The sequence below is a fragment of the Ceratotherium simum genome, chromosome 1 (assembly GCF_057802395.1).
Source record: "Ceratotherium simum simum isolate JZ-2026a chromosome 1, ASM5780239v1, whole genome shotgun sequence".
Classification (NCBI taxonomy): domain Eukaryota; kingdom Metazoa; phylum Chordata; class Mammalia; order Perissodactyla; family Rhinocerotidae; genus Ceratotherium; species Ceratotherium simum.
In genome coordinates this window covers 99597440-99669528 of record NC_141900.1, presented here as the reverse complement: position 1 = coordinate 99669528, position 72089 = coordinate 99597440, and the positions used below count along the sequence as shown (strand labels likewise).

At 39.1% G+C, this 72089-nt stretch overlaps 1 pseudogene; it reads left to right on the top strand.

Moving 5' to 3' along the window:
• The first annotated feature begins 17445 nt into the window (after window positions 1-17445).
• On the top strand, window positions 17446-64671 carry LOC101392542 (peroxiredoxin-5, mitochondrial pseudogene; annotated as a pseudogene).
• The last annotated feature ends 7418 nt before the right edge of the window (window positions 64672-72089 follow it).

The following is a 72089-nucleotide window of genomic DNA, read 5'->3' as shown; positions in this document are numbered from 1 at the left end:
AAATACCAATGATGATGAGGAGAAAAACCAACCAATCAAAAAACCACCCTGGAGGACATGATAAAATTAGTAGATAAGCTAATAAGACAGTTATAGCCATAATCTGTATGTTCAAGAAGCTAGAGGAAATATTAAACATTTTAAGTAGAGACATAGAAGATATAAAAAAGAACAAAATCAAGCATTTAGAGATTAAAAATGCAATGTCTGAGATGAAATACAGTAGATGAAATAGACAACAGATGAGTCATTGCAGAACAATCTATCAGAGAACTTGATCACATGGCAACAGAACTCCTCAAAATGAAACAGAGAGGAAAAAACCCAGGATCAGTGATCACTGGTGAAAAATCAAGAGGCTTAATACACATATAATTGGAATCCTCAAAAAAGAGGAGAGAACAGAAGAACTATTTGAGGGAATAATGCCCAAAATTTTTTGAAATGTGATGAATACTATAAACATACAGACTCAAGAATTACAATGAACCTTAAAAAAAAAGAAGAAAAATACATCAAGACACATCATAATCAATTGCTTAAAATCATTGATAAAGAGAAAACCCTACAAACATTCAAATAAACAGGACACTTTGTGTGGAGAGGAACAAAAGTAAGAAAGAAAGAAGATGCCTTATCATAAGCCGTGCACAGCAAGAAGACAGTGAATACCAAGAGGGAAAAAAAAAAACCTTTCAATCTATAATTCTATAGCCAGAAAAAGAGCTCTAAGATAAAGGCAAAATAAAAATTTATTCAGACATAAAAATGCCAAAAGAATTAATCAGCAGTAGATCTGCACTATGAGAAATACTAAAAGAATTCCTTCAGGTAATGGGAAAATAATACCTGAGGCAAATACGGATATACACAAAGGAATGAAGGGCATTGGAAAAGGTAACAGCATGTGTACCCATTTTTTTAAAACTATTTTTCTTATTACTTAAAGATCTTTAAAAGATATGTGACTGCTTTAAATAAAAATAATAACAATTAACTTTTAAGATGATAACATGTAGAAATGTATGACAACAACAGGACAAAAGACAAGAGGGGTCAATTGAACTTCACTATGATAAAGATCATATACTGTATGTGATGTGGTATAATTATCACTTGAAAGTAGACTGTGACAATTTAAAAATGTGTACTATAAATTTTAAAGCAGATACTAACATAACACAACAAATGGTGATAGCTAATAAAACACCAAAGAAAAAATGGAATAATAAAATAATAATTAAAAAATGGAATAATAAAAATGTTTATTAATGCCAAAGCAGGCAGGAAAAGAGAGAAAAGTGAATAAAGAACAGATGGGACAAATCGGAAATAAATAGCAAGATGTTAGATTTAAAACCAACCATATCAATATTCACATTAAATGTAAATAGTCTAAATACATTTTTAAAAAGTAGATATTGTCAGATTGGATAAATAAGCAAGAATAAAATTTTTAAAATGTTAAAGTTTTTAAAAAGTAAGAATAAACTACATGCTGCCCAAAAGAATTACATATTAAGTATAAAGACATAAGTAGGTAAAAGAAATAGGATGGAAAAGGATATATCATGCTAACAATAATAAAAGAAAGCTTGTTGGTTATATTAATATTGGACAAGTTTATTTAAGAAAAAAAGGACATTGGGGCCAGGCCAGTGGTGCAAGCAGTTAAGTGCACACACTCCGCTTTGGCAGCCTGGGGTTCGAGGGTTCAGATCCTGGCCGTGCACTGACGCACCACTTGTCAAGCCACGCTGTGGCGGTGTCCCATATAAAGTGGAGGAAGATGGGCACAGATGTTAGCTCAGGGCCAATCTTCCTCAGCAAAAGAAAAGGGGAGGATAGGCATTGGATGTTAGCTCAGGGCTGATCTTCCTCACCAATTAAAAAAAAAAGATTAAAAAGAAAAAAAGAACATTAACAGGGATAAAGAGCATCATTTCATAATTATAAATGAATCAATACATCAAGAGAACATAATAATTGCAAATATTTATGTACCTAATAATAATAGAACTTCAAAATATATTAATCAAAACTTGATAAAACCTCAAGGAGAAATAGAGAAATCTACAATTATAGTTGGAGATTTCAACAACATCTTCTCAAAAATTGATAAAACAAGTAGACAAAAACTCAGTAAGGACATAGAAGACATAAACAATACTATTGACCAACTTGATCTAATTGATGTTTATAGAACATTCCACTCAATAGCAGCAGAACATACAATCTTTTCAATTGCACATGGAACACTTAACAAGATAGACCATTTTCTAGGCCATAAACATAAAGACTCATTTATTTTTTTTAAAAAAAAAAAAACCTTAAATTGTACAAGGTGTATTCTCTGACCCCAGTGGAATTTAATTAGAAATTAATGAGAGAGATATCTGAACAAATCCAAATATTTGGAAACTGTTCTTCTAAATTTACAAGTTTAAGAAGAAATCTAAAAAGAAATTAGAATACTTTGAACTGAATGAAAATTAAAAGACAACATATCCAAATTTGTGGGATACAGCTAAGGCAGTATTTAAAAAGAAATTTAAAGCATCAAATGCCTATATTGGAAAAAAGAGAAAAGGTCTCAAATCAATGTTGTCAATTTTCACCTTAAGAAACAAGAAGAAGAGCAATTTATCCCAAAGAAAATATAGGAAATAAAATAAAGATCAGAGTAGAAAACAGAAAAACGATAAAAGTCAGTGAAACTAAAAGCTGTTACTTTGAGAAGGTCACTAAAGTAGATAAACTTATAGCCAAGATGATCAGGAAAAAAAGAGAGAAGAAATAAATTATTGATACCAAAACTGAGAAAGGTGACATTGCCACAGATTCTATATATAGGAAAGAAATTAAAATGACAATTTTGAACAATTGTGTGCCAATAATTGACAACTTAGATGAAATGAAAAATTCCTTGAGAGATATACAGAACGAAAGCTCAATCAAGAAGAAATATGTAACCTGAATAATGACATAGCTATTTTTATTTTTTTGTGTGTGAGGAAGATCAACCCTGAGCTAACATCTGATGCCAATCCTCCTCTTTTTTTTTTTTTTTTGCTGGGGAAGATTGACCCTGAGCTAACATCCATGCCCATCTTCCTCCACTTTATATGGGACACCACCACAACATGGCTCGACAAGCAATGCGTTGGTGCATGCCCGGGATCCTAACTGGCGAACCCCGGGCTGCCGCAGCGGAGCACGCACACTTAACCGCTTGCACCATCCAGCCAGCCCCATGACATAGCTATTTTTAAAACTATTTTGTAGAAAAAAATTCAATCCATGTAACTAAACCAATAGTCTATATATAGGCCTGCACAGGGGGCCGGACCCGTGGCTTAGCCGTTAGGTGCACGTGCTCCGCTACTGGCAGCCCAGGTTCGGATCCCAGGCGTGCACTGACACACCGCTTGTCTGGCCATGCTGAGGCCACATCCCACATACAGCAACTAGAAGGATGTGCAACTACGACATACAACTATCTACCGGGGCTTTGGGGAGAAAAAGGGGAAAAAAAAAAAGGAGGAGGATTGGCAACAGATGTCAGCTCAGGGCCGGTCTTCCTCAGCAAAAAGAGGAGGATTGGCATGGATGTTAGCTCAGGGCTGATCTTCTCACAAGAAAAATAATAATAAAAAAAATAAAAGTATAGGCCTACACATATATGATGAATTGTTTTTTGACAAAAGTGCACTGGCAAATTCTGTCAAGAAAAGGTGAACTTTTTTTATTGTTCTTTTTTTTGCTGAGGAAGATTCGCCCTGAGCCAACATCCATGCCAGTCTTCCTCTATTTTTTAGTATGTGGGCTGTCAGCACAGCATGGCCACTAACAGAGCAGTGTAGGTCTGCACCTGGGAATCAAACCTGGGCCATCAAAGCAGAGCGTGCTGAACTTTACCACTAGGCCACCTGGAATGGCCCCTGAGAAAAGGTGATATATTGTAGGTTAATTATAAATCAAAAAAACTTTTAAAAAAACAGATAACTTGATTTTCTCAGAGAGGAAATGTAAGAAATGATGAATATAATAGAATACCTAAAAAAAAATTCTGAATGGAAGATCTAAGTGAATTAAGAAATAAAGGAATAATTATGATACTAATAATAGCTAATGTGCATTACTCAGTTAATGTGCAACAGGCATTGTAATAATTACCCTAGTACATGTAGTGTAGGCTGTCATAGCAACAGTGTTGGCTGTTGACAGCTCACAGTTGAGTCTCTCTCTGGTATTGCCCTCTGTCAAAGAAAGCTGCCCACTCAAGGCCTCGGTTCTGAGGGGTTACTTGCATCCAGTGACTGGTCCAGGCAGTAGTGCAAAGATGTGCCCCCTTCTTTTGATGGAGACATCTACAGACATTCCAGCTACAGAGCTTCCTGTGGAATCAAATGACTCTGCTGTGGCAACTGCAGAGCAATTCACTTCTCCCTCTGCCCAATCCTTCAATCTCCTACAAGTATCGATTCCCAGGAACTTCTCCCATTAACCTCCTGTATGCAAATATCAGAGCCTCAGAATCTATTTCCCAAGGAAATGAATCTGAGATAGCTGATTATCTTATTTAATCCACCGAACAATTCTCTAAGGTATATATTCTGTTAGTATCTAGGTTTTACAAGTGAGGAAAGAGTTGAGGTTAGAAATTTTAAGTAACTTGTCCCAAATCACAAGGACAGTAGTTGGAGGAACTGGTAAAGCACTCAGCTGTATGATGCCAAACTATACAGCTTCCTGGAACTGGTTGTATCATGACTAAATCATTAAAATCAAACCTAATGTCTTTTTTTGATAGCATTTTCAGGTTGGCAGATTAACTAAATGCTTAAGGCATAGTTTATCTTGATGCATCAAAGTGTCTAGAATAATAACTTTATAGGTATAAAGTGAAATGAGATATAAATGATGGTATAGATAGACAAATTAACAGCTAATTGAATCACTGTACCCAATGAGTGCTGATTAATAGGGCTGTGTCAAACTAGCCTGTGTAGTTTTTGAGGACAACATATTGTTAATGCTTACACAGGCCTGCCACATATTTAGCACTGATAAATGCTTGTGGAATTTCATTGAAACCCTCAGGAGTCCCTGATGCATGGTCATTAAGCCCTATCCTTGCCCTTGTCTTATATGATATTTATATCAGTGAATTGAATGAAGCCTGCAATCATACTTATAAAATCTGCCATAAATGTTCCAGTAAAATAGTGCTAATAAATTACGCATTAAAACTCAAAGATATCTAATTCAGCAATATTTATTCAAAAAACATTTATTGAGCAGTCAATATGTATCAGATCCTCTTCTATACACTGAAGCCACAAAAATGATTAAAATATTTTTGATTGTCTCGTACAAGACATCATTTAATAGATTTTATGAGAAGTGCTAGATTTACTTTCAAAAAAAAGAAATTACATTATTTAGTGTAACTGGTTGAGGCATTGGGTTGGCATTGGGCTGATTATACAATTATGGGAAATCTAACAGCATAATATTGTTAGCAAGATTTTCTGAGTCAAATTTATGCTGAGTTAATAGAAACACAATAGCCAGATAAATAAAAGGCAGAATACCCAGCTCTATTCTGACCTGTTCAGACCACATCTACAATACCATATTCAATCTGAGCACCACATTAAAAACATCACAGCCAACCAAACATTAGAAAATGACACACACACTAGCAATTACCCAGATTAAAGCAGCTAGAATACTCTTGTACCTGTACTCTACGAAAAATAAACGAAGGGGCTAGAATTATCTAATCTTAAGAAATGAAGGCTGACAAAAGACATAACACATTAACTGAGGGCTATTATGTCAAAGAGAGAAGGCTTGCTCTCTGATGCCTCGGAGAGGAAGGTGAGAGAAAATCAGAAGGAAGCACATTTTGGTGTTATCGACGAAAGAACTTTGTAACAACTACACCGATTTCCAAAGAGGAGCGTCGTCTCTCAGCATTCGGTGAGTTTTCTCTTCCATGAGGCGTGTACTTTTACAAGCAGCTGCATGATGTTCGTTGAGCCCCACACCTTCTGAAGTGTCTTCCACTTCTCAGGAACAGAGAGACCGTTCTGCTTTAGGATATACCGCTTAATGGAGAGAACGTCGTTGTGGTTTTTCACAGAATTCATATATCCAGAAAAATAATGCGTGGATTTTATTTCCTACAATAATATATTTTCTCCCCAGAATATATCCAGATAAACTTACTGAGGAAAACCAAATTCAAAATGCAACAATCTTCGTGGAATAAATTTCAACAAATGGATCTTATACCTTATTTTATTTATTTGAAAAATCTCAGATTATTAATGATGCCATCAAGATCCTTCCTGACAATATGTGTTAGTCATTTGTCTCCTGACCCCCCTGTGCCCTATAATTTATGGTGTCATTTCAAATCATCAGGCAATTCCTGTACATCCTGAATGCAGGGAATACGGATACACTATAGCTACTACTTTTGGTTTCAATTTAATAAACTGAAACAGAACAATAAATTTTTATGTATATATCATAAATACGATTTGCATTTTTTTCTTTTTTGGCCAAAAGATAAATAATGTAAGACAAAAAATACTAAATAAAATTTCAAATTTTTCCCGACGAGATAATTAACAAGTGTTATAAACACTGGGGTGTGTTAATTGAAACTAGGTAAATATTTTTGGGTTATCTGTTCCCTAAAGAGACTTACCATTCTTTCTTTTTTGCTAAGATCCAAAGAAGAAGCTCTTATGTCCCTCAAAATGGTGACAACCACTCATGTACCATTCGTTGGAAAAGGCAGAGTACTAACCAGGTATAGAACAATGAACCTTGGCCTCAAATCCTTTTATAAAAAAAATTAAATGACTTGGTAATTTTTATAAGGTTAACCTCTTTAAAAAAAAAAAAAGCTCTCATATGATGGCTAGTAATGTCAAACACCACACATTTTTCTTACAATAGATATTAGCTGTAAAATACATCTCTTCTCAATTTGTAAAGAAGCTAATGATTCATTATATCCAAGTACCTACTCTGAACACCTGATTTAACAGGAATCAAACAATGTGTTATGATTCCAGGACAAGGAACTAATTAAAGAACAGAAAGTTGTGATTTTCACTTTGGGATATTGTGTTAGAAAACACAGATACGAAGAAGTAAAGTAGTCAGTTTATAACACTTTTCTGTGGAATTTAGTAAGAGCTAAAACTTAGAAAAAAAATATTTCGAGGGTAACTTGCAGGAAGAATTTTGATGGAACTGTACAATAACTTTTAGCTTTGAGAAAATCTAAATCTTTACCAACATCCTGATACACATATAAAAGAAGCAGCTATTATTTGCAATTATTCTAAGAACAAGGATAAAAAGAGATTTAAGCAGTGTACCCTTTCCTTATTGAGCTTAAAGTTTAGCAATCGGGGATAGGAGATAGACTTTATCATGAGTGCTACAATTAATTTATAATGACTTCCTGGAGTGCTATATAGAAAAGGAATCTGATGTAATGCCAAAGCTTTACAGGAAAGGGAGCCATTTTTATTTACTGAAGCTTGCTGTTGGCATTGGAGAGAGTAGTGACATAATGTGAATAGATGTGTGCATCATGGTTTATAGGACAGGCTCAGGAGCCAGACAGCCTGGGTTCAGAAAAAATAAGTATACTAGCATATACTGTTAGTCACATATTCATGTTTCTATATATATGCAGAGAGAGAGAAAGAGAGTTAAAGAGAAACATATTGTACTGTGTGTGAGTGTATATATGGATGATAGATAGATCACACACAAATAACTTAGACTATTCTGTGCCCAGAAACCAAGGGAAGACTTTATAGAAAAAGTGGAAACTAAACTGTCTGTAGGAAAGGCTAGGAACTAAACATATGAAAGGGAATTTAACCACAGGATGGGCTGGGCCAAGCAAAAGCAATAATTAGGTTATTCCAGAACAAAATGGGAATATCCACAGTTTTTTTCTGGTTGACTTCTTTGGATGAAATAGAAGTTTCTTTAAAAAGCTACGGAAAACACAGAATGCCAGGACAAGGATTGTGGACATTATTTTATTCTTTAGGGAATAATTGATATTTTTTAAACAAGGAATTGTTGTATCTTAGAAATAGTGACTCATAAAACTGTGTTGGGGGGCCATCCCAGTGGCGTAGTGGTTAGGTTCACACACTCTGCTTCTGCAGCCTGGGGTTCACAGGTTTGGATCCCAGGCGTGGACCTACGTACTGCTTATCCAGCCATGCTGTGGCAGGCGTCCCACATATAAAATAGTAGAGGAAAATGGGCAAGGACGTTAGCCCAGGGCCAATCTTCCTCAGCAAAAAGAGGAGGATTAGCAACGGATGTTAGCTCAGGGTTAATCTTCCTCACCAAAAAACAAAAACAGAAACAAAAAAAAAGTATGCTGGAGGACTTCTGGAAGCTCAAAGAAAATAGTAGCCATGCAAATACGAATTCCTGCACAGATCCTCCAAAAACCTATATAGATCAACAAGACAGTATATTTTGACAAAGTAGAAAGAATGTGAGCTTAAAAATATGAGGAGGAAAGAGAGGAGCAGCCTGGACCTGGTGCCACAGAGATTTCCATTTCTCCAGACCTCATTCAAAAACTTAATGGGTTAATACTGGTAAATGGGTCACAAGAGGGCACTCATCTATACTACATGTTGCTTCCATGAGAAGTTATTAGCTGTTGGCTCTGAGTCGACGCTAATCTCCAGGGACTCAAAATGCCCATATGGTCCATCAATCAAAGTGAGGAATTATGGAAATCAGGTATATTTTGAGTCTTGTCAGTAGTCCAGCTTACAATGAGTCCAGTGGACCTGAGAGACCATTCTGAGTTTCTTCTACTTTGGAAAGTACACTATACAAACATCAAAATCTCCATAGTTTTGTGTATGTATGTGAGAGCTATCACAGTAGAAAAGATCAAAGATAACTGCTTCCCCCAGAATAAATAAAACAAAAGTAATATGCATTTCTGGAGGAATTTCAAAAATTAATGCCAAGAGTAAAGACCTGAAAGATGCAGGGGTGTTAATTCCTATTGTATTCCTGAATCACTCAACTCTTTGGCTAATACAGGGGCTTAATGGATCTTGAAGGGTGATAGTAGATTATCATAAATTTAATCAGAGAATGATATAAATCACAGCTCCCATTGAAAATATGGTACCGTTACTGGTGCAAATCATTGGATCCCCTTGCACCTGGTATGCATTTATGCACCTATTGAACTGGTTTTTTCTCAATCCTAATTAATAAAGACAATCAGAAGAAGATGACCTTTATCTGGCAGGTACAGCAGTACAACCTTTCTGTCTTACCTCAGGGTTGTTTATATTCTCCTCACCTCTGTCATAATATAGTCTGCAGAGACCTGCTTGTATCCCAGAAAACATCGTGCTAGTATTTAACATGATTGCATTATGCTAATTAGACCTGGAAAAGTAGTATTCTGTTAGGAAGACACATGTATATTGGCAGGTGATAGGCAAACCCCTTGAAAAGTCAGAGTTCTGCTGTATCAATGAAATTGCTAGAGTTCAGTGTTCTAAAACATGTCAAAATATCCCCTGTAAAGTGACTGTCTCTCCCTTGTCTAATCGCTGCAGCTCTTTTAGTGTGGCAAAGCAGATTGCGCATAAAAAATTTACTTAAAAATTCTCGTCTCACCAAACTTTTGAATCTGCCTTTATGACAGAGGACTGCAGACTTTTTCTTTAAAAGGCCAGATAGTAAATATTTTATACTGGTGCACTATATGCTCTTTTGCAGCTACTCAGCTCTGCCATTGTGGCGTGAAGCAGCCATAGACAACAAGTAGTGAAGAGATATGGTTATGTTACAGTGAAACTTTATTGATAGGTAAGGCACCATATTTGGCCTGGGGGCCATAGTTTGTTGACCTCTATTTTATAACATGCCAGGAAGTTCTAGCATCCCAAGCTTATTGACTGTAGGATCTAGGTTTAAATTAACCGGCCCCTCCCACTGGGAGAAATTGAAGCCAACTGAAGAGCAGGCTAGGTGAGGCAGTGCTTAGAGACCAGCCTCCATGGTCTCACCTAAAAGTCGTACTAATAGGATACACCATTAAAAAATGTGCAGACCACATTTTAATAGTTAATACTGTATGGAGTATTGTCTTAAGATTTTTTAATGTATACTGTTTATACAGAGTGGGGGCATGCGAAAGTGCACACATGCACAGTATTCCGTTAAACACTGGGGAATACCCTTTTGAGACATTTCCTCAAAATTTCAATCCTTCCTGCTTCATGGCTAGACGGAAATTTTTTTATGAACTTTGCGAGATGACACTATGAAATTTCTTGTTGCTTTGGAAAAGCAGTAAGATTCCTCTTCAATTTCACAAATCTAAAGATGCAGTTGCTGTGATCCTTCTTGAACTCACTACCCTCCAAATGAAATTTTTCCTCAGATACAGTGTTAACAATTAAACAGTCACCTTTCAATGTGTATTTAGTCGATTGTGTCTTCATGATCTTCATGATCTTGCATGTCAGGTTTGCCCATCTTAAATTATAGGAATTGATCATACCTGAAGCTCACATCTGTTTATGTTATGTTGAATACAAAGGCTCAGAACAATGCTCAGAAAGGTTACCAGCACAGGCCTAGGTGATTGTGATTTTCTATGACAGGGACCTCTCAACATGACAAAAGGAGAACATAAGGTCATCATTCTACCTCTTACAATCCTTCAATCCTTCAATCCTTCCCAGACAGGTAACAAATTCCTTCTCCCATTTCTGCTGGGATATTGTGACTTGCTTATTACTTCTCTTTATAGGCAATTGATTTTTCTTATGCACTCCATGTCATCATTACTGTCTGAGTAATGTTAATGCATCCTCATCAATATAAATTGTTCTATTTTTGCTTTAATGATTTTTTTCTAATATTGAGAGTCAAGAATCCTTAACTCTTGACCTGATCTTCCATTTACTGTTCATGTAGCTTTAGGCAAAGCACTTGCCCTTCCTGGGCCTTAACTTTCCATCTATACAAGGAATAGATTGTCGTAAAAGTTCAATTACAACAATTTCTAAATTCGTGAAACCCCTTCACTGATAGCAAACCACTTGTTCTTTCCTGCAAAGTTTAATATGCCTGTCTAGAAAACGAGAAGTATTTGGAGTTGTGATTAACTTAAAGTTAATGATTATCTTATGTTTTTCTTACTTGAAGATATTTCATTTAGACCCTGCATTGTATTCTCTTCTTAAAATAATATAGTGATGTATTTGACAATGTTGAACACTTCATCCTTTTGCACCTCTATGATTTCCACAATATTGTACTACATCTCTAACCACTCCTTCTGAAGTCTCTTTTTCTGGCTCCTCATCAAGCCTTCCCCTAAATGTCTGTATTCCTCCAAGCTCTAGATTTTAATTTCTAGCCACTCTTTACAAACTTCCTGGACAGTCTTATCCACACACATGGTTTCGAGTCCTTTCTATACATTGATGGCTGCTAATCCACATCTCCAGCTCATATATCTCCGGAGCTGTACCCCTTCTGTTCAGCTACCTGTTTGAAATCTCCAATCAGATGTGGTACAAGACCTCAAATGCATAGGATGTTGAACCCATCACATTTCCCCAATAGTCTGCTTCTTCTCTATGTTTCCTATTCTTATCAAATGTCACCATCATTGACCCAATTACTCAAGCTGGAAACCTGGAAATCATCTTTAAATCTTCCCATTCTCAATTCCTACATCCAATTAATGTCTGAAGAGTGTGACTGTGAGAAGTTAAAAGTTAGCTTCGCTTTTCATATAGCATAACAGGCCCCTGTGGACAAACCCCACCCCAAATAGAACATGAGGTTTGGTCCATATGAAAATAAGCTCATGAATTCATTTTGTACAAGTAGAATTAACATTTAAACAGTATATTCTTCCCTAAATTTGAAACTTATTTCCACGCTAAAATTAGTGAGATGATCTAAGTGAATTCTCGTCCTGCCAATTGGCTGCATTTTCTTTAGTTAGTTTAGTATGAACACACTCCAATCCAACCAGAAATACTCTTTTACTTTTACCCAAGTTAAACAATGCACATTTCTATCTAACTCTGTTTGCTTGAAAGAAACAATCTAAAAAGAGGCCCTGTGAGTTAAGGTTTGCACTAAATTCGAGAACTATGAAAAATTCTACTTTCTGTTAGCTTATAACACTCAATTTCCTTCGTACATATAAGATCAATGATTTGTTACACACGTTGATCTATTTCATGTCTAGTGACTGAAAAGATTCAAAAACACAAATACAAACAAAGCCCTGGACTCTTACATGGTCTCTCTTTCCCTTGTTTGAAGTTTTAGTTTCCTTCTACTGTAAGTAAAGGGACCTGCTCAGAAAAATATTCACTTAGGAACATGCACAAAAGCACTTTCAATCATGTAAACTGCAGCCACAATAAACGGGATTTTAAAGTTACTTGTTTATTTTTGTGTGTGTGTGTGAGGAAGATCAGCCCTGAGCTAACATCTGCCAATCCTCCTCTTTTTGCTGAGGAAGACCAGCCCTGGACTAACATCCATGCCCATCTTCCTCCACTTTATATGGGACGCTGCCACAGCATGGCTTGACAAGCGGTGCATCAGTGCGCGCCCAGGATCCGAACCAGGGAACCCCAGGCCGCCACAGCGGAGCGCGCGCACTTAACCGCTTGCACCACTGGGCGGCCCCTAAAGTTTTTTATTTTAAGTTTTTACAAAGTGTTTACTATGCACTAGGTACTCTTCTAAATACTTTATAAATGTTAACTTATTTAATCCTCAGAACAAGCCCATAAAATAGATATCTATAAAATCTGTAAAATCGAATAGTGCCCATTTTACAGATTAAGGAACTGATGCTCAGAGGGGTAAATTGCCTAAGATCACTGATGGAGGAGGTCATCAAGAGGACAGGACCTCTGGTTGACTCGAGAGCTGGACCTAGGCAATTGGAGGCTCCTCCCCCTCTCCCGTCCCTGGAATGTATGTTCTGCCCACTGTTCCCGCAGTGGGAGCTGTTTTCAAGGATGTAGCTTGAGAGAGTGAGGTGCTGTCAAGCCCATTTGGACTGAATAGTGGCTAAACCCCATTAAGGCCTCTATAGAAACTTTTGAGATTCTGGCAGGCAGGTGCAGAGATCTGCTCAATTTTTGGCTTCCCAAGATAAGCCTCGTATGTAAGTTCCTTTGCTTATTAAACCTGCCACCTACCCATCTGGATGAGTCTCCTCTTTCTTTGGTCTCCTTGCCCTTCGCGTACAGGGCCAGTTTCAGATTTCACCTGGGGAAGTCCCCAGTTTCTGAACCAGCAATCACATAGCCAATAAGCAGTCCCGAGGCGATTCACACCCACACTGTCTGGGTGTGCGATGCATGTGCTTAGTCCACGCGCCACAGTTCGGACATTTCTCAACCTAACTTCAATCAGATTTCAAACTCAAACGGTACATGCTATATTTCTTGGGAAATTTTCAAGATAGTCAGCTTATTTTATATGAATTTTTGGATGTATAGTGAAGCACTATAAAAATCTTCACAACCTGTATGCAAATCACTCCTGCACAGTCTCCTTCCTTCTATTAGGCACAGGAGAAATAGTTTCCCTGCCATCCAAGTATCTGTCAGAAATTAGTTCCTAGAAGATATACTTCTGTCTTAAATTTAACTTCAGCAAGATCAAGGTGATATTCAAAGAGGAGAAGATTATTTAGAAGTGGCTCAGGACATAACAGCACTAGAAATGAAATGTAGTTGAGCTTTCGGAAAAGACTCACAAAGAAGAGAAATTTTGTCCTAAAAAATACAAATACTTGGAAATGCAGAACACATGCATTAACAATTCATAGAGAAGTCTGTAGCTCTACATAAAATGTGCATAGCCAGAACCTGGCCAGGTGGCTTTAAATGAACTTGGGGAATATTCTTGTAAACAGGCTTGTTTGGTCTGTGGAGGACATCTACACAAGGGCATTTACACGAAGGCAATTATTCTAACGTATGTTTGTAATGCTGTTATCTACCCCAAATCAAATGAATCTTAGGGACAATGTCCAATTTTGGACATTATTTCTGATTCTTAAACAGTTATTTTAAATTTCTCTATGCCACTGTACAGGAGTTAGGATCATTTTGTAAAATTTAAGCAAGGCCACCATTTAAGTAATTGGATTAATAATATGCTGAGGGAAGCAAATTGGTGGAACATAATTACACACACGTACTTAAAATAGACAAAACTAATCATAATATATTAACTAAAAATACTGTGATATCACTATTCTTTAGCTTATAAGGTTTATACAAACTGAAAAGGTAGAATTATATGGCCTTTATTTACTTTACATTCCTTGCAGCCAACATTTTTGCTAAATAAATAAAGTTAGCTAAACCAGACACTTCACATGTATTTCTTCTCTATCAAATAAATTTTAAAGAGTCAGATTGAGCTCCTTCAGTCCCTTACTTAGTATGTCCTGCAAAATGGCCTTGTGACTGGTGGGTAAGGCCAAACCCTCCTGGTACCCCTGCAGCCTACCCAGTGGCCCATTATCACCTCTTAAATGTCACTCCTGTAATTCCTGGAACTGCCACCATGTGGTTGGTGGCTCCTTGGGTTATAAAGAAAAGGCTAGACGATTTATTTGTCCCTACGTATAAGGGCTTCAGAATAGAGGATCAAGCTCACGATTGAGTCAGCATCTCCTGTTTTATAAAATACAATAATATAAAGTTAATAAACTCCGTTTGTAAGATTTGATTAAACTCAGAGGCGAATTTAACTCAAATATCTCTGTACAGAGAATTGTGAATTGTAGACTTAATTTTAATTAAACATTCTTGACCATCAAGAATTATTTAGATCATCGTTAAACAAGCCTACACTCAGTAACTTTGCTGGCTATGTGTCCACATTTCATTTATAGAACTGATCACTCAGACTGCTGTTTCTGAAAGCAAGCTCTTCTATTATCTAATCACACATTCTCTTACAGTCTCTATCAGAATGCTTGGCATAGAGTAGGCTCCTAATACAGATGTGCTTTTCAATCCAGCATCTGTTTAAGTGTGTGCTATATAATCGACCTACTTTATGGAAACAAGCTCACAGAAATGGACCTGTCTTCAAAAAGCGTACAATCAAATAGAGGACGTCAACGTAGTGTAATAGACTTTCTGCAGGAGTCTGTGCAAAATCCTGGGAGAGTACGTAGAAGGTACATCTACCTCAGAGGGAAAAAAAGGCAATACCTTCCAGTGCTTAGTTTAGATGGGCAATAGGATGGGGAAGCATGTAGAATGTGCAGTTACTGAAGTATGTGGGAGAATAATGTTCAAGGTCTCAAGAAATTTAACACCTGAAGGGTAGAGTGTATGCAGATGTAGGAGTGGGAATAGGGTTGTGGAGGAGGAATGGTAAAAGGCTGGAGCAGCAGATCCAGAACAATTCTGAACCAAGTTCATTAGCACTGCTGAGTTAACTGATATAGGCACAGTCAAAAGTTAGCATAAGGGAAGCCATCTTATAGAAGGAAGCCATCTTATAGAAGGAAGCCATGTTGGAACTATGAAGAACCCTGACTCACCAGCCCCTTTGCTTTAGTTTGCCTAGATAACCCTTTGCTTTAGTTTGCCTAGATAAGACAGACAGATAAGTCTGTCTCCAGGGAATTTGCAGGCTCTGTAGATTTTATGGCCCCTCCCAGCTGTGATAAGATGAGAACTTTATTCTTTTGAGTTCTCTAGGAATGTGATGGCCTCTGGACAGAGATTCTGTGCTGATATCCATGACAACTGAAAGATCTGATGTGGCAACTCCCAGTCTGCAACACCAGGGAGTTCAACATTTCCTAACCTCTCCCCTATAACCCAGTGGCCTATATAACTGCTTCAAGATTGTGTGCCCCCTGAAAATGGTTGGTTCTTTCCGACATTAGTTGGCCATCTTCCACCTTGCTAGCAAGCTGTAATAAAAAAAACCCTTACAGGCCGGCCCCGTGGCTTAGCGGTTAAGTGTGCACACTCTGCTGCTGGTGGCCCGGTTCGGATCCCAGGCGCACACCAACGCACCGCTTCTCCGGCCATGCTGAGGTCGCGTCCCACATACAGCAACTAGAAGGATGTGCAGCTATGACATACAACTATCTACTGGGGTTTTAAGGGGAAAAAAATAAAATAAATAAAATCTTTAAAAAAAAAAACCCTTTCTCTCCTACCACCTTGCCTCTTGACTATTGGCTTGTCTTACAGCAGGCAGACGACTCCCTTTGGGCGGTAACAAGTTGAAGATTTTATCAGGATTTTATCAGGATTTTATCAGGAAGGTTATGAGAAATAGCTGAAAGTTATTAAGCAGTGAAGTAACAGAACTGATCGGGATTTTGGAAATAACTCCTCAACAACAACGTATAGATGGAATTGAAGGAGATTGAAGGATACTACAGTGACTCAGGAATAAAGCAACAATGGCCTAATTAAAGCAGTGGGTATAAAGAGAAAAAAAAAAACATTCTAAGAGGTATTGTGGAGATGAAATAAGTCAAACTGGTTGTAAAAAGAGTGAGAGAATGAAAGAGCCAGTTATGCCTCCTAGGATTTTTGTCTGGTTAACTGTGCAGATCTTGGTGCCGTTCACTAGCATAAAGGGTGTGAGAGGAGGAGGACATTTAATAGACTATGAGAGAAAAAAGACTGATGAGATCTGAATGTGCTGAGTTTGGTGGCACCTTTGGATCATTTCGAAAGTAGAGACAGCACAGAACAGTGGTTAAGAAAGCAGACTTTTTACAGAAGGGGGTGATTATAACAGTGCTTGTCTCATAGGGTTATTGTGAGTGGTAAATGAGTTAATGTATAAAAGTTCATAAGACAGGGCCCAATATGTAAACTTTACCTAATATTATTCTTCATTGTCATTATTTTTATCCAGCTGGAGTCACCCAAGTAGTTTCAAATGGTCGCCGAAGCTCAGTAGAGAAATAGGGGCCAGAGAAAGAAATTTGGGAATCATCATCACAATGCACAATGTTTCTCAACTCCAGTGGTGCATCAGAATCAACCAGGAGCACAAGAAAATGTCCTTGCTTAGCCCTACCCCTGGTGATTCTCTTGTACAGCCAACAGCGAGAGCACAGGGAGACAGAGGCGGCAGATGGAATCACAGGCTGGACATGATCTCCCTGAAAGAGTGGACAGAATGTGAATAGGTTTTAATGTCCATGGTTTCCAGACGAAATTCATCATCTTTCTAATGTGACCAGCTCTTTCTCCCGATTCTGTAATTTTACTTATCGTAACGGAATTATGGACAAATATAAACCACGATATCAGGGAAAAATGTAAAGATACTGGAGTCTGTTGTTTTGTACTGCCTGTTATGAGTTATGTGGAGCAGGAAGGTGTTGTGCAGAAGCCAGTGAGTATTCCCACTGTCCGTCATCCTGAGGGAGAATTCAAGCAGGCTCTGAGAACCCTGGGAGCTGGAGAAGATTCAGGGTGTGATTTTTCTACTGATGGTGAGCTGCTCCTGGTCATGCAGAAACAAGCTAAAACTCTAGCAGCACCATCAAGCTGGTAACAGCAGTGGGAGTAAAGCCTCCAGCCTCAAAATAGTGCATTTAAGTCCTGGGCTCATAGGCAAATGGGTTGAGGAATGATGAACAGCCCTTTGGATATGAGAATAACAACTGTGAAGGCACCCTCCTTATATTTGAAGGGAGCTGTTCACTCCAACAGCCTCTTTGACCTGGCCCTCCAGGTGGCCCACAGGAAGTGACAGATCCGTGCTTCTTGAAGAGCAATGCCAAGAAGACCAATAGCATTAGGAATCGGGCCTACTGTGCCATGGAGCCACCAGAGCTGAGCATAATAGCAGAGACAGGAGACTTCCTCTTTATTTTCCATCCCCTATGCAGGTAGATGAAATTACAGGCTATCTGCGGCAGCACCTTCTTTGGAGGCCAGAGACCTTCCTGCTCTGTTACAGGAAGTGCATCATACCTCTGGACCAAGTACTGTCAACAGAAACACCTAACGGAAAATCATTAATTCACAAAGATTGCTGTTCTTTAGGCAGCTTTATATAACTCTGCCTTGATCTTTTCTACAGAGAGAAAACAAGGCTCAACTAGGCCAAACTCAGTTAGAAATATGTCTAAATCTAAAACCAGTATTTTTCCCACTATATTATGGGTATATTTGGAAACAATAAACACAGTAGTCCAGCTTGGTTAATTGTAGAGTAAATACAGGAAATAAACTAAAAATAATGCTGGAGAAATGGTTTGGAAGACGACCTTATGCCCTGAGTCTCAAGGAAAATAAACAATAGAGAGATTGGTATTGCATAGCATCAGTGATTTTTGAACAAATCATCCACTGCATTCCACAAATATTTCGTAAGCCCCTACAATGTGCCAGACCCTACTGTGGGCTCTAGGGATATAACAGTCAAAAAAAGTGACAAAGGACTTGTCATCATGAAGCTTAAATTCTAGTAGAAGGAGGCAGAAAATAAACCCAGTTAAATTCACACATCTGGTGGTGACAATTGCTATAAAGAAATATAAAATAGAATAAGGAGGAAAGAAGATGATGGTGGAGGGGGAGGTGTCCTGCTGTATATGGTACTATTTTATACAGATGGCTTCTCTGATGAGGGGACATTTGAACCAGACTTGAGGCTGTAAGGGCGTGAGCTATGTGGACATGTGGGGAGAGAGCAGGAAGAATAACATGTGCAAAGGCCCCAAGAACAAAAAAGAAGGCAACCAAACTCTTCTGTCCCTAATTTTGAATTCTGACTGCCTACCTGTTTGTCTTACAAGAATGTCTATGTTATTAATACAGGATTTGTTTTTTGTGTAGTTTTGCTTTTCATAGATATGATTTTTCATAACCGTGTGGTCTTTGGGAAGAAGAAGAAAAAAAAAAGATCCTCTCCATCCTCTTTGTCCTCTAGAAAGATTAGTGCCAGAATAACTGTTTAACAAATCTACCACCACCATTCCTGTCTCCTAAGCCCTACTATCATTTTTTAGTAGACTAATTTTCTCTTTTATTGTCTGTTGACTGAGGATATATGGGGGCAGCCCTTTATTGTTACATGAAACATTCCTGGCAACTTGGGAAGGCTGAGGGGTTTTTTGCACTTCTAATTATGAAAGGGAACCTGGACACAGCATGACCGAAGATATCAAACAGCTGTGGTGAACACTTCTCTGATACTTTTGATTCTTTAAAAAGCATGTTTTGCTCTTTTCTGAGTAGTAGCTTCTTAGAATTTCTGTAACACAATGCTATTCTGACCAGCTTGGTAGTTTCATACGTGCAAAACTTGATTCTCTCAGCATTTTGAATAGATGCACAAAGTTATGTGACTTTCTGGCTGTTCTAAAGGACACAAAACACCTCAGAGAAAATTGTCTCTTAGTCATAGCTTCTGTGAAGCTAGAAAGAGTTTCAGGTTTACTAGTGTCTTTTCAAATTGGCAATATGAGAAATCTGATTTTTTTCTTATCCTATCATTGCAGGTCTTACTCTGTTTACTCTCTTGATTTTCCCTCTATGCAATCTAACTTGAGTCAAACGGTAACACTTCATAATTTACAACCCTCCTAAAAACAAAGGGCGAGGGAAATCTCGCAGCAACTGCTGTCAGATAGAGCATTCTTTCTTGCCTCTGATGAAGTAAGTTTCTGGAGGAAGTAAAAATGGCACTATCAAAGAGGAGAAATATGGTCTTGAGTTCAATCTTGACCCAATTATTGAACTTGAAACAGGGCTGGCTTTAAACCATGACAATGTTGGTAGGATAAGGCAATATTATATGACATGATTCACAAGACACTCAGAACTTCCATGCTTAAAATACTAACCTTTCACAGACGCTCCGTCAGTAACCCATTCCTTCAGATTAAATGTTTCTTTATCCCCATGATTTTCTTCAAGCTCCATTTATGGAAGGGTACATACGTAAAACATAGATTGTTTTGACTGAGTTTATTCAGAACTTTTCTCTTGGATACTGGAGTAATGAGGACACAGGAATATGAAGGAAATAGTAATAAAGGGTTCTTAAAGTGCAGGAAAGTGGTGTTTAAACCACACTAAATCCATTTTGTTAATGTCTGTCCTATAGGCAGCCCTACATGAGACAGCAAATGGTTAAAATTCTTGCCATTCTACAATCTTAGTGTAACCACTGAGAGGAAAGGAGAAGGCAATGGGACACCTAGTAAATGGGCTCCTCCTTTAGAAATACAAACAGAGGACCAACATTCCCTGCCATTTTAATTACATTAAATGTGAATGGAACACCCACCAGGATGGTTCAGTCTATAGTAATTTTAAGTGCACGTTTTATGTCTTCTCTGACACAAAAGAGCACTGTAATAAAAAGGTGACAATTTGCCACTTGCAGGAAAGTGAAAAGTAGAAAATTACTCTACCTGGCAGAATAGGTTTTTTGAAAATAATATTAGGATAGCTGCCTTAAAGAAGGTAACAGTTTGAAGGTCTAAGTCCCAAAGAATAAAAGACAGACTGTACAATGGAAAGGTTGTAAAATAATTGCACATAACCATAAAAGTGTCCATAGCATAAAAAAATTTTTTTTTGCTTTTTTTCCTTGCTCACACCATGTGTCAGCAAAAGACAGGTTATTATCATCATTATTTCTATAGCCTTCTTCATTATCCATATACTTTATAGACATTGATTAGTTGACTGGACAATCCCTGCCAGAAAGATCAGTATGATTAACCTGAAGGCAGAGCCCAGCGCCCCGAGGTTAAGTGATTCATGCTTTCCTCCAAGGAGATCAGCGAAGGACAAGATCTCCACTCTAGAGTCTTCTGTCTGTAGCTGTTGCTATCATGGCTGACAATGAAAATGAATGTAACAGTGAAAATGCATTTTCTTCCCTAGCATAACTGATGTCAGAAAAGACTGGAGATTGTACATACTTATTGGCAAAGAATGAAATGTTAGCCTAGTGAGATTCTCTGTTCAATTAGAATAAGTACACTTGGGTGAGATTTCCAACAATCTGTGGCCAGTTGGAGGAGTTTCTGGTTAGAGTTCTTACATCTTCATGCAACAATCTGTTTCTTCTCTAAGTATTTACTGAGATCTCATCATGCCCCAGAGGAATGTTCTAGGCTCCAGGGATACCGAAGTGAATTTGAGAGCCAAGGTCGTGTTCTCCTGCGCCTTTCATTCTAGTAGGATGAGACTAACAATAAAAACATTAAAGAAACAAGAATAATAACAAATAGGGATAAGAACCAAGAGAGAATTAATGTAGGATGATGTCGTAACTGTGCCTAGGTGATTTTTAGATGATGTAGTCAGGGAAGGCATCTCTGAGAAGGTGGCATTGAGAGTGAATGACAAGAAGGAGGTAGCCGCGGGAAGAGGAAACCAAGAACATTCTAGGAAGAAATAAAAGCTAAAGAAAAAGCCCTAAAGTGGAAATGTGCTAAGTATGGCCAAGGACCTGAGAGCAATTCAGTGTGTCTGGAGGATAGTGAACAACGAGAAAGATGTCTCCTTCAAATTCTGGAGAGAGAGCATCTGGTCAATCGATTGACTGGCCTTAGGGCAGGTGTCCAGTCTTGATCCATTCAGTTGTGGCTTGGGGAATGAGAATGTGTCACAGGACCTGTAGTTTCCAAGGACTAAGGGAGAGACTGTTAACGCTAGAAGAGAAGTTGACTATGACAGCGAATTGACTTATGTGTCTAATATAATCCTCCACTCACCTTTGCATTTGCAGAGCTTTATAGAGTCCCAGGCTTATAGGAAACACTTAATGTCAAGTGACTAAATGAGCAAAGGTAATTAAAAAGACAGGAGGTAATTTGGGGCTTCTCTTCAGTAGTAAGGCAATCCATTTCCCAGAACAAACGCAACCATCTTCCAAACATGCTCCTCCCCCCACTCCCACAATCTTTTGGAACTGTGCCTCACTAACAGACATATTAACAATATTAGGTTAGAAATATTTTGGTTATTGTTGACACCTGAAGCTTTTCACATCTGAATCCAGTGCCTCTCAAACTTTACAGAACGTAGGAATCACCTGGGCCACAAGTGAAGGGGGGAGGGAGGAGGGTGAAAGGGATAATTCGGTACATGTGTGTGCTGATGGGTTGTAATTAGTATTTTGGTGGTGAACATGATGTAATCTATGCAGAAATAGAAGTACAATGATGTACACCTGAAATTTTTACAATGTTATAAACCAATGTTACTGCAATAAACAAGAAATTAAAAAAAAAAAATGCAAATTCCTAGATCTTGCCCATTTCAGCACAACCAGAGTGGAACCCAAGAATATGAATTTTAACATGATCCAGTAATTCCACTTCTGAGTGTACATCCAAAAGAGTTGAAAGCAGGGTCTCAAAGAGATATTTGTGCACTCTGTTCGTAGCAGCATTATTCACAATAGCCAAAAGGTAGAAGAAACTCAAATGTCTGTCAACAGATTAATGGATAAACAAAATGTGGTATATACATACAACAGGATATTATTCTGTCGTAAATAGGAAGGAAATTCTGACATAAACTACAACATGGATGAACCTTGAGGACATTATGCTAAGTGAAATAAGCCAGTCACAAAATGACAAACAGTGTATGATTCCACTTATTTGAGGTCTCTAGAGTAGTCAAATTCATAGAGATAGAAGGTAGAATGGTGGTTGCCAGGGTATGGGGGGAGGCGGAAATTGGGAGTTGTTTAACGGTATAGAGTTTCAGTTTCACAAGCTGAAAAAGTTTTGTAGATTGGTTGCACAACACTGTAAGTATAGGTGACACTACTGAAATGTACACTTAAAAATGGTTAAGATGGTAAATTCTGTTATATGTATTTTACCACAATTAAAAGTAAAAAATAAAAGAATATGAATTTTAACAAAGATCCCAAGTGATTAAGATGCAAATGAGGAAATTTACTTTAAGAAACATCCTTTATAGTCAATTTCTTCCCCAGTCTAGTTTATTGCATATTTAAATGGTCTCATGGACTGTCTCTGCCCTCCATTATCATCACCTGTCTGTTGGATTCCAGCCGCTACATATCTGTTTTTTCTGGCTCCGGTCCCTCCTTATCCTAATTCATCCTGCACTTTAATCCAACACTATCTTCCCAAAACAATGATTTGTGTTTAATGTAGATGGATTATGATTCCAATAAAAGAGTAGAATAGAATGAAAGAAAACAAAAAAAAAAAAACGGTATGGAAATGGTCGAATGACTACAAAAAGTAGCAGAACTTAGTATGCTTATATTACAATTATAGATTTGAATTCCATCTTTTCTATATTTTAACCTCCTCAAACTTGAAGTCTTTTACTTAATATGACCTACAAAAGAATCCTATTTGCTTCTCCTTATATACTAAAATACAAACACTGCCACACCCACAAACGTGCCTCATGTCCTCCACGCACCTACCTCCCTGTATTTTCCAGAGTCTCCTGTTTCACATGACCTGATACTCCACAGAAGGAAATCCAAGAATGAGAACAGGAAAACTGGTTTCAATTCAGTCTTTTCCACAAATTAGCTGTGTGAATGTAAGCAATTTTCTTAGCTTCTCTGAGATCCTTTTTCCATCTGTAAAGAAAGAGAACTGACTTAGATTAATGGCTTTCACACATTTTGATGATCACTCACTGTAAAAAAGAGGTTTTACATGGCAAAGAAGTTTCACAAAACTTCTATAAGACACTCACCATTATTGCATGTGATGGGTTCTGATATTTTATCTTCCAATCTGTTCTATTCTATCCTAGGTTATTTCTTTCTTTAAAAGAAAATGCTGGTTGCAACTCTCTAAATTGATTTCACAGTACTCTACTAGATCACAGCCACGATCTGAAAAATACTGATGTAGATGATCTTTATGGTCTGCTCCAGTTCTAATGCTCTATGATAATGAATAAATATGAAAATTCTTTTGCATATTTGTGTGTTTTCCCTATCAGTATATTATCACTTTTACAGATAAATTCTTAGGAAAGAAATAGGTTTCCTAAGCTTCTCTGACAACTCTGATAAAATAGCATAGATTCATATTACAAATTCATAAATTAATAATTCATACATTAAAAAGTTTATTTAATGATAATACAAGACAATGGAAAAGGAATTGGATTTCTGTCCTCATTTTCCCGCTAAGCAAGTACGGATTACATCCCAAGTATTCTTACCATGATTGAGGAAGAGACACAACGATCAAAGAGATATCCCTTCATGTCTTGGTTAAATCACTGGTTCTCAACTCTGACCTGACTTTAACATCACTTGGAGGAGTAAAACAAACAGTTTTCTGACCCCATTATAGAACTATTAATTCAGAATATAAGCATATAACTGAGTCATCAATATTTTTAATCTCTCCAGGTGAGGGCTGAGAACTATTAGTCTAGTTGATGCGACATAAAAGTCACCATCCTGGCCAACAGGCACATGAAAAGATGTTCAACATCATTAACTATCAGGGAAATGCAAATCAAAACTACAATGAGATATCACCTCACGCCCGACAGAATGGCTATAATTAGCAAGACAGGAAACAACAAGTGTTAGAGAGGATGTGGAGAGAAGGGAACTCTCATACACTGCTGGTGGGAGTGCAAACTGGTGAAGCCACTATGGAAAACAGTATGGAGATTCCTCAAAAAATTAAGGATAGAACTACCATATGATCCAGCTATTCCACTGCTGGGTATCTATCCAAAGAACGTGAAAACACCAATGTGTAAAGATACATGCACCCCTGTGTTCATTGCAGTGTTATTCACAATAGCCAAGACTTGGAAGCAACCTAAGTGCCCATCAAGGGACAAATGGATAAAGAAGATGTGGTATATATACACAATGGAATACTACTCAGCCATAAGAAACAATGAAATCCAGCCATTTGTGACAACATGGATGGACATTGAGGGTATTATGCAAAGTGAAATAAGTCAGAGGGAAAAGGTCAAATACAGTATGATCTCACTCATTAAGTAGTAGATAATAACAACAACAAACAAACACATAGAGACAGAGATTGGATTGGTGGTTACCAGAGGGGAATGGGGAAAGAGGGGAGCGAAAGGAATAATTAGGCACATGTGTGTGATGATGGATTGTAATTAGTATTTGGATGGTGAACATGAAAACATGATGTAATCTATGCAGAAATAGAAGTATAATGATGTACACCTGAAATTTATACAATGTTATAAACCAATGTTACCACAATAAACAAAAAAAAAAGTCACCATCCTCTGGGTATCCAGTTTAGCCCAATGACAGAAAATAACTAGAGCAATGGCAACCCCTGTTGATTTAACATTTCCTTTAATCCCTTGCCCCTATATTCCTCCCTGTTATGGACTGAACGTTTGTGTCTCCCCCAAAATTCATATGTTTGAAGCCCTCACCTCCAGCGTGATGATATTTGGTGGCCTTTGGAAGGTAATTAAATTTAGATGAAATTATGAGGGTGGAGGCTTCATGCTGGAATTAGTGCCCTTATAAGAGGAGGAAGAGACCAGAGCTTGAGAAGGTGGCCATCTGCAAGCCAGGAAGAGAGCTCTCCCCAGACCCCAACCATGCTGGCAGCCTGATAGCAGACTTCCAGCCTCCAGAACTATGAGGATTAAATTTTTGTTGTTTAAGCCACCCAAACTATGGTATTTTGTTATGGCAGCCTCAGCTGACTAGGACATTCCCCTAAACTTGAAAGTAGTTAATGTTCTTCTCTCTTATCATCTTCATAATCCATAATTGAGAACCATTATCTATTGCAGTTTAAGCAAGAATGTCTTTAAATCCCAAATCTCCTCTGTTGGCACTGCTAAGGTGCCCTACAGTTCCTGAGTGTTAATGTCATATGAGAAGGGTAACTCTATAAGCAATTGATCCTTATCTGTCAGTTACACAACTGACTCTGTGGGGTAGGGTGGTAAACAGCTTGTAGGTGTTTCATTTTGAAGAATTGATAGCTGGGGGCTGGCGTGGTGGCCTAGCAGTTAAGTGCGCATGTTCCGCTGTGGTAGCCCCAGGTTCGGATCCCAGGAGCGCACCCATGCACCGCTTGTCGAGCCATGCTGTGACGGCGTCCCATATAAAGCAGTGGAAGATGGGCAAGGATGTTAGCCCAGGGCCAGTCTTCCTCAGCAAAAAAGAGGGAGATTGGCAACCGATGTTATCTCAGGGCTAATCTTCTTTACAAAAAAAAACAGAAAAATTGATAGCTGAAAGTGGGGGAGGAGTAGGAGTAACAACCATGTCTCATCACACAGGTAAGTATTGGGAAAGGTGGACTAAAAACACCATAGGGACTTTGGAATACACACAAGCAGACAAAAACAGTGACAGAGAGACTCAAGAGACTAAAAGGAGTTAGAAGTTGTGATTTGGCTTTAATATAACAAAGCCTAACTGTTGGGTGAATTATACATTAAAGAAATCCATTGAAGAGAGAATATGCAGACTAGGGAAAAATATATCAAAAAGAGTTAAATGAAAAAATTTAACAAATCTTTGTTTTGAAGGGTTACGGTGCTTTTGGGTTTTGCTCTGTAGACTTGATTTTATTATAGTGACTAGTTTTTCTCAATAATCGAGGTAATTAAATTTTGAGACATAAGAGTGTTTTTTTAAAATTCTTGAATTGTGATCTCAGATGAAAGCTCCTAGCTTTGTGTGCTTCCTTACCGCCACCTGGTGCATGTTAATATACTGCAAGGGAAAGGTCACATGGCACAACCAATTTATGAATGTAAGATCAAATCTGGCGGCCAATCAGTTTACTAACAAATAACCTTTGATGTAGCTCAGTGAGTTGCAAATAAAATATGGGAGCGTCTCCATTCACTAATATGGCTTTCCCTGGCCTACAGAGACTGGTGACAGGCTTCCTTTTGTTTTGAGATTATAAGTTTTTTTATAATAATGTTAAAGCATATTTTAACAAAATATGGGTGCAAAGGGGTGGTAGTATTTCACTTTATCATTATATTTCGATTACCTTTCTTGGCAAAAAGGAAAAAAAAATGAGACAGATGATCAACCTTTCTGGAGAAGGCTAAGCGAGGTATGCAGAGACACCTGGGCACCATCTCTTGCTGTCTTCTCTCCCCGTCCTGAGTACAGGACTTCACACATGCTAAGTTGATTCAAAATCCAGACATCAGTACATCTGAAGTAGACATCTCCTTAATGGAAGTACATAGATGATTAGTGTGACTGCTTCTTGAATGGTGATAAAAATGCCACACAAGGCTTATGGTGAAGCAAGGATTGGGCCTCTTTCTCAATTTTGGCAATTCTGGCTTCTACCAACTTGGAAAGTATGGCTAGATGCCCTATAGAGATGGGTATAGATATTCTCATAGAGAAAAAGGGGTGAGAGAAAAGCTGTACTGAAACATGCTGCATCTGCTCTTGCTCTGTGTAGCTGCCTCATATCCATTCATCTCTGTACCATTGGGCAAATATATTGGCTCATAGACTATGCATGTGTGCGTGTGTATGTGTCCATATTCTCTTCCTATCAATCCAACAACACTGAACTGATAGCTCTATTTTACTGCGCTCCCCTCATATTTTCATTTTTGTTATTGTTGTTGAAATTTTACTGGACTATAAAATCCACAAGTCTAGGAACCATTGATATAGTTGATGAAAATAACAGGATGTGAAAGGCATGAGCTATTTTGGAGCTATATTCCCTTTGGTCTCTTACCAATATGCGTACAATCTGTTAATTATGAAATAGAGATGACAGGCCAACAGATCCTGGTGAGATGCCAGGTTGGGGAACAGGGTGACTGGTGGGGGGGTCGGTTCATGTGAAGGGGGGGCGCATTACTTGAATTTGGAAAGGGAAGTTGAAATGGGATCCCAAGGCTAAAACTGATTCACAATTTTGCTTAGAAACAGGCCTGTACCTGGCCTTTTATTGCACAATGATCTGTGAGCATACGTTTATGGGCACATTTCCTCAGCAAGAGACAAAGTTTGGAAAGAGAGACCTTAGCTAGCAGAGGCACAGACCACTAAACGTGGATCCTACTCCCTTCTTTCCTCTTAGGTTTTATATAATTATGTCATCCGTTGCTAGGGCTTTTTTTCTCTTTTTCTTCACACTTTGTTTTGATGAATATCATGGTAAGGGCTTAAGAAAAAATAAGAAAAGATCTGATCAATTTTCCTAGCCATTAAAATATATATTGAAGTTCTGATTCTGTTCATTTAGATATTTGATGCTCCTTAAAGCAGTGCCTGATTATTCAAGAGATGCTGCTTCTCCCGGTTCAGATACCTCCCATCTATTGTTGGCAGAATTCCGACAGCCTCCAAAGCTTTAGCAAAGCTCACCAACTTGGTTTAATTCAAGAAAAGCCTCATTAACTTAACTGGATCCCAGAGTCTCTCTGCCAAAAATTAACCTATTTAGCACAGAAATAGTTTCTTTTTTACCTGTAATTGCCATTTCTCCCAGATCATGTAGTCAGACTGTCACTTTCTTTTTTCTCCACCCACAAAGACTAAGACTCCTACAGCTCACAGAATGATCTGGCATTTTACAATATTGGGATCATTTAAAGGGCCATGTACATATTTTTGCAATTATAATCTATGCTGTCCCAAATATAGCTTTTTACTCTAATGGATTTTACAGAAATTATCTATCTGTAAAAATCCCATTCTTAGCACCAATGCTAAAGTTCTATCAGTGATATTTATTTCAGGTCTTTCCTTTAAAATGGATAGTTACTGCTATTTGAATAAAACAGAAAAGGAAGTGGCTAACTTATTCTCTCAAAGGGAATTTTTTGTTTTGCTAGTGATTCATACAGTAATTGGAAAGAGAAAAGTAACATGCATGAAAAACAGTAATAGTACTTTCTTATTCTGTAATCATTGAAGAGTGGGGAATTGTATAACATTTGATTTTTTATTAATACTTATAAAGGCAATATGTCAAATTTGAATACTTTTGTTCACTTGTACCAAATTGGGTTCTCATTGCTTTTTTAGCAGCTTAAATTAAAAAGCTCAAGAAGCTTAAGTTATATTTATAAAATGAGCAGTTAAGTGTTTTATCGATGAGAAAAATTTAAGTTAAAATGAAGATATATTACTAAGAATCATAGACTGATTGAGCTGGAAGGTAATTTAGAGAAAATATAATCGAATGCTCATTCTGACTCATCATTTTATTGTTTCACAGATGAGGAAACTGAGTCCCAATGAATTGCTTAATTCCACAGGGCTAATCAGCAGGGGAAAGAATTTACTTCATTTTTGTAAGGAAGCCGGTAATGTATATTGCCTTAGATTAGATGCTACAAAAACATAGTTTATTTTTAAACTCTATCAAAGATGAGAACACCTAGCCTATGTCTAGTGTTTAAGAAACACTATTTGCAAAGTTCTTACAATTAAAACATTCTTTGTAGATAAAATAGGCAATAAATGAAGTCATTTACATTATTGAATTGTTCATAGATATTCATAATAAAAATGAGACCAATATATTTTAAATTATCATTAATTGAGTTAGTTGGATTTTTGTGTTGCTGGATAGATTTTCAATAAGTAATTGACATGAGATGGAATCATTTTCTTATCTAAACCCAACATGGGCAGAAAAACGCAGAAGCCCCGCAACCAAAGGGAAAAACCCTTCAACCTTAAATCTCAGAGGCAAATCAAAGCCAGACCAGCATGCTTGCGGTGACCTACCTCTTTCTGAGAAGAGAAATACCCTAACTCCCAGCTCACTCCTTGCAAAAGAAGGGTTATATCTGTGTCAGCCTTGAACAAACTGCCTCTTTCTGTGGCTTCAGGCTTTATTATCCCTGAGAATAACCCTTGAGAACTATCACAGCATTTATTATTTGGCCTTACTCCTAAAAGTTTCAGATCCCCAACACTTAACTTCATCATATGGTACAATCTGGTGTGTGTTTTCCTATAAATAAAGCAGACTTTACCACCTTGTGTTAGTACAACAGAGTTGAGATTAATCCTGGCCTTCTGTTTTAGAAACAAAACTTCCTTTTAAAAGACAGAGAAATAAATTTTAAAAAACGTCATGGTAAGGATCCACAGCAAGACGAACAAGCTGTGGAGATCTGCTGCACAACACTATACCTCTAGTCAACAGCAATGTACTGTACACTTAAAAATGTGTTACGAGGGTAGATCTCATGCGACATGTTCTTACCAAAATAAAATAAAATTGTAAAATAAGGAAAAAGAAATGTCTTTTGAAATCGCTCCAACAAGTCAACAGCTTACACAAAGGAAAACTCTTTAGTATCTTTCTTCTCTCCTTCCTCCCACTCTTATTGGAGTTCTCTCTGGTGTATTGCACACTGAGTGGCTTCCTAGCTTTCCCTCCAGCTTCCCTCCAGGCTTGGAAAATCTTCGTCTCAAGAGCCGGGAAGAAGGTCCAAGGAGACTTGAAGCAGCTGAGACTTTTTTCCCATGAAGTACTCACTAACCCCTTGCTTAAAATCAGAGCTCTATCAGGTGTAACTTACTTAGACCTGCCAAGTCCAGTCCACCCTTCATCAAGTAAGGCCACATAGTCTCAACAGGAATCCATATGAAAAAATAGATGATACCCTTTTTTTTAAGGAGAGACGCTTGCTTAAGTAACTGAATCAAAACCAAATAAAAAGCACTGGGTTTACCTGCAATGACCCGTGATGGCTTACCTGACACAGGTCAACCAGGAGACTTAGTCACAGTCCTTTGGTTGGTCAAGTCAGCCTCTATCTGAAGTTATGGTCACTTTCAGTAAGAGATAAATTCCAAGGAGGACTCTTATGTGAGAGATTTTATTTGGAAAATGTTTAATAGAGTCGAGGATGTCAGGGGGGTATGTGTTTCACAGGAATGACCCTACTGGCCTCTAATGACATCTTTGTCTCTGAAAAGAAAAGGAAAAGGTATAATTCAATTATAGTAGAAATTCAATTAAAATTAATATGATTTTAAAATATACTTTTATGTATTTTGAGTTTCAAAGTCCCTGAGTTTTCAATTCCACCATTAAACTTTTAGTTCACAGTTGTATAATGTTTAATACCATTTCTAATAATAAGGTGAGTAAAAATAAAAGGAAATTAGAGGTCATTGTACAAAAATTTAAGTATGATGAAACATTTTAGTTTAGTTTTCCTTAAAAATTCTCAAATGTATTAGTGCATTTAATCAATTCAAGGCTACTAATTTGTTCCACGAATACTGTCTGAGTGCTTGTGCCTGGCAGTGTTCTAGGCTCTGAGATTACAGTGGTGATCAAAACGGACAACACCCTTTCCTTCATAAACCATACAGTGGAATGGGAGAGTGAATATTAAGTTAATAATCACCAAATAACTAGGTGCTCAATAGTACACCATTCAAATTATGGTTTGGACATTATGAAAAAGGCTCTAATTTAGATTAAGTGACAGGGAAGGGTCTCCTAAGTCAGTAGCATTTATACTGAAGCCAAAAGAATAGACAGAAAAACAAAAGACTAACAGGGGGAGAATGTTCCAGGCAGAGGTGGAAAAGGTGAGGTTTGTCCAGAAACTGAAAGTACCGATTTAATAAAATGGTGATTTTGAGGGAAAAAGATATAAAATAAGGCTGAAGGGTGAAAAGCTTCAATTACATGGAAGGATTTTGGTCTCTATCCTAAATGTAACAAGAAGCCATAGACGAGTCTTTACAGAGCAGAGTAACTCAGTCCTGTCTGTGTGTTTTTAAAACTTTGTTTGTTTTATCCAGGGTTGCATTATACCTTCCATGGGCTCTAGGGACCTGTGCTTTTGTGGGCCCCTTCCTCCATTTTATGTATATATAAGTGTATCTATATATTTATATTTACTATATTTATATACGAATAAAGTGTGTGTCTATATATTTATATGCTTTATTTTATCACTGTATTAGCACAAAGATGAATATAATCCAGGCTGGACTGCATTCACTTTTTTCCCTCTGATACTAAAATATCTTCACCAGCCGCTGAAATTGCCGTGGACTCTCAGCCCTGTGCCCACTCTGCCAACGCATAAGGCAGCCCAGGTTTTATAAGGAGAGAACAGACTTTCGTCAAGATAAAGTAGAAAGCTATCACATGACAACAAGCAAGAGAAGGTAGCAGACACAAGCAAGAAAAATCAACAAAATATTATTAATTTAGTTTCCAAATAAAAATAAAACATAAACCATCAACTCAGACAGTTTTAAAACATATATCAAGAAACCTAAACCAACATTTACTGAAAAGCAAAAACATCTCATTGCGGTCAGTTTCAAAAGAGTCCAGAAGGGAAAGAGAAAGAGATAGGGAGACAGACTAAGAGTGCTGAGGGGTTGAGAAGAAGAACTAAAGACAAGAGGGCGGGTGGGAGGCAGAATGATGGAGGGAGAGAAATTCAGGGAGGCAGAGTCTCGAGAGAGGAAGAGGGATAATCAAGACGGAAATGTATGCGAAGCTCTTTAACATGGAAACGTGCTGTACAAACTTAGGGCATGAATACGGACCCAGGGAAAAATTTTCATTGGGAGCCTGGAGCCAATGCATTATAGATCTACTAATGATCACCCATAGTCCCTCAGAAGAAATCAATAGAACGTGGGCCACTATCAAAATAGTTGTGTTAGCAGGACAGAGCTTTAAAAGGATCATTTGTTGGGCTTGTTAAACCAAAAATTTCTGGGGAGAGGTGCGTCAGCAGAAAGCTGGCAGGCATTTTAACTGGAATCATATGTATGCTTGCTGGAGAAACTACATATGCGGGGGGGGGGGTGTTGTTTTCCTTGTTCTTTTCATAAATCCTCTGCACTGTTATAGGAAAAGACTACAAATTGGTTTATAAGAAAAAAGTCAATGTATGTTCACAGCCACTCCTCCCCTTCTTCCCAGTAGAGTTTGCTAACCTCTGTGCTCTGCTGTCCGAATACCTTTGTGTGCTCTGCCCTACGTGGAACAGCAGTGAGACCCTGGAAGTACAGCAGGAGGCCTGGACTGCTGTGGTGGGCCTTCTTCTCTTGACACCTCTACTCTCTGCTCTGCAACTGTGGTTAGTCTTATGTGTCCACTTGGCCAGGCCATGGTACTTAGGTATTCAATCAAACACTAATCGAGATGTGGTTAACACATACAATCAGTTGACTTTAAGTAAAGGAGATTATTCTCGATAATGTGTGTGGGCCTCATCCAATGAGTCAGAGGGACACAAAGGGAAATAACTGAGATTTCCCTGAGAAGGAAAATATTCTTCCTCAAGACTGCAACACCAATTCCTGCCCAAGACTTTCCAGCCTGCCAGCCTGCCCTGCAATATACAGACTCGTCATCCCCTACAATTGTGGGAGCAAATTCCTTGAAATAAACCTCTTAATACATATATCCTATTGGTTCTGTTTCTCTGGAGAACCCTGACTGGTACAGATTTTGGTGCTGGGAGTGATTCTAGAGGAACAGAATCTTAAGGGTGAGTTTTCTGAATTGGTTCTGGGGATTCTGATACTGGTTCTCCAAACTAATTAGTTTTAAAGGCACTAATGACTCTATTTCCAATGTTAAAGATGGTGCTGAGAGTCCTTGGCGTGATGTGGGAATAGAGATAGGCAAAATATCACCATTGGAGAACACCAATCAAATATCTATGAAAGGTAAGCTTCTGGGTGACCATGTATTTCATACCACGGAACATTTTTTTCAAACTAATAAATATAATAATGAAAGTGACTCATTGCTCCTAACTGCACTGGAGGAAGTGCGGAAAAAAAAGGATGAGTTCAGAGCTTCCACTTCCCAGTTCAACTGCAACATAAATGACCTGAAATGTTCTGTGTTTGCCCTGAAAGAAATTCTTTACTCCTGTAGCTGAGGGCCTCAGATTTCTGAGAACCAAACCCAGAGACTCATCCTATCAGTGGCTACATTACCACACAAATTGAATTTCCAGTCTCACAGGGTGTAGCTGGACAACCTCCTGTTGGAAGGAAAAAGCTTGTGACTAACGGATCCAACCAACCAACCATCCCAACAGAGGCCAGAAATAAAAACAGGCTTATCCAGGAAAGATTTGTGGAGAGCCCTCTTGTCTGATGGCTTACACTCTGTTAATTGCATGGAAAACTGACAAGATGTTTGAGAATTTTATATCAGCAGAAACACTGCCAGACTGGATTGAAAGAGACCAAGACACAGAAGATACACAGACACACACAGAAAGAAGGCCATGTGACCACAGAGTCAGAGATTAGAGTGATGTAGCTACAAGCCAAGGAACACCAAGGATTGCTGGTAGCCACCAAAAGCTAGGAAGAGGCAAGGAAAGATTCTTCCCTAGAGCCTTCGGAGGGAGCACAGCCCTGCTGATGCCTTGATTTCAGACTTCTAGCCCCCAGAACTATGAGAGAATATATTTCTGTTGTTTTAATCCACCCAGATTATGGTCACTTGTTAGAGCCACCCCAGGAAACTAACACAGAAACCATAGCCATCCAGTAAGTAGTTCATACAATCCTCCCCATTGTGGGGGAAAATATTGAGGGACACACAGAAATTGTATATCTTCTGTTCTTTTTTTTTTTTGGAATGTTTGGGAATGCAGAGGGGATGTGGTTAAAATGAAGTTTTAATCTTTACTTATATTTTCTCAATTTTTCCAAGATCCATGCAGAAGCCTGGTATATCAAAAGATTGAGCTATATAAAGATGGTTTGAAAAGAAAGATATCAAGTTTTCCTTCTCTTGACCCAGAAAGTATTACTATTATTAATTATTACTTAAGGAATAAATAGAGCAAGTAAAGGAAAGGTCATGGAGAGATTAGAAGGAAGGTGAGGGAGCAAGTTTATTATAAATGCATGGCCTGGAAAAGACATTAGAGGTCCAAGAGCAGTCCTGAAGTTCTCATGGGAGCAGCCAGCCTCTGACTCTAGAACATAAACAGTTTGAGTTGAAACAGATCTTAGATATCATGTAGTCTAGAGACAGTATTTATCCAGATGCAGGATGTAGGGCAACATTTCAGCATGCCTAGAATGTGAACATATGTAGATCAGGCCTCTGAGAAACTATGGGGACAGATGCACAACCCTGATGTCTATGCCTAGCAAGCTGGATGGCAGCCTGATAGAAGCAGCAGCACAGTTCTCAATCAGTGTGCCACAGCACCCTGGTGTGGCTCCCTTCAAAGTAGGCAACTATACTTTGGTCTTACTGGGTCTTAAGCCATCCTTAAAGACATACTGCTTCAGAGATGTCTTTCATACGGAAGGCTGAGCTGAGTGGGTCCTTTGCCATGAGTTAGAGCCATATAAAACTACATGTTTCAAAGAAAGGTCTTATGTTTACCAGAATACGAAAAGGTATAAGAGAACGAGGTAAGGGAAATGAATGGTTCTAAAGAAAACAATACAGTGACAATGTGTTTAAATGGGTCCAGGAAACAGAGAGATAATTGTGGGTATTTTGTAGGACATTATACTGAAGTACTATTTGTGTTGTAATTAAATCTAATCTTAAAACTGTTTTGGGAGGCTTTTGATTACTTCGCGTATGCTGCTAAAAATGGTATGATTTCAAAAACGTTGTAAGCTACCACAGTAAGATCTTTCATCATACTTTATAGACTTATGTTTCATGTAAAGTACCACCAACCTTGGTTAGCTGTGTTGTCAAATCATAATAGATTGCAAACAGGCAATTAGAGGTGGGAGGACTAAAAGGTGCCGACACACTTACAGTTGACAGCCTGGTAATAAAGAAGTAGGCATCTAACCACTATTTAGCTACCCAGTAAAAAGCTAATTTGTCCTAATAATAGCAACTCTCAGGTGATCCTGTAGTGATTTGAGCCTAAGTCATGTTCCCACTGAGATTCAGCCACATGTGGGCACATCAGAAGGGTTGTTGTGGTACACACAGATTATCTATTTTAAAGAACAATCTTAGAGCATTCTAGAGAAAAGATTATTTAGGGCACCCCACGTGTCTGTTACTTATATTATCCTTTAGCCACATATCCTTGAACTTTCTTTTCTTAAGGAACAACAAGACCGCAAGAAAGAAACAAGAGACCTATTTCCATAAACGATCTCCGTTAGTTCTTAGGAGCAAAATAACTCAAAAGTAAGGAAAAATATCCTCCCCACTTCTAAAGAGCAGCTTCAGAGATGTGACCCTGCCACAGAAGGAGCTTTCAGACATCACGGGAAGTGGCACCAGAGTCAGCAAGTCACCCAGGGGGAACTGGTATCATGGCCTTCACTTCTTCATGGGTGGCAGAAGCAGCGGCCAGCCACGAAGCATCAAAGGGTAACAGTCACTGTAGTGACGTGTCAACTCCCCGCAGCTAGACAGTTTGAGAGTTATAGGTGACAATGCCTGGGGGACAGATATAGACACGTGATAGCAGGACCAGTAGCAGTGGCAGAGTTGAGGAGCATTCAACTGTCCACATCACCCAAGAGATCAGGAACAGAAAAAGATACCATGGAGTATTGGAAAAGAATTGTCCCTTTTTCCCTCAGAACATAGGACTCACCCTTTAGGTACTTTTAGAAATCATTAGGGAAGAAAAATAAAAGAGGCTAGAGTCAAAGAAAGAATTTCTTGCTGTTACTATAACTTCATTTTTATTCCCTGCCCAATTCCTGGTCCCATGTGGTAATTCTGGGGAAATATTGACTACATTAAGAAAAAGTTAATGGGGCTGGCCCAGTGGCACAAGCGGTTAAGTGCACGTGCTCTGCTGCCGCGGCCCTGGGTTCACAGGTTCAGATCCCAGGCGCGCACCGACGCACCGCTTGTTAAGCCATGCCGTGGCGGAGTCCCATATAAAGTAGAGGAAGATGGCCACAGATGTTAGCTCAGGGCCACTCTTCCTCAAGAAAAAAGGGGAGGATTGGCATCAGATGTTAGCTCAGGGCTAGTCCTCCTCACAAAAAAAAAAAAAAAAGTTAATTATTTGACATATGCTATTTAAGACAGCAGGTGTTATATAATACATTTTAGGAGTGTTTTCATCAAAACAGTTCCTTTTTTTTTAAGTGTTTGTGCATTGAGGTTGTATGCTTTGATTATCTGTGAAATTCACGTCTATGGAACAGCTCATTTCCCCACAGTCAGATAAACAAGGTATTGCTGTAATAGTGTTAAGCCCTGAACAAATTTGATTAGAGATGGATTTAAAAACAACTTGTATTAAGAAGAACACTTGGTTTAATTAAGAGCAAAGGGACCTCTATTTTCAATAATTATCTATTTCAGTTGGGCCTGATTTCATGAAGGATTGATTTTATTGCCCAATGCCTTTTTAAAAATTATTATTCTCCCCTTCCGTCTCTACTGTAGTCTAGCTGTTAAAAATGTAAATTTATGGCTGATTTTCTCTGTAGCATAAATATTCAAGTTCTGAAGTCAGTGTAGTTGCCTCAGAAAGACTTTTCTTACCATTCACAGGGGAAGGCAAACATTTAACCGCTTCACAGCTGGCTCCCTTCTGCTTGCAGGCTGCCTCTGCCATTTTTCCGTGCTACAGTGGACTATAAAATTAACAATGAGTGTCACGATGCTCTGCAGGGCAGCATGCATCTGGCCCAAGGATGCATGTTGGGCAGCAGTGACATGGGTAAGTAACTGCAAATAGAGATCAGATTCCCAAATTAGATTGGCTTTTTTTTTCCAACAGCGGCTCTCATATCCAATTTGCATACTGTACATTATCATCCTGAATGCTGATAAAATGTGCCCTGAGCAAACTGTTGCTTTGAATAGCAAAATGAAGTCTGTGAGAAAAAGTGAAAGTAGTAGTGGGGAGAACTTAAATGTACACCCATCATGTAATAAATAGTTCTGCATGTTTTCCCATTAAAATATTGGATTTTCCTTGTTTGGGATTTTTTAAAAATGAGAACAGCTATGCTTATATCTAGACTTCAGATCAGCTACCTCATATCTGAGGCCACTTCAGAAGGTAGAAAATGTGCTGGCTGTGAACTGCCCCACAGGGCTCAGCCTTAAATAAGATCACTGATGATTGTTTCCTGAAAAATTACTTCATGAAGAAATACATCATCCTAAATTTCAAGACAGGTAGTATATCATTTCCAAAAAACGACACGGACCTCACAAGCTACATTTATATAATATTTATGTTTATATATAGATGTTTGTATAATGCAATGTTTAATATGGTGCGGGCCCAGGGTAAACATTCAATCAATGCATCTTTTGTTTGTTTTACAGGGAAGAAACAGCAGCAGTAAACAAGCCCTGAGAAGTTTCCATGTCTCAGACAAGAGGGTTGGAATGCAGTTTTTGTCTTTGTCCTTTCTTAAGAAGCTTTCTAGTGCTATCTTCCCCTAAAAAAATGGATTATAATCTTAACTCAAAAAGATATCTTAAAGGGAGTCTCAAAGTCCATATTTTTGCCTCAGATCCAGATATTTCATGGGACAATAGAGCTTAAGCAACAAAGATGTGCCTTTTAAGTAGTTCTTCATTCTGATGGCTAGAGCTAAGAAATGGGGCACGCTTTGCAGAGGACACTTCAACAAAAGAAAGAAAGTTCCGAAACATACCTGTTCCCTCTCTCTTTCACCAATGACTAACACAGTGCCAAGAGCTGCATTGGCTCTGTTTCTGGGACACTTCTATAAATGGAAGGCTCCTATAAAGTCTAGTGAAGGGCTGATCATCTCTCTGAGGCTTCTCCAGAGATCCAAGTGAATAAAGAGAGTGAAGAGGAAATGAAGAGGAATGCCATCCTCCCTTCTGTTTGGTAGGATGGAACCAACTCCTATACGGGATGGGTAAATGGCTTCAAAATTATGAATTCCAGTGTACGCTTTATCAAACTATAATTTCCAATAAGTTAACAATACAACTATCCTTCGAATATAGAATAAAAACACGTCAAGGATATATTTAACTCATTAACGAGAAAACCAGCAAGATGGGGAAGCTGGTTGGAAGCAAAATTTGAAAGACTGAGTGTAAATAGGCAAAAAAGAAAAAATGCTGGAACATGTTTGCTGAGTTACACGCAAAACTATTTAATCGCACTGCTGGGCAATAAAGCCGTAAGTTTCAGAGTCATCTTTCTTCAGAACAGAAATTTTGTGCATCTCTACAGTATAAAGTCTACATGTTAACACATTGCATTTCACACAGGTTTGACCCTAGTAAATAGCAAATAGTAAATCAAAACAAAGTACCTCCCCAAATAAGACAATGTTCTGTTATAACATTGAGAAAATAAGCAGTTTTCCTTTAGCTTTATTTTTAAATTCTAGATAATTTTTCTTAACGGCATCAAGATTATCTAGATAACTTGGATTTCCTCTCAAGAAATGCTCTTTTGCCTTTCTTAAAAGGTGATTTAAGAAAGTAGTGGTGATTCAAATGCCTTTCACCATCTGAGACATGCCTTCCATCTTTGAAAATCCAGTTCAAGAATCCCAATAACCCCCCTTATTAGAATGAATTGCTACCTCCTTTGTACTCTCTGTACTTTTGATATAACAGCAGTTATTAAAACACATTTCTGTGTCTGTCTCCCCACAAAATCGTGAGGTCTCTGATACAAAGATTACACCTTGACAACTTTAGTATCCCAAAGCCCCTCCTTCACACTAAATTGAAGAATATACTCCCTAAAATCATCATGATTGACTGTGAACAGAGACCAGATTTACATACGATTTTATATAATACCTCTTTACTGGGGACTATACTAACCGGTCCAAAAGATGATTAGTTAGTAGCACATTATCCAGTGGAGTGCAATAATCAAAGAGTTACCAAGAATTATTAGTGCAACGCAGGTCCTTCTAACACATGTTAAAATGCACAATCCATAGTCACCTCATTTCATTTACAATATTCATAATTACACATACAGTATCTTAATTGGTTTAGATTTATTCTCCATTTTGTACAAAGGACTGTTGTGAGCCACAACTGGATGTGGCAAATATGCACTCATGCAGGATTTACAAGGCACTCATGCCTTAATTAACAGACCTTCTATCCAATGAGTAGTAAACTCATTTAAATTTCCATAAAATTAAATGTCCATGTTTATGCAGCCCTTTATCTAAATGCTGCCATTTGAATAGCAACATCTATTTCATTTTTCCCTTGGTTTCCCTTGATTAAACTTGTAGTAGGTTGTATTGAGGCTGAATTATACAAAAAAGAGTTCTAAAGTCCTTGGCATTTATTCAGCATAGCAGGATGGAAATACTAAAGTTTTCATGGTAATGATGTCCGAGTTTACGCAATGCTGCAGCTTTTCCCAAAACATGAAACATAGGATCAGTTAGACTAAGCTCTGGTAAAGCAAGGTCACATCCAACCAAAAATTTGTGTGAAATCTTTGTCAAATTGAGTGAACACACAGTATGACTTCTTAAGATTTCAGATACTAGATCTAAGTTGAGGGCTGGTTTTTAAGTGGAGCATTTAATCCATATACACCATTAATATGGATATTGTAAACTAATGGTCTAGTGGCCAGCTGAATTATCATTTAGGGAAATACCCAAAATTTTAGGAGAAACAAAGAGGAAAAAATATGTTAGGACTTCATTGTTGAAAAATACCTCAGTGTGTTTTTGCACGTATGCTTAGAAAACTATTTAGTATCCATAAGTGAATATTAGTATGTAAGAAAGGGAAGGTGCTACTCCATTGAGTCAAGGAAATGTAATGCAAAAAGCAGGTGACTGGTTCAAGTTTAAGTTCTGTCATTAACTAAGCAGCTACATGGAGAGGGACAACTCCCTTTACCACTCTGGGCTATATCGACATGTCTGTCATGAAAGAGAAATTTGCACCGGATAGTCCCTGATGTCATTTTCAGTTTTAATATTCATTCTCCATGTAGGTAGGACCAGGGAAGAATGCTTTGGGTACATTCTTTTTGAAAAATCTCTCCCAAACCTCCGTCAAATCACTAACCCCTGAGGACTGTTCTTTCTACATGTTTATTTCTAACTCATTCACTTCTCTCCAACCTATAGATCCCTTACTGGTTCAACCTACCACGGATTGCTGCCTGGATTTTAGTAATGACCCCTGATTGGACTCATTCATCCACTCTTTGCCTAGCTAACACTCCCCCCCTACACACACACACACACACACACACACACACACACACACACACACAATTCCTTGCCCCACTATAGCCAAATTACATTTGTAATGAAAAACAATCTTTCTTTAAAATGTACATTAACCAGGGTCACTCCTTCCCTGGTTCTCCATTTCTCTTTGGATGTAGCCCAAAATCCTTAATATGGCTCTCCAGCCATATCTCACAGCCTTTTTCCTCCTACTCTGGAAATCTATGACTTTTCTTAAACTCTTGGGATCTTCAACATGGAATGCTATTTTCATCTCTTTCCCAAACCAATTCCATAACCTCACTTCTTCAGGAAAACTTTCCCTGATTCACACACCAGGTTAGATTCCTCAACAACCCACATTTTTCTCCCTTACCATTTAGTAGAATTATTATTATCAAATTCTTTAATATATGTTGATGCAAATAATCCATAACCAATCTACAAATCAAAATTGGATTGAGTTTATTATGAGCCAACCCTGAGGACCATATAGCCTGGAGAGTCCTTTCATAAAGGAAGGGAGCACTCCAAAGAAGTGGGGCGTACAGAGGGCTATATACCATCAAAGAGCATGCATCACATATGATAGAAATGTCCCTTTTACAATAGTTATCAGATTGCTTTGCTGGCACAACCACCAGGTGAACACAGCAGGTCGGTGGTCGCAATGTGGGTGGTCACAAGGTGAGTGCAGTAGGTCAGCAATCAATCCTTAGTTTAGGGAGACATGCTTATCCTTAAAGAAATACCGCTGTGGGGGAAGTTACATCCTCGTCTTTAAGGGCATTGTTCTTGTCTTTGGGACATAGTAAATATTTAAAGTAGATATACAATGCACGCTCAACAGGCCACGTCAGACCCTTTTGGAAAAACAAGGTCAGGCCAAATTAGTTTTAACCCAAATGGCTTCCTCATATACTCCAATATATCCTATTTCTTATCACTTATTTACCAATATAATATCTCCTCATATATATATACTCGCTAGTGGATGGTATGAGACAATTAAAACAAGTTTCCAAGGAATTCTTCTACACTGAACATTTATTAGCTAGGAGGCACAAAGACTTCCCCACTGCCCATGCCTGTAAATGAAAGGCCACTTTCTTCACTTGGACACTCTGACAAGCGCTTTGCTGGATAGGTTCCTTCTGCTCAAATGTAATGATATTTTCTCGGCAGCTGCAGCCCAACCTTCCAGTCAGATCTGGTGTTAGCCTTCTGGTAACTGATGGAAGAAGGACCGGTGTTTCAGACGCCTATGTGTCAGACTGCTGGTCTTGCTGGTAGCTCACACCTCTGTCATCCTCAAGGTTACACTAGTTTAGTTTAAATTCACCTAGTTTCCAAAGCCCTCCCTCCATTCCAGGACACTTGGTCTGTAGGAGCTCCCTGCTCTCTGGACGGGGGAGGCCCTCCTGTTGAGCCTCCGGTAACCAGTGCAGAAGGCTACTCGCTGCCTTCGCAGTGGGATCCCTCTGGAGGTCCTGGTGTACTTTCCTCAGAATCAGCGTCAGGCCAAAACATCTATTCATCCGTGGTTAAATGCAGTGAATCTCAAAAAAGGAAAACTGGAGGGCTCAATTCTCCTCCTTTTAAGAGCAAATTGACTTACTTAGTCCCAAAGGAGAAGCTTTAAATACATAAGCCTGCTGAGAAGGGCAGTAAATTTCAAGTCAAAATAAAGAGGTAATATCACTTACTCCTTTAGAGCAATCAGTTATTCTCTTCGGACATCTACATACTGGAAGGGGCCATTCAAGGGATTCTTCCCAGAACAAAGAAATTCTACTCCAAAGCCACTTGTGTCTGCTAATAGAACAAGTAGCAGCAGCAATAATAAAGCAAAGATGAATTTAAGTTCTGTCTAACCCACTGTGCATGCCCATAATCCTTCCTAATCATTTTCTTAGGGGTCACTAGTTTAAAGATATTTATAAATAATAAATAAGATTGGGAGGGTGGGGTGTGCATATATCTGTTAAGAAAGAAAATGTCAAGGATGACTCCAGATGATGAAACGAAAGATCCAAATGCACAAGTTGCCTTTTTTCCCTGCTGTAGTTTATCTTTAAAAGCTTTTTATTTATTTATTCATTTCCTCAACAAATATTGTTATGTGCTTCCTATGTAGCAGGGACTGTTCTAGGCCCTCGTTCAAGAATCAAAAGTGACAATATATGTGAAAGTGCTTTGTAATGTATTATTACAAATATAGAAAAAGGTATTGTTACTACTGTTCAGGAATAAAATTCAACTGAATAAATTTTAAAGATCCTATTGGTTTTATTCAGTGACTCATAAATTGGACAGCATCCAAACTAGCAGATAGAAAGGAGCTCTAAAGAGCTGTACAAGACAAGAGATTTTTATAGGCCAAAGTGAGCAGGAACGAGGAAGTTACGCTGGGCATCTGGTTACAGCAGGGTTCCATCCCCTATATGGAGCAAAGGGAAGCCTTGGAGCTGGTTGGGTAACTTGAGCTGAGCAGGCAAGTGCTGATTGGTTGAGCTAGGCCTTCCTTCTGGGAGAGCCCAGCATAGAAACTTAGTTACATTTTGGTTTGCTGATGTGGGGCTTAGCAGGAATGACTCCTTCTTGGGCCTAATCTGGCAACTTGAACACTACTAATAATCACCATGAGAGTGTATGTTCTTTTATCGTATAACCCATATTGTTAAGGAGACAGAAGGATAGGGACATTCTGTCCTATAATGGCACCACAAAGACCTCAATCTTTAGAGTTGAAAAGTTCGCTAGAGCCTACATTCAGCAAAAGTTTCAAACTCAAGTCAACTTCCCACCATTGAAGCCTGACAGACGCCAAAGTGTGGAAGGTGCAGCTGTGTCTTGGCTGGACACGAAGCTGATGCAGCAGGTAGGGCCTCTCGCAGCGAGCCCACCTGTTCACAGTGCTGCAGGGCAAACCTTCCAATAAAACCTTGTGCTGCTGTTTTGATAGAATTTCGTACACATATCTGGATTTCACTGATGTGTACAGTACTACAAGTTGGGAATTGGGGTTTGCTGCAAGAGAGCATCTAATTTGGAGTATGAAATTGTCTTGGAGGTTTACCTGTGGTTAGTTCACAAATGCAAGGTCTGCGGCCCGTTCTAAACCATTCTGCCTAGAGTGTGATGACAGTTTTTTACATTTCATGGTGGAAAGAGATGAATAAAGCTAAAATTACCTGTGGATTCCCTTATCCCCTACATCCCATTTCAAATATCCTCATCACCTCCAGAAGACCCCACTTAATCAAATGACTACGTGAAATAGACCTACATGAGCTAGGAGGAAAAAAGATACTTAGAGCTTGCTCAGAGCAAGGAAGACACATGAAAATCATATTTTTTCTAGTTTATCCATTCATTCTCCAAATACTTATTGAGTGTCTACTATTTGCCAGGCACTGATCTAGGCACTTAGGATAACTCAATGAACGAAAGAGACAAACACGCTCATCGTAATGGTCCTTACATTTTAGTTGAGAAGGAAAGACAATAAAAAAAAAAACATATTTTTTATAAAAAAAATAAACATATATTATAGAATTGTATTAATATAAGTAATCAATACTAGCTGTTACAAAATAAATACCCAAATATCTCAGTGGCATAACCAAAAAGGCTTATTTTCCCTCATACCACAGTGTGTTATGTGCTGGGTGCCCTCATCCATCTTGGGGCTATTGGGGCTATCCTATCTGTAAAGTAACATCTAAAGTCACTGTACTAAGAGGCAAAAGAAGAGAAAAATAGAAGAGGCAAAGACTGCCTTGACTAAGAAATGGCACATATTACTTCTGCTTATATTAATTGGCCAAAATTGGTCATATGTCCCTACACAAATTGTAGGGGAAGCTGAGAAATCCAGAGTAGCACATAGATGTTTGAGGAGCACTAAGGGTCTCTGCCATAGTATCTTAGAAGGTAAAAAATGCCATGAAAAAATAAGGAAGAGTGAAAGGGGGCATTAGGACTGTCGGGGCACAGAGTGGTGAGTAGGTTGCAATTTTAAGTCAGGTGCTCAGGAAAGGCCTCAATCAGCAGGGACTTAAGACAAAAAGATTTGGAAGTGAGGGAATTATCCATACAACTATTTTGGAGAAGAAATTTTTAGGCAAAGGTAATAGCCAAAGCAAAAGTCATAAGCAAGAGCGTACTTGGTTTGTTGCAGGAGTGTCCGAGGAGGCCACTGTGGCCAGAGTGGATTGAGTGAGGGGAGGAGGGAGGGAGGCCAGGTTACAGAGGGGCTTATAGTCCACTCTAAGAATTTTAGATTTTACTCTGAAATGTGGAGCTTTTGCAGGATACTGAACAAAGGAGTAACATGATTTACATTTTAAATAATCACTCTGTCTGGTGTATTGAGAATAGGCTGTATTGTGTGAGAAGGGTTAAGAGTAGGGAGACAATTGCAAAAATCCAAGATAAGATAATGGTGGCTCCAACCAGAGTGGTAGCAATGGGGATTCTGTACACATGTTGGAGAAAAAGCCAACGGAATTTCCCAGCAGATAGGATGTTGTGTGTAACAGAAAGAGAGGAATCATGGGCTGATGCCAAGATTTTGGCTTGAGCCACTGGTAGGACAGAGGTGCTATCACGTGAGATGGTGAATGGCAGGTTCTGGGTTTCACGTATGGGCAACATGAAGCTTACATATTCACGTTTGGATATATAAGTACTGAGTTAATTACAGAGATCTAGGTTTAAAATATAATTTAGAGAGTTACCGTCATATAGATGGCATTTAAGCAATGAGATTACCAGAGGGGTGAGTATAGAGAAGGCAACCTGAGGCACTTCTGTATTAAGAGGTTAGGGAGAAAGAAGATACAATAAAACCTGAGAAGGAACAACCAGCGACATGGAAGGAAAATTAAGAGAATGTGATATCCTGGAAACAAAGTGGAAAAAAAGATCAAGGAAGAGGAGTAATTAACTATGTCAAATGCTGTTGATAAGTCAAATAAGATAGGAACTCATCATTGACAATAGAATTTAGCAATAAGAAAGTAATTGGAGACTTTGGAAAGAAATTGTTCAGCGACAAGAAAGAATTTTGAGTGAAGATGTGGGGCCAAGGTCTAATTTGAGTTAAGAGAGAATGGAGGACGAAGGAATTAGAAACACAAAATAAGGAACTCTTTGGAGAATTTTTGCTGAAATTGTAGCAAACGAAGGAATTGGACACTTGCAGGGGGAAATTAGGGTAAACAGAAAGATTTTTAAGGATTATTTTTAAATCATCTTTGTACACTGATTTGAATGTTCCAGTAAACAGAAAAATGAATGAAGTAAGAAAGAGAGGAGAGACCAGAAAGTGCCATATCCAGGAGCTGGCAAGAAGGATGGGATCTAGGGTGGACATAGAGAGATTGGCTTTAGGCAGGAACCCAGATTAGGAAACAAATGTCTAAAATGGCTCTTTAGGGAAGAATAATGAAAAAAAGAGAGTGAGAAGCACTGACATATTGTTAACAGCATGCCAGAGTAAATAAAATATAATAGGATTGAGATGGCTTTTTGTTAAAGAAAGTATTTTATAAATTCTATGAGCTGCCATTTAATATATAAAGGCTGGGCCAGGCAAAACAATTTGTAGAGTTCCTTTCAAGATTGATTAACCCTGAAGCTGGAGTTAGAAAAAAGAGAGACATTACAAATAGAAACAAGAGATAAACCAGATATATTGGTTCTAGGAAAATGAAGGAAAGGAAGGGAAGCAAAAGAGGGAAGACAGAGAAAGGCACCCACTAGTTTGCCATTTTCTCTTTATTCCATTTCACTCAACCTTGAGAGTAAAGAGTGGCTTTAGAAACATTCAGATAAGTTGAGGTAACTTCAAAGGCAGATGGATTTTGCTTTGATCCATTTAGAGAGCTCCAAACACACGAATGCCGAGAGCTGTTGTTCCCCAACCTACTCTAGACCACCCATCAAATGATCCTGCTGACAGTTTTTTGTTTATGTAAAGGGAAACAAAGTTGTCTTTTGTTACCATGATATGTGGATAAAACCAGAAGTATGTGCAAGTGTGACTGAGTGCCAGAGTGGGCTGTTGTAGAGATTTGCCATATCACCGGGGCCTGGGCCAAAGAGAAAACACAGCCAGACCTCAGAGAAGATTCCCAACACCATGAAAGCTGAGGCCGTGCTGAGGCACCTGAAGACCACTGGTTCCTGAAGCATCCAAGAAAAATCATCCCAACCCCAAGACACCAGCAGAAACCCAGGGAATGGATTCTTTTCCTCAAGGTCCAGCATATGGTCAATCGAGTCCATTTACTCCTCCAGCCCTCTCCATACAACTCTTGTATAAAATGCCATCTTGGAGAGTAGAAGGATGGTGGCAGAAATCGGAGACCCTAATTATTTTTCCCTGAAGATACTAAAAACCCTCTCAAGACAGGATGGGTGTTGAGTTGGCCCCCTCCCCTCTTTTGGTTGCACTGGCTTTTGAGGACATCTGTTGCTTCAGGGGGTCCCCTCTGATTAGCTTATGTCTGCCCTATACTAATCATTAAATATTTAGAATCTTCTTTCTAACAGTACTTTCTATATTGTTGCATCATGCTGTTTTAAACCCAATTAGATGAAAAATTATGATTTTCCTTTATTCTCAGAGGGTGTGCAATCATGAAGACCAGATAAGATGGAGACAAAGTGAATGAGCTATGTGTCCCCTGGTTAACTAACACTATGTGCATATTACCTCAGCTAATATTCAAAGCATTTCCATGAGCTTAGGTTACACACTTCTAGGTAAAATCTTGGGCTAAGAGAGGCTAAATAAGTTGTCTTAAGACGGACCCAATATTTAACCAAAGTCTATCCAAATTCAAAGTCTATGTTCTTTCCACTATAAAGCACAGATTCTCATTGAGAAATAGAAATTATTTAATTTCACCCAGACTTTGACGCAATTCTCCCTGACATTACATCCTTCAGTTCCCAAAACCTGGTTACCAGAAAAACTGTAAAAGTAATCAGCCACATCTACTGAAATATAGAGTAAGTTTTTTCCCTAAAATTATTCCCCAGAAAAGGAGTCACCTTGTATTTGAGTTTTAACAAAATCTACTACATTGCAGAGTACACTGCTATGTACATTATTTTGAACAGTAAAAGTACTGTTTGGAGAAAGCATATTAGCCTGAAACAACCTTCTAGTTTGAATGCTTATAATGGCCATCTGGTAGAATCTATGTGTGTGTGGCTTTTTTAAAGCAAGCAAATACGTATAATGCACATTTAGTAATAATTTCTGTGGGGATGTCTCCAAATATCATGTTGGATTTTCTATTAGTTAGGGCAATGCTGGAATCTGCAACAAAAAAATTCCCAAATCCCCAAATTTTCATTATTTAACACAATGAAAGTTTAGTTCTTGCCAGATTAATAGCAAACTGCAGTCGTTCCCAGATGGCCAGAGACTTTCCTCCAGCAGTGATTCAGGAATCCAGATTCCTTCTGTTTGATGCCTCCACGAACCTCTGAGGCAGGAGTCAGCAAAGCACAGCCCACAGCCATCCATGCCCTTTGGTTGAAATGTTGTCTATGTGTACTTTCACATCACAGCAGCAGAATTGAGTACTTGCAACAGAGACCACATAGCCAAAAAAGCCTAAAATATTACAGTCTGGCCCTTTACATAAAAAGTTTGCTGACCAGTCCACAGCTGGGTGAAAAGAGTGTGGTAAAGGCACTTCCCTCTATAAGACTTCCACCCCAGAAGTGATGCACGCTGCTCCTGCTAATATTTCGCTGGCAAGAACTAGGCACATGGCATCACCTAGTTGGGAGGAGCTTGGAATACGTAATTCCAGCTAGGAAGCTACTTTCTAGTGATAAATCTAAACAGTGCAAGGTAGAGCATGAATTTTTGGTGGACACCTAGCTGTTTCTACTGCAGTTGTCACTTTAAACAAGCCTTTTCAAAATCTATTGAAAAAGCAATAGAGATCACATATATGCACTCTCAGGATGAATAAAAAACCAAATGTTCTAAAGCTGGGACTTGAGATAAAATTTCCAGTGACAGCACCATACACAGAGATAAAAATTGCAGTATCTCACACTAGACAGCAAGATAAAGTGGTATGAAAAAAACTGTGTTAGATGGTTCAAAATGCTGTTTTAGTGATAGCAAAGGCATTAATATAAAAATGCATGTGCAGAGTTTGATTAAAAATATCTTACAAATACGTGTAAAAACACAACACTTCTATATTAACATATCTCATGTACATTAAATATGTATAATTAAACTTAAAAGTTAAATACAAGTAGACATTTGACTATATCATCTACAAGACTAAAAATTTATATATTTGTCATGCAAGGTACACGGTGACCCACAGTGCTAATGTCACACGGTTTAGCAATGATATATATTGATGACAACATACAAGTAAAGGAATAGGAGAGAGCACAGGATCCCCCAAACTCCCATTTTCACAGGATCCCCCAAACTCCCATTGCAGGAGATGTGGCTGCATGGACAGAGCTGGTGTCTATGAAGAGCCCTCCAATAGTGGGAACTCCGGCCCCATATGGCTCAGATATCTATAGGCTAGCCTGAGAAGGGGAACGTCTAGTCTTCTGTGAAGCAATATAATGAGGGATCTCCAGGCCAGGAAATAGGGTTGTGTTGCTTCCTGAGACCCCCTAAAGAATGTGCATTCATTGTTGAAATATTAGCCCTAGGCTTTCATGTCCAATCACTAAAAGGAAAATGGGGCGAAGTTCCCAGGGCCATATCTCAGAGACCAAAGCTCTGTCTCTCCTCAATGCTCATGTTAACCAAAAAACTTTGGGGGATGATACTGTCATTAGGAAGATAGGAGGAATGCCATATATTTGAATTTGTATTATTTATACACAATGGAGGTTGCCCTTTCACTAATGCAAGAAGATGAAAATTAAAATACTGAAGCACGACTTTTTTTTTAGGTGATGTTGGCTCCACTTTCAGAAATAACCAGCAAAAGAAGTCAGAATGACAGTTTATTAATCCAGGCATATGTTCTTAAGGCCTTAAAGTCTAGGGCCTGACGCTTAAACTTTTATGTTTAGGAGAAATAAATTAAAGAAATGGTTATTTCCCACTGGATTCTTAGACTCACACAAAGGTCTCCCTAGACCTTACCTGGCTCTTTCAATTGCTGTGCTATTATAAAGCACTCTACAAACAGAGTCTATCACATTTTTCATCTTTCAGGATGTTCCAAGTCCCATCTTTGACTACAAAATAAAGTTGATGCAGCTGCTAAAACTCTTGGCAGTATCTTACCTCCCTTTTATTATAAAGAAAGTTTCTTGTTGGCTCTAAGAAAATCTAACCAAGATCCAAAATGCCAGAGAGATTTCAGAAACCTCTGGAACCACTACTCTTGTAATAAGAGAATAGACTGAGAGTAAATTAACACTCACTGAGCACATACTACTGTCATTTATTCAGCTAAACATTTTTATATATTGTATTTCATTTCCTTATGACAAAATTATAAGGCATATATTGTTATTGCCGTTTATAAATAGGAAAATAAGACTTAGGTTGGTAAAATATCTTTCCCAGTTTATGCTATAGTTAGTATTTGAGCCTAAGATTATCTGAAGAGGACTTTTCAAGACACTACTATAAAGTAGATGACTTCTGTCCCTGTGTTACTCAGGTCCAATCTCCAAATTCCCACAAATTCCTAGAATCTGGTTGACCCACTACAGGTCAGGAGTCCACACCTGGGACAGCAAGCTATGGTCAAGGGGACACGTTTCAGAGGACAACCACAGTTGCAGGGCTGCCTCCTGCATATCCAAGACAGTCCAGAAAAGGGATAAGGGGATTGACCCATGATCCAGAAGGACACCAAGAGAGGAGCCTGCTACACTGGCTTTCCTGTGATCTCTCAGACCTGACAGGAATACCCTGAAATATTAATCAGCCTATTCTTGATCTTCTGCCTTTTCACCAATTCTCAGTAAAAAGTCTTTGCTTCTCAATCTAATCTGCATCCCAAATCAGAAGGAGTCCTCTCTTAGCTACCCTATCATTCCTGGATCCCACTGCTAATCTCTATTGCTCTCCTGGGACTAGCAAAGGACATCTCCTCTAGCCTCAGCTTTTAATGAATCCCACACCCTACTCTCTCTGAGGTTATGGGCAGCCTTTCACTGAGCCATGTTGTTAGCATTTTCATCAGTGACTTCCTAAGACAAAAAGCAATTTTGTCTCTCTTAGAGAAGTCAGTGGGTTATACTTTGTGTATTCATTAAAAATTGCCTCCTCAAAAATGATCTATTAAACAATCACAAACAGCCCATCAGCATGAGTTCACAACACAAGCTTGCCACACAAGAGTCATGACTAGAAGCCTGGTCACCATATTCTCCAAATATGAAGAGCATTAACATAACGTAGATGTCCCCAGTTATTTCCACATTATATCAGGTTGTATAAAGTGATCTAATGCCTAGCATAGAGCCATTGCACAACACTGAAGAAATATGTGTAGATTTGATTTGAACTCCTCTGGAGGAGATGATGTATTACTGAAAATAACAGCATGAAAATAACATTGCTTAAGAATTATATAACTTCTTTCCAAAGTGTTTTGTATTTGTGTGTTTGTGTGTGTATACATATACATACAAACACACATATATATGCATATACACATACATATCAAAATATATACGTATAAAAATATATATGACATTCCTTTGTGTGTGTATGTATATATATATATAAAACATCCCTTTTCTAGCCTTATGTAAAACTAATCTACCTCTAATTTACCTCTAACAAATTTATTTTATATTCGTATTATTTATTTTAATGCCCTAGAAATCTTCTGAGATTTCAAGTAGTAATTCCAAAACAACTTTTACTTCAAAATAATAAAGGGTATCTTTTGGAGCTCAAATGTCAAGATACAGATATGTAAATTTCAAGGAAGATATAAATTTAAATAAATCTTCCACTACATCTGGCCAATTTATGGAACGATAAAAGCAATGTAAGGTGAGAGAGGAGGGAGCGCACAGGTAGAAGTTGCTCACTAGCTTTGAGATAGAGCTCCCTAAACAGGTGCTCATTCACAGCCCAGGACAGACAAAATCCTTGGACCTTTGAAAAGGACCTCTTTAGACGGCATGAGAGAGACTAAGGACACACTGTTGACATGGAATATTCTACTATTCCTAAAATAATACCGATGCTATCTACTCCATCCAAGGGCACGAAACATCAGGTAGCCTGATTTAGGCCTTAGGAGAGAACTTGGCCTGCTTGTTACAAATTAGAAAGACAGCAAAACTGAGCTGAGCCTAATCATTTACCTTAATAATGAAGCCTCTTCTCCTTCTACCCTTTGGCCAAGAAAATGGTTTACAATATCATTTATTCCCAACCCTATTAAATTATCCTCTTCAAATTTGTTTCCTGTAACTTTTAGCTTTTCCCTGAAGGCCAAATAATACAAAGGACATGACAACACAAACAAAGGACTTAGGAAAGCTGCCAAGTAAGTGAGGCAGTAGAATCACTTAAATATATGATGTCAAATCCATTGAGAGCTGTGGAAGAGAAGTTTCTTCTATCATCTCTGACTTTAATCAACCCTTACACTCTCCCCACCCACACATGCCTCCCCTGCGCACTCAATTTAAACATGGAAATTAGCAGGCCTTCAATTAAAGGGACTTTACTAATTTTTTTGAATTTTAATAGAATTTGGAAGAAAATAAAAACAGACCTAACCCTGTTTATTCCCTTCCAGTGACATCCCTAAGATTTCTCCTATGGTCTCCAGGCCCATGGCTACCAGCATCCTAGCCGAGCCTTTATCAACCCACTTAGATTGACTGTGGCAGATTTCTAACTGTTCTCTCTTTTTCAAGTTTTTTCTTTTGTCAATCTTTTGCACTTCCAGCTGTTATCATCTCCAAGCACCACTGTTAGCATGTCACTGCCGGGAGACGAACCAATTACCTAAGAAATAAAATTACCAAATTACTAAATACATAAAATCAAATTCCTTTATCTTTCACATAGTCTCCATTTTCATGAGCTTGCGCCATTTCTTTCTTCAGCAGAAATTCTCCTATCTAGTCTGGCAGGTCCTATTGTTTGTCAAAATAAGTGTGCTCCGATATTTATGTTGTTACCTCTGCCGGGAATGCTCTTTCCCTCTTCACTTTTCCTCTCTAAATCCTATATATTCTCCAAGGCTGGGTTCATTTCCCATCCTCTCTACAAAATTCTGTTCTAATTTAATTGATGTTTCCAGTTCCTAAATTGCTACACTACCTGAGAGACAGGCAAGAAAGGTCCTTGACTAGGAGAACTTGAGCTTCAGATGCCCTGTGTATCATACACACACACACACACACACACACACACACACACACTCCATTCACCAAAGAACACATGAATACCTCTGTCACTCAGAATCCAGTGGTCATTACATGCAGAGGGCAACCCGTAACCTAAACATCTAGTTTTGTGACTGACACTGTTCAAGCCCTAGAGACATTCTCCTCCACCTTGTTTTCCCTCTGGTGTATTCGACTATTGGTGAATACCATAAAGCATTTCATTTTTGACGCTGCACATGTTTGAGTTGAACACAGCTTTAGAGCACAGAGGCGAGATATGCTTTACTAAAAGACAAGACAAATTAACTTGTCAGGCCCTTACTCTCAGTTTGCATGCTTGAAATGGAGTCCTGCATAACAATGTATCATTGTCTGGGACTGCCAAGTGTCCAATTTTTGCTTCATTTACTGATCTAATTTGTCGTCCTGGAAGTATTCATAATTTAGCATGGCGTTTGCAACAATTACCAAGAGTGACTAGAAGATTTTTGTAATGTTAAAAAGTTCGTATTATTCTTAAATTTGTTTATGTATACAAACTATATTTTTATAGATATAGAATGTATGAAGTATGAAATAAATTGTTTACATGGGCAACTAGATGGACATTGTATACTAGAATTAAAAATATTTAATAAGATAAAATTAAATTTTTAAAAAATAAAATTTTAGCTTTATTTAAATGTTGATATGTTTTTTGTATTTATTCATTATAATTTATAAAATTTATAGTTATCTATTATAATAGATAATTTTGAATAACTGAATATTTTAGGATAAAACAACTTTTTGAAAAAATTGATTTATACTACAATAAAAATATTTTCAAATTCGGTACACTCTAATACAATTATATTTATTATTGGTGTTTTAATTCATTATAGTAACAAGAAAAAAATTATGTGAAAATATTAACTATGAAATGTAGTAGTTTTTTAGTGGTTTTGCTGAAATGAAGGAAATAAAAATAAATCTTATGAAATAAGTATAAAATGGATTATGAATTATATATATATTTATTGTATTATCATCTAAATGTTAACCAGACTCTTAAAAGAACCCTCGGGCACACTCAGTAATAACTAAAATTGGTATTTTGTCAACTTTCAATCATATGAAAACCAAAGCTTTACACAAATATTTTTATTCCATCATTATAAAAAACTTTTTGTCAATGAAGGAGGGAAAAAATACCTTACTGAAAGTTTGTTAGCTTTTTCTATAATTTAATAAAATTTAACATATGATAAGTAAACCTTCATTTGTAATTCCTGCCTCAAACTTTGCAATGTTTGTACCTGGCCATAAACATGTTCACCCAAACTGAAATCTAACACTATTACCAGCTCTGTTATTTTCCCCCTTTGAGGCATGTGTGTTGGCTCTCTTTCCCCATTAAGTGGTGAATTATAGGGCAGAGACCATGCCTTTTCCCCCTTCCCTATATCTCATGGTACCCATCACTACTGTGAGCAATATGTGAGCTGTTAATTGATTAGAAAAGAGGCGAGAGAAAACTATTATGAAATTATAAATAACTAGTGTTTCAAAGTTGAGTCTTGAGTCCAGGTCGGTGGTGATGGCAAAGAGGTTGTGTCTAGGGTTGACGATGATACCTTCTCACGAGAGACATAAAAGTAGCGTGAGGAACAAAAGAAGGCTGCGTTAGTGAGGCTTTATATAGTTCCCACCTGGCAGAAGCTGGTGAGCAAGAGTCTTCCTGACGGAAAAGCAGGGTTTTACGGCCGCACAGCAACGCTCAATGGTGTTTAATTTGAAAATGAGGGGAATAAGAAGTGAGTTCTTAGAAAGCAAATCTGCAGTCAATCTTTTTTGTTGCTCCGCTTTACAACCACGCCAACCTTTTCATTTCCAGACCTTCAGCGAGGTTGCTTAGAATCGATTTCTGTGTGAGCAGAAACGAGAGGCTGCCCCCAACCTATCCTCGCTGAAGAGAAAGTCGTGATGTTTAAACTGACATTTAATGACAGCCAGTTTGCAGTTAAGTAATAGATTTCTTTAAAAAAAAATTAACCAAGTACTGAAACCATTATTTTACAAAGACATTTAGGTTTAGCTAGTTTGAAAGCTATTGTTGAACAGCTGCAAAATAGTTCAGTTAAAGAGATTTCTTGTGTACAGAGAGTCTAACATTGCAAAATATGTGTTGTAAAATTCCTAAATAAAAACTGCTCTGGTTTTAGGTGTTTTAGTAAATATTTGTAAGATTGGGCTCTAGATAGTTTTTAGTGGGGAAATAAAATTCACAATATTCCTCAATGATCCATCATGTGATTTTCTAGAGTTTATGTATTCTCATTACCCATTCCAAAATACTATATGTTTATACACACATAAACAGTGATTTGAAAAAGGAGTTATATGAAAATGAAAACCTTTGCAAAAAATATGTTCTCATACTTTATTATTAAGCTCTATTTCACATCATCTTTCTTATTGTAATTTGAGTCAACGAATGTAAATAAAGCTTATTTAAACATTTGTGTGGTGTGTTCAAGTTAAATTATGGTGAGACAAAATTTATAAAAGATCAAGCCTAAGGACTCATACTGGATACCAATTACCAGAAACTCTGTGAATTACACTGAAACAAGATTAAACACTGAACCACTCCTCTTTTTCCACTTTCTCTTTCTTTTCTTTCTACAATAAAAGCCATCTGACAGGGCCGAGCAAGATAGGCATTTGCGCAGGAGTGGAAGAGGAGATGGATGGGGAATCACCGTGACAAGAGGGAACGTCAGAGGCCAACAGGAATGAGGAGGTGTCACAGGAGGGGCATCCTGGCGTGGTGCATTGGAGCCCAATTAGTGTAAAAGAGTGTCCGCACATAAGAAGCAGACCAGTGCAGGATGTCAGAGCCCAGCCAGGTGAGGAGGGTTCCCGTACATCAGAGGTGACCTGAGGAGGGTGAGGAGACCGCGCACATGGGTAAGTTGTGGTCCAACGCTGGGTACCTGAGTGCAGGTGGGGACGGGAGTATGCCCTAGAGAGGTCACAGCAAGACAGCCCAGCACAGGGTGTCCGAGCCCAAATAGGGTGGAGAGGACATTCATATGGGGGAAGGCAGCAGCAGCAGAAGATTAGATGCGTGGTGAGTCAGAGACAGAGAGTCTTTGACCAAATAAGTAAATATATTCAGTATAATAGGAGACAGTTGTCTCACCATCAGAGAGAAGAGTACACAACATATGGAAAGAGAAAAAACTCAAAAAACCCTGTGGTGCTGGGTTAAAGTTGAAGGTATTTCTGTGAGTACATACTTTTCAATATACAGAGAGAGACATATAGAAATGAATATAGATGTAAATGTATATGGGTATGCATACATGCATATTCATCCATCTGTTCCTTAGCTCTATCCAGAAACACTCCAATAGCAATGACACACCTAGTGCCCAGATCAAGGTTTCTGAATACCATTCTCCCACTCTCCACTTGGAGGAACCAGATCTCCTTGGAGAAATGGCTGATTCCAGAGCTTGTGTGGAGAAAGTATAAGATGAGCCTTGAACATCTTGCTGTGCCATAAAGTCAAGAAGTACTCAAAAAACGATGGATACACGCCAGAAGAACACAGAAATCTGCTTGAAAAGGCTATCAGTAGACAAATCTAGGAATTTGAACATCAAAATAAATTATAATAATAGATAATAACCCATTTCTAAACTAGGAAACTATGAATCTATACAGATAGAAATAAATAAATTGAAAGTTTGATGAGGAATGGGATATTTGCATAGTCTCTAAGTAACTCCCCACAAATTATTTATTCATTGCAAAGGAGAGTATTTTTACAGAGAAGCTTGGCAGACACCACCTTGATCAAGTGACCAAACTTATAACAGTAATGAGACATGTCAAAATTGCATACCATTTAATAGGAAAAGCACACAGTATCACTTCTGTGATATCCTTGTCTAAGTTTCATAACCTAAATTTAATCAGGAGGAAATACCAGAAAAGCCCAAATTGAGGTAAATTCTATAAAATAATTCTCCTATAATCTTTGAAAGTATCAGATTATGAAAATTAAGGCTGAGGAATGCTTTCAGACTGAAGGAGACCAAAGAAACATTACGACAGATCCCGAACTGTTGTTATAAACCCTTTTGTTATAAAGGACATCACTGAGACAATTAGCAAAAGCTCCCGTGGTCTGAGGAGGAAGTGGTAGGAACACATTCTTTATAACTTCACCCTGGTGATATTTGTTTTGTGGTTATGCAGGAGAACTTCCTGCTTTGTAGGAAAAATACTCAAAAATTTTTAGGAACGATGGGTCATCAATCCAGCAACTAACTCCCAAATGGTTTAAGATAAAAAGAAGTGTTTTGTGTAGTATCCTTGCGACTTTTCTCTTAGCCTGGGATTGTCCAAAAAATAAAATCTGAGCCTGAACATATAAAGAAGCTCTCCTCTTAAGAGAGACTACAAAATAATCTGAGAGAAGCCTTAACCTAATTTATTAGAATTCAATTCCCTCACCTGACTGTATTCCCATTTTTCATTTAGATAATATGATCAGAGCCTACCTTGTAAGCCTGTATAGTAAGTTATTACTAATAATATGTGGAAAATCCATGAAGACCCACTCACACCAACCTTCCATAATGCCTCAATCTCCCTAAATGGAAAGTCTTTCCCATGGGCTAAGAATAATCTTTTAACAAGACTATTATAGAATACAATTTGCTGGATGCCAGATAAAGAACTACTGACAAGAGAGGATACATAAAAAAGCATGTGTGCAAGATGGGCTCACCTAATCCTTTGCTTTTCCAAACTTATTTTGAGAATATGAAGGGAAAAAAAGAAAATGTCACATCCCAGTGGAGAAACTGGGCCAGGGTGTGGCTAAACCAGAGTCCGTGGACCAGAATAGAGCCATCAACACAGCCAGAGACCCCTTAAGTCAGCTTGCCCAGGGAGATGGTGGGTCCAGGTGGATGACTGATCTGGGATAAGGTGGGTCAAAAGAACTAGTGGCCACAAATTGATTTTACCTAAGAGATAAAAATAAACCTGAAGGTGGGTTATAAGCATGAAGATAGTTAGCCAAATGTGATTCAAAAGCCAGAGAACCAAAAATAGAAAAAAGTTTCCAAAGGCAAGTACATAAATGAAGGAGGCTTAAGGAATAGACTAACTTTCACAGGTAAGAGTGCACCTGCTACGAGAATGCCGCAGGATGCTGTTGTGCTGCCACAGTTGTCTTTTATCCCAATCCACTCTTACTTTCAGTTTTAAGATTACCGTTATAGATTCTGCAAACACAGAGTAGAAGCAGAGAGAGTGGGCAGGTCTCTGCCCACCTGGTCTCAGGTTTTGCAGGTGCAAAAGAGGAACAAGTTGTAATGTGGTAAACAGGAGATGCCCACTCAGAACTGCCTTCAAGGAAGAACTTTCTGGCTAACTGTGGAGAATACGGTCAATAGACAATCTTCACAAAGGCAAAAGATAATAATTGTTGGCAAGGATGTAGAGAAGAGGGATCCCTCGGATACTATTGGTGGGAATATAACTTGGTACAGCATTAAGGAAAATAGTATGAAGGTTCCTCAAAAAATTAAAAATAGAACTAACATATGATCCAGCAATTCCACTTTTGGGTATATAGCCAAAGGAAATGAAATCAGGATCTCGAAGAGATATCTGCACTCCCACTTTCATTGCAACATTATTCACAATAGCCGAGATATGGAAACAACTTAAATGTCTGTCAATGAGTGCCTGGATAAAGAAAATATGGTATACATGTGCATAATGGAATAACATTCAACCTTTAAAAGGAGGAAATCTTGCCATTTGTAACAACATGGATGAACCTGGAGGACATTATGCTAAGCAGAATAAGCCAGACACAGAAAGACAAATACTGCATGATCTCACTTATACGTTGAATCTAAAATAACCAAATTCATAGAAGCAGAGAGTAGAATGGTGGTTATCAGGGGCTAGGGGGGAGGGGTAAATGAGGAGATGATGGTCAAAGTGTACAAAGTTTCAGTTATTAGATGAATAAATTCTGGAGATCTAACGTACAGCAATACGATTGTAGTTAACAATACTTTATGGTATACTTGAAATTTGCTAAGAGGGTGGATCTTAGTTCTCACCACAAAAAAAGAAAGGAAAAAGAAAAGAAAACTGGTCACTATCAAGCAAATTACCGTGCACCAGTTATCAATCCCAAGGGGGACTCTAAATATCTCTGCCCACTGCATCTTGGCATCAGAGTCACCAAGAACTCAGTGCAGTCAAGCACTGATGGAATAATATTTTACTCACATAGAGAAAAGACAGAGCAAGATCAGCTTCAATAGTAGGTGTCAGTCCCCGTGGCCAGGGCGTCTCTCCCCGAGGCCAATGCAGGGCAATTTGCCTCCTCAAACCTTCTTGAGGCACAGTAGAAAGACCCCGTACACCCCCTGAGGAGACAGATATAACAGTGGGTTGGCCAGGTGTCATCTGATGCACACGCTTCAAGCAAAGACAAAAGAGCATTCTTTGAGCCTGATACAAGGAAAGATATTCCCACAGGAGCTGATAAGCCTGGCACAGGCTATGTGGGCTCTTTATCTCTCAGTAAGGAAGTGTTCCAAGCCCAAGGCCCATTCTTATTCAGAGAAATGAAAGTGGAAAGACTATATGCACCAGACTGCCTTTCCCAACAGTAACCATGTGAGCAATGGACATGTAATTGGCTTGATTATAGTGACTGTTTCACAATGTATATGTATACCAAAACATCAAGTTGTACGCCTTAAATATATACAATTTTTATTTGTCAAAAAAAATAATCTTCAACTCTTAGCTCCTTCAGGGTCCACCTAAGCTGCAGAGAGCCACCTCACCCAAGGTGGTACCCTTCCCAGGACAACCCACATCAGGAAGCTGGGCAAGGTAGGAGTAAAATGTCCCATCACCTTAGGGCTGACAAGAGCCAACTCTGAGGAGTAAAGCTCTCTCTAGACTCCTCACTGGGCTTCCTGAGGCTTTGTGAAGCCTCCATCCCAGTTCAGCTTCTCACACTGCCCAACTCTGCTCCTTCCCCCTTCTTTTCATTACTGCTGATCCCGAATAAACATCTTTTGTCCTATCTTCTTTGTTTATCCCAAAACATCTTCTTTTATCTATCTCAGCATCTGCTTCCAGCAAACCCAACCTATGACTATTGGTATCAGAAATAATCTGAGAAAACACCACGGCGTTTGGGAGAGGAATCCTCACTGCCAAGCTGGCACTGAGGTAAATGGAGCCAGGCAGCCCCGAGTACAGGGGAGTGGTCCAGTTATTAACACTTTCACTGCTGCTGGACTGGGACAGTGCACTATTGGAAGAGAATCCATTAGCAGATGTGACGTGCAAAGCATTTGAAACGTATGGAGGAAGTCATATTGGATGGCTATTGCTAAGAGCCATTGAAGTGCTGATGTGCTACAGAAAGACAATGACAAGCCAGAGGAGTAAAAGCCAATTGAAACTCAGGTGTGAAAGCTGAGGGTCATTGTCGCATATGCAGAGCCTGGGACTAGGGTAAGACCAAGTGAGACACTCACTTCAGCAGGAAACTTAAGGGAGGGCCAAATGCCAAAAGCCTCCATAATCAAGAGTGACTTTCTTCTCTCCGGCCTGCAAACTCTTCTTTAAGCTAATCCCTCTGGGGTTGAGGTTGGGAGGAGAAAGAAGGAAAGTAGACACCTCTGTATATAACTTCTTGTGAATATTTTTTTTAGTTTTTCTGTATTTAGTCTAGTTTTCTTTTAGTTTTGTGTTAGTGTCTGTAAATATTTTAAAACACTTTAAACAGTGTGCTATATGTGTGGGTGTGTTAGTTTTTGTCTACATCAGTGGTTCTCAATGGGGAGATTTTGCTCCCGTGGGGCATTTGGCAATGTCTGGAGACACTGTTGGTTGTCACAGTTGGGGGTGGTGCTCCTGGCATCCAGTGAGTAGAGGCCAGAGATGCTTCTAAATACACTACAGTACACAGGACCGCCTCCCACACAAAACAAAGAATTACTTAGTCCAGAATGTTAATAGGTTGAGAAATTTGGTCTGCACTCAGGGCGGTTACCATTTAAAGTACTCTCAAGGGAAATACATGCTGCAATACATTAATTACTATGTAAAGGACCCTAATCAGGAGTCCAGGCTCCAGAGGTGGCCTCTACAAACTTCAGTCATCACTATCTGAGCAGCACTAGCGGATTCTGTAACTAGCATTTGAAATCAGTGTTGTAAGAGAAGTGGGTTGGTGGCAAACAGTGAGCAGGCACTTCTGTCCTTCCATGTGTAGGAGTATAAAAGCTGGTAGTCCCAGCTGCCTATTCACACGGGCCCTTGGCCCAGAGCGCCAGCTCAGCACGTGTCTGTGGGGATTCTATCACGTGATCCAACTACAGGTTCAGCTGATTGTTATCGCTCCCCACTGCTAATCAACTCCCTCTGGTAGTGCCAAGTCTTTGAGCCCAATGGCAGATGAACCAACCCACTGACAACAGGAGTCAGTCTCCCCTTCTGCCAAACAACCCTAATCAATGGCCATCTTTAGTGCCTGGTTCCCAGCAAGTGTTGTGCATGGAGTAGAGGCAGGTGAAGACTATAGGCCTCCTTTGCCACAATATCACTGTCTGGTGTATCTTCTAATAAAGCTAAATCTAATGATGGTAGTGCGACAACTAACCTAAGCATACTTGAACCTTCATAACTATCAGGTTATTCTTGGTAGATATCAGTGTCCATTTTGGGACAGTCTCCCTTTGTGAACACTGAAATCTCCAGAGAGCTGATTCCTGCAGGCGGCCTCATGCCCCACTCCTCTCTCTCTCATGGGAAAGGCTACCAACCTTCTCTCACCCCTGGGAGATTTCAGAGTTGCCCTCCTATAATGAGGCCTTCTTATAATTCCACCATTGTGAATTTAGTGCCTTTGTTCTCAATAGTGTGCTATTTCAGCTGTAATTCCTGCCCAGTTCAGGAACAGAAAAAGATTCTAATTACTACTTTGCAGCATTCGATAATACCAGTATTTGAGACTGCCAAAAAAACCATATCCAAACTAAATGGTGCTTAAGTACGAAGTTCGAGTTCTCCTTTTCTTAAGGTAATTATTTTCTTGGTTTCTCCACATGAATACATAAATAAACATGAATTCTTTACAGGAAATATGTACATTTTGTTTGAGCAAAGCCCTGTGAGATTTTAGATTTAGGCATATACAATCAAGACATCTGAAGCTGGACTTGACTTTTGTCAAATAAATCACAATACTTCCCGCTTGATTCTTCTTAATTTCTGTTTCAGTTGTTTTATACTTAATAAAATGCCATAGTATAGGCCTAACATCCCCTTAACACCTACCACAAATATAGTAATATTTTGCTCTCATCTGAAGAATAAAACCAAAAAGACAAATTTGGGACTGTTAACTATTCTTCTCAGTTAAGTGACACTAAGATCTGTGTGCACCTTTCTCAGAAAGTTAAATTGTGTTATTATATTTTTACCACATAAAAGCATGCATATTTAACCTATCAAGATTGCACGTTATTGCAAGAGCATTTGATATTTGCAGTTTCTATGGCGCTGTTTATTGGTGCTAGTAAAGAACAGAAAGGCCCTCTCAAACCTGCCTCTGACGAAATATTGGAGTAATGATTGGCTGTCACCATGATCATGGTTTCTGTAATAAGAGGAGCCATAAACCTCTCCTTCTTGAGGCAGATCTCTGGTGATGGGCAAAATCCTCTGTGTTCACCTCTAAAACATTGGAGTAGGAGTCCAGTCTGCATAGACATGGAAAAGATAGTCTATTAAAAAAGGAGAGGACTGAAACCAGTCGAGTAGTATATGAATGTTGGGTATTATGGTTTTGTGCAGAAAATAAAGGGGAAGATGTGTTTTTAAGTCTCTTGACTTTATGAATTCTCTGCCTTTTTTTCATTTAAAAAAAAACTAAAAATTAGGCTTGACTGAAAAGAAGGAAGTACTTTTTTATTTTGGAAAATGCCTAATTGAGCTTTATACCCATTCTGGCTACTAACTAATCATGCATTCGAGAACTGGCAAAAACCATTCACCTGTGTAAGAAACACAGTAATAAAATGATAAATACCGGGTAGTACGTTTGTTTGGGCTGAGGGTCCTTATGTCACTGTCAGTACTGAGTCTACACACAAGTATGATTTTATCCATCACAGATCCAAAACACCCATTCCCTACACGGACAAACCCCACACTGCCTTATCTCCTTAGCCACAACTCTTTATTAATTTATATATATATATATATATATATCACTGCAAAAGAGGAAACGGGGCGGGGCGGTTGTGGCCCGGGGCCCGCAGGCAGCGGGCGGGTCCGCGCTGGGTTGTCCTGTGCCACAAAGGGGTCGGGTCCTCACCGCACGGGCGGCGGTCCGCTTAGAGTACACGGGAGCGGCAGCGGCGGGGCAGCGGGGTGACGGAGGCGGAGGCAGAGAATAGACACTGGGTGAGGCCCGCGGTGTCCACAGCGCCGCCGCAGCCGCGGCTCTGATCAAGGTGGGAAACGCCGTCCCATCAGCGGTGGTGTTGGAAGGGGAGCCTGGCAACGAGGTGCACCTGGCGGAGTTCAAGAACAAGAAGGGGTACGTGTGGAGTCCCCAGAGCCTTTACCCCCAGCTGTTCCAGGACCCACCTGCCAGGGTTTGTGGGGCAGGCTGGGGCTCTGAAGGCCTGGGAGATCCAGGTGGTGGCACTCACGAGTGTTAATGATGTCTTCGTGACAGAAAAGTGGGGACCACTCCACAATGTAGAAGGCAGGGCTTGGCTCCTGGGCAGCCCCCCTGGGGCCTTTGGGAAGGAGACAGATTTGTTACTAGATGATTCATCGGTGTCCCTCTTTGGGAATCGATGGCTCAAGAGGTTCTGCATGGTGATAGAGGATGGCAGAGGGAAGCCCCTGAACCTGGAGCTGGACGGCACAGGCGGCACCTGCAGCCTGGCCTCCAGCATCCTCTCCCAGCTCTGAGGCCTCCGCCCAGAAGCGCTCCTTCTACCTTCCCTTGTTTCACCTGCCCAGCCCTGGGCAGAGGGCCCCAACCCAACCTCAGCTGGGGCCACCCAATTGGAACTTTGGCCAAATTTCTGCAGTAAACACTTCTGGGTCAAAAAAAAAAAAAAGAGGAAACAATTTTTTAGCTCTGGTTAAAATGGACTCAGTCCCCTAACAATGGCTCAATGGGAGGAAAGAGGAGCGAATGTCACCTATGGGTGCCTTAAAATAATTGTGTTACTCTGAATATAAACACTTAGATTCCTAGTAAACAAATGTGAACTACCAATCTCTGACATTTTCATCCTGGGTAGCCACAGTGACGAACAGCAAATTAACTTTCGTTGAACAACTTGGATTCATTGTGAGTGTGGTTTTGGCAGCAGCTGTTGGAATCAGCCAACAACAGCTGACTGCATGAGAAAATTGCTCCAGGTAGAATTAAAAAGCTATGTAAGGAAAGTGGTCTGAGCTCTGGAGTTGCACAAGAACTGAACCAGGTTGCATGTGCGGTTGGATGAGGGTGGTTTAAAACCCCAAGGAAGTGGCAAAGAAGACCTAGAAAAATCTATGAAGGAAAGCCACTGAGCTTTGAGAAATTTCTACTGGGAGATCTGTGCAAGGTTAAAAAAAAAAAAAAAAAAAAAAACTTTGTAATTTGTCCTTATAGATATTTCTTCCATCTTTCTGTGTTGGCTTGTTACAAGCAGCTGGTTTTGTCTTATTGGTGTTATAGAGAAATATGATGTTCTGAACTATTTCTAAATGAATGCTTCTGAGTTGCTGGATTGTCTTTCCTCCATGTAATCATAATATTGGCCTTTTATAATAGATTTGGTTATAAAAGACAAGCAGTACTGAATTTGTTAATTTTCTCTGTTACACTGAATCTGAAATTAGAAGTTATTGTTACCAAGTATATGGAGGTATCTTGGTAACAGCCATATAGGAAACTATAGTTGAGGGGGAAATAATTTTTCATGCTTTTCCACTGAATTCTCTCTATTAAAAAAGGCACATATTAGGTGTTATGATGTACTGCCCAGATCCTCCTTCAGGTATGAGGGGCCCAGTCTCTAAGCTGCTGGTAGAGCTGCCTGATGATACAGCTCCTTCGGGGACTGCCTCAGCTGAACAAAGCTGCCCTATCCAAGATCAAGCCCCCTTTCTGATATACCCACACCCAACGACTGATCAAGAGGTAGGCATGAAGTTTTCTTAGGAAGGCCCATTCCTGTAGCCCCAACTCGGGACAACTCTAAATGGCCATCTCAACCGCAAAACTCCCATGGAATCAGCTAAGACCTTTGCTGGAATTGCATCCTTCCTCAAATACTCCTTCTGCCCATTCCTTCTTTCTTTCCCTTCCTTCCTTAGGTAGAGATCTCATGAGCCCTCCCTAATAAATGCCCTGCAGGGAAATCGCTGTTTCAGAGTCTGCTTCCCAAGGAAACCAATCTGTGATAGTTTGTGCTGGGCATGGTCCATAAAAGCAGACACTACGATGACATTTTGGAGCTGGGTCACCCCCCACCTGGATGGCAATAAGGACCCCATCAGTGCTAGCTGCAGCGCAGATATCTCCAGGTACAAGATAGCAGTGCAGTTGTTAAAACTTTCGCCAGTGGTGAACTGGGATGGCATACTGTTGGAAGGAAATATATTAGCTTATATATTGTATCAGCATTTGAGAAATATGGGGAGAATAGTAACTCTAAGGGAAATGAAACTGAGTGGCTGTTGCTAAGCATGATTGATGCTTTTGAGATGGATAACACAAAGCTGGGTGTATTGATCAGTCACTGAAGGTTAAGTGTGAAGGCCGGGTACCTCCTTGGTAGCATATGAAGAAGCTCTGATCTCCTGCAGCAAAAGGGCAAAGAAAGCTGAGGTCCAGGCCAAGGACTTAATTATAAGAGTAGCCGAGCTCCACAGAAGGTTAAACTCCCAACCAAGGCAGGTCTGCTGTGGCAAGGTCAGAGCACTGGTTGGGAACCCCGAACTCCTACACATGAGATGAGCACATCAGGGTTTAGGAGTATATGAAGATACTGCAAAAGTGATCCACTCCTCCTCACTCCTCCCTTTTCAAGGAGAAGGGAGCACTAGCCCTTTCTCAAAGAAGATGCCAAAGCTCTCCTCCCAAGATGACATGGTCTCTCCTCAAGATTTGTCCCTGCCTTCCCTCTCAGCTAAAAGGCCAATAACTCGTATGAAAGCATAACATAAACTAGTCAGAAGAGACTTTTTTCATTCACCTTGGCATTATCAAACACAATAGAAGGGAAAGATCATCAAACTGGTGAGCTTGAGGTCCCAGCTCTCATCTCAGCTCTGCCAGTGCCCCTTCTTTTGTGACCTTGGACATGTGACCTCACTGTGCCTCTTTCTTTCACATATAAAATAAAGGATTTAATATTAGGACGAACACCTGAGCTTGAGTCACAGCTGCATCAGCTAGGTATGTGAGTGCACACCTTGTCAAGGGAGGCCTTGAAAGACAGTGGTGAGGGAAATACTCCAGATTTGCATAGCTTCATGCACATGGTCATTCACTTGGTGTGGAAAGAGAAGTGACCTAATCTTTGTGTGTATGTGCGTATGTGTGTGTGTGTGTGTGTGTGTGCATGTCTATATATATATTTATGGTCAGTGGCAAATGGAGCATGGCAGGAGAAATATTGAAAGATTAGGGACAAGCAGGTCTGAGGTAGAAGTATGTGAATAAACAAACGCGAGTGAGCGGGAAATATGAAGACTTTTGTATCCCATATTAAGGACTAATACAGAGCATTAATCAAAGAAAAGGCACTAAAAAATGAGGTTGGGGGGAGGGATAAATAGGCAGAACACAGATTACTTTTAGGACAGTGAAAATACTCTGTATGATACTATAATGATGGATACATGCCATCATACATGTGCTCAAAGCCATAGATTGTACAGCACCAAGAGTGAACCTAAAGTAAACTATAGGCGTTGGGTGATGACCATGTGTCAATGTAGCCTCATCAGTTGTAACAAATGTACCACTCTGGTGGGGGATGTTGATAATGGGGGTAGGCTATGTATGTGTGGCGGCAGCAGATATATGGGAAATCTCTGTACCTTCCCCTCAATTTTGCTGTGAATCTTAAATTGCTCAAAAAAAAAAGTCTTAAATTTTAATTTTTTTTTTTAAAAACTGAGATTGACCAAATGACTCAACCAGCGCCATCAGCCAGTCTCTGTCATCAGATAACCAAGTCCTGGCACTTTTAAGGGACACGTGAAGAAAACATCAATAGAGGCAGAGATTGGAAGTCATACATGTTCCAAGAGCATGGGTTCTCACATATTAAGGTTGATCTAGCTACTCCTGCCATCCAGTGTCCAAACGGCCATCAATGGAGACCATACTGAAATGAGTCCCTCATATGACACCATCCCTCAAGGCAACCATCCAGCCATTTGTGGCAAGTTTACTACACACTGGACTTCTTCTACCCTGGAAAGAGTAGTGATTTTTTTTTTTTTTTACTGGAATAGACACATATTTGAGGGTATAGGTTTATTTTCTTTTCTGCCCACAGGGTCTCAGCAGCATCACTCTCCAAAGTCCAACATTATAACCTACATTATATAAAGAGGGTGCCAGGTGTGGACATATGACCATAGGATTCCCTTCATTGTATTACATTCTATACCACCCAGAAGCTTCCAGCTTGACAGAGCAATGGGACAGCCTGTTAAAGGCATAGCTGAAGCATCCACTTGGAGACCCTATTTTGCAAGGATGAGGTCCATTCTCCAGAATGAAAGGTTCACTTTAAATTAACTACTTTTATGTGGTGCTGTGTCTTTGATAGGAAGACTATATAGGCTCAAGAACCAAGGGGTATGTCATAGTCAGAATTCTAAGTTGGCCCCCACAATTTCCTATCCCCCCAGTGTATACACCTTGCATAATCCCCAGGACTGTGAATATGATGGATTTTACTCCTGTGATTAGGTTATGTTATATAGCATGGTTGACCATAAGATGGGGAGATTCCAGATGGCCTGCCTAACCACATGAGCCCTTTAAAAGCAGAGTATTTTCTCCAGATGCTGGCAGAAGGGGAAGTCAGAGGTCTGAAGCACGGTAAGGATTTGATATGTGTTTGCTGACTTGAAGATGGAGGGGGCCATGTGGCAAGGAATATAGGTGGCCCCTAGGAGTTGAGACCAGTCCCTGGTTGACAACCAGCCAGGTAACCGGAACATTTCTTACAACAGCGAGGACTGAATTCTGCCAACAATAAGAATGAGCCTGGAAGTGGATTTTCCCCCAGAGCTTCCAGACAATAACTTAGCCTCACAGACACCGAGTTCGTCCTTGTGATACCTTGAGTCACGTCAGACCTCTGACCTGCAGAATTGCGAGCCATGGGTGTTGTCTTAAGCCACTAGTTTATGGTAATTTCTTATGCAGCAGTAGAAAACTCACTTGAGGTGTTTCCTTTTGGAAGGATCCCAGTCCTGGGCTGCCTAAAGTTCAATGGCTAAAAATAGTTGCTTCATATATTTTTATTGTTGTTCGAAGCAGGAGGGAAAGTTTGATATTGGTTATAGTATTATCATGGCTGAAGCAGAGGTGCAAAGTCACTTTTCTGTTTTAAACAAGCGTAAAATGGTAGACTCAAGTCAGTTAGCTTGCTACTAACATCTACCTGCATCTAGTATTTCTGATGGAGTAATAGAGGTCGCGTTCTTCAATAAGACTTTGGAGAAAATGCAATTATTGAGTAAAGCAAACATCATTCTGGGTAAACTATACACAAGTATTTTTTGCATAGTTAACTGAGTTGTGGGTATACACAGAAGTGACTTCAGTTTTAAAATTATGATAACATCTCGGTAGGGACAGGTAACCCTCTGAGAGCCGCACGTAACTAGAATTAGAATTTTCAGCCCTGCCCTTCTTCCTCAGTAGGCTCTTCTAAAGCAACCTCTTCTGTTCCGAGTTATGTTTCTCTTTTACTGAGTTCCACGCTGGGTTTGCTCCATCTATCAGATCACTGCCTCTATTATATAAATTACCAAAACTCTCAGATTCCTTGAATACTTATTTAGAGTCCCGTCATTAAGATCCGTATTCTATCTACTCTAATTCCCAAAAGCCTGGTGCTTATATTCCTGTCTTAATTATTTTGTCCTTTGATCTTTGTTTCTTTTTTCTTTCCGTCAACAACAAAATTTCTCTGTATGACAAGGAGGAGAATATTTCTTCTCTTGGAAAATGAGAGATGTTATGTCTCTTGCCTATTGTGGCAATATCTAAAATAATCCTCCAGAAAACCCATACACACTTACTGTGAACCTGAACAGAAGAAAAAGAAAATTACATTTGGTAAATGTGTTTTGTGTTAAGGTAAAGTCTATCAGTTGAATTGTCTTTTTAATGCATTCCCTTAAGAAACTCAAATAGATTATATGAGGATACAGTGACTGAATAATTTCATTGTCCTTTCCAACTCTTGCAAATGGAGACAATTAAATGTATGTAGAATGATACAAATGCTAATATGCACCACTCTGATATAGTCATAGTGTCTACCAAACAATTTCTCCTGGAAATGCCTGTGTGAGAATGGGTCACCTCATGGGAGTGGATTTCCTGATGTACTAGAAATGTGTCTCTGACAAGATTTTTGAGCTCCAGGGGCTGTCAGAGGAAAACCTTTTGGGTTATTAGTTGTTCAAATTCTGACAGTAAAAAATGTTCTCTTGAGACTTGGGAAACTCAATCTGAGCCCAACATCACAGGACTGGATTTCTCCCTTAACAGCCCCTGTCTGTTCTCTATGAGAAGTCAATCCTTAAGATTCAGGAGGGAAGTGTCAAGAATTGTGATTATATATACCACTGTATTTCACCTATGATAAGAGAACTCATTCTCCTTTTTTTATTTCTTTTGGTACTTTAGAATTTTATAAATGATCACATAATTGCAGCTCTATGATACAGATTTAGACAGGTGTTGTGATTTTTAATTTATCCCTTATATAAGAATGTTGTTTTAGTGTTTTTCCTTAATTATAATCCAATTATACAAATTTGGGATGACGTATGAGTTTAAAATAAGGAGAAAAAGCTACCAACTTAATTCTAGCTGATCCATAGCAGTATTATAAAATTAAATATTCTGTATGCCTTACCTTAGCTCCTCACCACCACCAGTATTAAGTGAAACATACTCAATTTGCACATCTGAAAAGAAAGTTTGTGTTTTGACAGAGTTCACTGAGAAGGGACATCTTACCTTAGCATTTCATGGTGAGCTGACAGTTCTTAGACAGGGAGGAACAAATGCCACGGAGGCCCGAGCCACTAAGGTCTAGGCACATGTAGAGGGAGAGAGAGGTAGGAATTCCAGGGATTCTAGATTTGTAGGAAGACAGTATTGACTCACTATCTGGGGGAAGGGGATTTAGCACCATGAGGACTGATCCGCTTTCTAAGAGCATCAGGATCCATGAGCTGGGCAGTTGCATAGAATTGGTACCTGCCCAAAGTCTCCCTGCACAGCTAAAGGGGCATGTGTGTGTGTGTACGTGTATATGTGTGGTTGGGGGAGGTCTAGTCAATGCTCTGCTCACGAAGCTGTGTACCCAGCTTAGGGCTATCTCCATTGGAAGAAGAAGATGGCCTCAAATTCATGCCAAGACACCACAGGTGATAGCAGAAGCCTGCCCTGGCCTCTCCACCTTCTGCCCCAGTCCCCTCTCTTCCTCTACCCTCTGCCTTTCCTTCCCCCTCCACTTTCCCTCTTCCTGTCCTCATTCTCAATCCCCTTTCTCCCCCATCCTCCCTCTGAATGCAAAAAGAGCATTACGTGGCTATGCCAAGAAGATGAATTTGGCTTCATTAATGAATCAAAGTAAAAGAATAATGAAAAATGAGGGTTGTGAGGAAAGGAATGAGGAGGGGGGAATTGAAAGGGTGTATTAAAATCCAGATCTGGAGATTTGGGATGGGTATTTTGAGTAAATCGACTCCACGATGGAAACAATATTTGAGGAATATTTTTCTGGCAAATGTATACAGAGTGACCCAGACCAAGAAGACTAGAGAGACTCATTTCAGTTTCCTGTAAATGAGTGAAGTATAAGAAAATACTTGTGAGGGAGGGAAGGACAGTCGGACTACACTGGATCAAATGGAACCAGCCAAGACTATACCCAGGAAAATCTAGTGAGGGTCAATGGGACATGCTTATAATAAAAATCAAATAAGTGAGTGAATTCCAGTCATAGAAGATGTTTTCTTGTATTCTGCTACTGGAATTTTGTTAACTTAGAACAACTCCCCACACGAACAGGTTAAACAGGTATGGAAACAAATAAACAAAAAGCAGAATATTGCAGAATACT